We start from the raw sequence: 72,089 nt of genomic DNA on the forward strand, positions 1-72,089 counted from the left end.
GATTTAGTATTTTATAAATATAGAATAATATCTTATATTTTGAATAATTTTGGGAGGTTCTAATACTAAAAATTGTAGCTAACGACAATAACACTAACTGTGAATACATCTCATTATCTCAATTTATCAGACTTAAGCTAATAAAAGTGATATTAGTAGTCTAATATGTAGGTCGCATGTTAAATTTATTAATTCGTTTTGATACACTAAAAGAAAAAAACTACCATAAAAGTGAAGCCATCGGTGTGTAATAATAAATTTTAAAATTATAAACTCTCTTTTTGTTTTTATATAGATATTAAACTCATGATTTATTTTGATATAATTTGTATTTTTCATATGGATGATAGATATACTGTTTATTCATTAAGTTGTGAAACTCATTTTATTATTATTTTTATATATTTTTTGTAGATACAGATATAGATTAAAGTTCTAATCATTTTTTCTCAATAGAGATATATTTTTTAGTGAGCTCTTATCTTTCAAAGGCCATATAATTTATACTGTAACAAATTCCTTAATTAATGTTCCATATATTATAAGCAAGATCTTTCACATGTTTGATAGAATTATAAATTTGTATAAATTCGTATTTGTAATATATAATAAATGCAGCTTTAAATTTTGTGTTTTAAAAACAATTAGCCTTTAAAAATTATTATACGGTAAATAGACTTGTTAAGAAATCTTTCTTTCACGTCGATTACTGTCTAAATCAAACCGTGACAAAAACAATCTTTGATATGTATTAAATTATTTTCAAATTAATCTCTGGAGTGTTCTTCTGTCACTTCTATACTTTTTTGTGATAAATAAATATTTAACTATTAAATCAAATTATTTGGATTTAATTCGCCAATCTACCATTAAACCAGACAGGATGAAATTTTAAAATCGTCTTATTAGATGAGACAGAATAAACAAATCCACCAAAAGACAAATTTTTGATGGAGCGATCCAGAATTTCCGGCTGTCACCCCTATCAACAACAAACACAACTATTGAGCATTTTAATAACCACCGACAATAATAACACAACTAATGGAATTTAATTATTAGTTGTTTTTAATGCAACTACCGAAGCATATATTAAATTCGGCAAAGGAAGGAGAGATATTAGTCATACTCCTCGCTCCTTATATATATAAGGTCCCTTTAGGTTTGAATTGCTAGAATCTCATCTTTATCAAGTAAATAAGCTAACAAAGGAAAGTTTCTATTTCTGGGCTATATTTACTACTCTCATACTTGGGCCAACATCAATTAAAACCTTGCCTTATTTTATTCTATTTTATTTTATTTTTTAGTATTGATTTTGATGAATTACAAGAGTAAAGAGAGAACTTGATTGTAGTGAAGGATGTGGAAGTTGAAGATTGGGGAAGGAGGAAAGGACTTAATTTCAACGAACAACTTTATAGGAAGACAATATTGGGAGTTTGATCCAAATGCAGGAACACCACAAGAACGTGCTCAAGTTGAAAGATTTCGCCAAGAGTTCACAAATAATCGTTTTTCCACCAAACAGAGTTCTGATCTATTAATGAAGATGCAGGTATTTTTTTCTCCCGTGAATAAAAAATGTAAAAAAAATTTTAAGTGTATCAATATATATTAGTATTTTAATAACTTTTAATTGTTCATCTTAATTATAAAAAATATATAATATATATAATTAAAATTAACAATTAAAATTTATTAAAATATTAATATACCAATATACTTAAAAAATTTTTAAAAGTTTAAATAAACTAAACTACGTCCCATAGAAGTTTAATTTGTAGGATATATAAATAAAATTTTTCTATATCATGTATTAATCATCTAGTCATGATTTATTCTTTAAAAATAATATTCGACAAATACAAAAAATAAACTACAAAATTGATTATATATCTCTTGCCACTACAATGTAACTAATATTTAAATTGTCGAAAAAAAAAGAGTTCATGGATATATTTTGTCTCAGAAAAAAGATAACCTTACTAATAAGTAATAACTTGACTCACACACATGCAGCTAAAAAAGGAGAATAAATGTGGAGCAATTCGAGCGGCAGTGAAAGTGGGAGAAGAAGAGAAGATAACAGAAGAAGCATTGATTACAACAATGAGAAGAGCTCTCACTTTCTCTTCCTCCGTTCAATCACATCAGGGTTACTGGCCTAATGAGTTAGCTGGCCCTTTGTTTTTCATTCAACCCTTGGTAAGCCTAATTGTATCCGTATTTATATATATATATGATAAACACTCTTTTTAATCATGCGATAAGAGAGTTATTAGTCACTAGTGTGTTGATTGTGGATAAAAATTAGCTTCGCAAAATTTTTTGATATTCAACTTTATTTTACTTAAGTGTATTATTTATGTAAGTGGTGCAGGTAATGGCACTATATATAACAGAATCCTTGGATGTTGTTTTAGGAGCAGAACATAAGAAGGAAGTGATACGGTATTTGTATAATCATCAGGTATATATATATGTAAAAAAATGCTCAATCAATTTAATTCTTAATTTTTTATTTGGAAAACCAAATATTTGATAGAGATATTAGGTAATTGACTAATATTTTTTTTATATTTATTTTGTATTTGAACTAACACTAGTTTGCTGGTGAATTTTTTCCGCTAAAGTACTGGTGACCAAGCATCCTACATGTTCTAATATCCTTCAAAGTCAATCTATATTTCGAATAAAACTTGCAAAAAAAATAGAGAGAATCTCCTTAACAAAAATATTATTTGTATATCAAAATTAACTATTAAAATCAGTTATTATATATTTGTGTATAAATACATGTGTCATTTAACTTATTTTATATTTTTTATATATATTTTATATTAATGAATAATTTTAGTGACTGATTTTAATATACACATAGTAGAGTTGTATCCTTAAATATGTCGCAGTTATTAGGATGCTTTGAGTAATTATTGCTTGGCGTTTTCTCATGAGACAGAATGAAGATGGCGGGTGGGGAACCCATATTGTGGGTCACAGCACAATGTTTGGATCAGCATTGAGTTATGTTGCATTGAGAATACTTGGAGAAAAACTTGAAGATCATCAAGACATGCCAATGGCCAGAGCCAGAAAATGGATTCTTGACCATGGTGGCTTAGTGGCTATTCCTTCATGGGGAAAGTTCTGGGTTTCGGTATATACATTACTTGATAAATATAGTTTTTAAATATATGAGACTTATATATATTTACTAGACAAATGCCACGTATGAAAACAAACACATATATACATGCATGTTAATATTAATTATTTAATTGATTTGATGAAAGGTGCTTGGAGTTTATGAGTGGTCAGGTTCCAATCCTTTTCCACCTGAAGTATGGCTCGTACCCAAATGTAGCCCTATTCATCCAGGTTCATATAAGTCCATGAGATACATTTTGGGTTTCTATATAATTTCTTTGCACAAACTATCTGCTTGTTTTGCATTTAATTTTTGTCCTAATAATAAGTCTAGTACTTCATTGAATGATAGGTCAAATGCTGTCCTATTCTCGCTTGGTTTACATGCCCATATCATACGTATATGGCAAGAAATTTGTGGCTCCCCTCACTGATTTGATCAGATCTTTAAGAGCAGAAATGTACAACGAACCTTATGATCAAATCAATTGGAATAAAGCTCGAAATAATGTTGCAAAGGTCAATTAATACAAACTTTAATTTAATTTCTTGTTATTTGATTTTTTATTCCTGATGTTAAAACATGGGTTTTATGCTCATATATCTACTATATATCTTATTTACCATCTTATTAAACATTATTTTTAATTTAATTTATTAAATATAAATACTAATATTTTTAGAAGTTTATTTTGAAAAGCTAACTTTGTTAAATTACTTTTCGAAAAATATTATCACCTAATTAAAATAAAATTTTTAACAAACCAATCTTTAGACTTTTTCATAACGTAATTTTTGGGATAAATCACACGAACAAATCAAATGGGATAATTAATATTACACAAATATCCTAAAATAGAATAGTTTACATGTATATTTAAATTTATCTTTATGTAAATTGAATTAACTAAATTTAATTTACACTTTTTAAGTGTAAATCAAATTAATTGGATTCGATTTACTATATATGTTATATCAATAATAAATCTAAGATAGTTGATTCGATCTACTATTTTTGCGGCATATACATATAAATCGAATATAGTTGATTTAATTTAATACTGATATAAATTATTGACATTTCTTACATTTAAATTAATTATATTAATTTTAAAATATAAATGTTAATAAAAAATATTCTCTATTTGAATTCAAATAAAATATAAAAAAAAATCAAAATTAATAAGAATAAAAATTTAACTTTAGTTCAAATTCCAAAAAATCTATATTTTTATAAACTTATGAACGTAAAATAGAACATTAAACAATTTTTAAAATTTTATTAAAAATTATCATTTGACTCGCTCATTGGCATTTAAAATATCATTATCAGAATTTTTTATGTTAAAAAATTAATATAAAATATAATTTTTTAAGATAATATAAGGGTTAAAATTTAAATTTTTTAAAATAAAAAATACATAATTATATAATATATAATGATCAATTATATTTATATAATATATAATTTAAAAAATAATTAAAATATTATATTAATTAAATAATTATTTAATTTATAAAATTAAATATAAAATTTATGTTTTGATGATTTTGTCTCTGAAATTTCAGGAGGACCTCTACTATCCACATCCTCTAATCCAAGATATGCTATGGGGATTTCTTTATCACGTTGGAGAACGTTTTCTAAACACTTGGCCGTTTTCCAAGCTTAGAGAAAAGGCATTAAAAGTCACAATGAATCACATACGATATGAGGATGAGATTAGTAACTACCTTTGCATGGCAGTTGTGGAGAAGGTATATATAACATTTACTACCCATTAAATGAATCTCATCTATTAATATTTTAATTCCGCTAGGAACCCACAAAAATTTAATACAATATAAGTATTTTTGAATTGAATTTTATATTAATTAATTATCATTAATTAATAATTATTTAAATTTTATTTTTTAAAAGATACAAAATTAATTATTATTAATTATTTTTTTATTCTAATTCACATTTTATTATTTATTACACAAATTTTAATTTTTCTTTTTAAAAAAACTTAAAACTAAAAAAAAAACACCAAAACATAAAATAAAGAATAATCTAAATCCTAAGAAAAAAACATACCAAACATAGAAAAAAAGAATCATTCAAAATTAATAAAAAAAAATCATTTAAATTCTAAGAAAAAAATACAAAATATAAAAAAAAATCGTTCAATACTAATAAAAAAAATCATCCGAAATTTAAAAAAAAAACATAAAAAACTAGTTAAAAGAATAATTTAAAACCAAATAGGAGGAGAAGAAGAAGAGCCACATAATGGCCGACGATGACGTCTTAGATGGCGTTGCGTGAACGGTGAGAGCCTCGTGGTGGCGCATAGCAAGGAGGAAGTCACGGAGACCACGTATCACGAGTGGAGAAGTCTCCATGGATCGAAGTAGTTAATTGCGTGTCACGAATGGAGGTCCGGCGACGACTACATCGCGATGGATGGAGAACCGTGGGCTGCGGATTATTTTGCACTACCAACAGATGGAGGCCGCGACGGATGGGACGCTGGTTCTTGTGGCGGACCAACGACGCGACTATGCGGTGCACACACTACCAATCGGCGAGACTTGGGGCACACCAAGGAGGTAACAGCGCTGTTGTTATGGAGGCAATACCTACGGCGCACTGGAGCAGCAACAGTGATCGAAGCTTTTGGGGAGACCAATATCAGCGTAATTACATTAAGAAAGTTGATCACACTGATGAGGGAGTTTACTTGCTCCAAACCCTATATTTTCAAATTATGTTATTAATGCAGCAAATTCTAATTTAATTAAATAAAAAATTAATCATTAAATAGAATTGTTTAAAAAATTAGTCTGTTTATATTGTCTATTTATACTTTTTTTATTTTTTTAATATTTTTATCAACGTTTGATGTATTTTTAAGGTAATATCTTTTTTATTTTTGAAGTTTTTAAAAAATTTTAAAAATATTTATAAATTTTATTTTATTTTAATTTTATTCCTGAAATTTTTTATTTTATCAAATATATTTTGACGACTAAATTTTCAAAAAATTTAAGATTAATCCAGCAATAATATATGACAACTCTACCTAATTTATTTATATTAAAAATAATTTTTATAAAATTATTACTGAATTAATTTTAAATATTTTAAAAAATTAACCGTAAAAAATATATTTAATACAATTTAAAAATTTTTAAGATAAAATTAAAATTTAAAACAAAATAAAATTTATGAATATTTTTAAAATTTCTACTACTACTATTTTTATTTTTAATTACCAAATTAATATATTACGTTATATATTCTTGTAATAAAAGGAGTCACTTCTTGGCTGCATATGTTGAGTTCGTGACCTTATCCGTTGCTACCATATTTACTTAGCGCCACTCTTCTCGGTTGCTATTTCTCTTTTTATTTTTTAGTATAGTGGTTAGAAATATAATTATTTATATATTTTTTATTAATTTAAATTAAATTTTTTTATGATATTATATTAAAATTTTTATAATTAAAAATTTTATAATTTAATTTTTATTATTTTTTAAAAAATAAAAAATTTTAAAAGTTAGCAATTTTTAATAATTTTAACTAATATTTAACACACACAAATACTAGATTATTTTTAACAAATAAATTTATATGTGTAAACTTTAATAAATATAGATATAAATTATATTAATTTATATATTTAAATTTTAATAAATATTGGTATAAATGATATATTTTTATATATAAATTTTTATAAATATGAACAAAAAATTAAGTAATAATATAAAATAATAATATTTATTAGTTATATAACATTATTAAAAAGTAATTAACGTAAGATAAATTAAAAAAAAGGCTAATGCAAAATTTCAAACAAATATGCTTTTCTAAGATGTTGCTCTTATTCTTCTTGCCAAACTCTATTAGTTGTTAAAATATTCGTACGTCTTTATGTTTAAAAAAAATGGTCCTGTTCCTGTACGTATTTTTAGACTATTTAAATGATAAAAAATATTAAAAAATAATTAAAATTTATTATTTTTAATTATTAATTTATTATTAATATTTAAAAATATAAAATAAAATATGTTAATTAGAATAAAGAAATTAAACGAAAAATAATTAAAATTAATAACTATATAATAACTATAAATAATAAATTTTAATGGCGTGATCTCCAACATTTCTCTTAAATAATTGCAAAGTATATATATATATATATATATATATATATATATAACCATTTTTTATGTTTATGGCTACCTATTTTTCTCTTTGTCCATATTTCAAAGAACTCCTTTGTGTTATTTGGATGTTTTTTTTTTTTGTCATGGTTTGTATTATTTGGGTTAGATGACTTAGATCAGTTTACATTTCTACATTTGGCCTATTTGAGTTTTGGATTGTGGTTGTTGAGTGCCATAAAATTAATCATTTTAAAAGTTTAAATGGATAAAAAAATATAATATTAATGATTATATTTTTAATATTTTTTTTTGAAAAATAAATTTTTTTAAGTTTTTTAATTTTTGCATAAACTTTTGTTTTCTTTATTTACCTTATGTTATTTTCTTTTATTTTGGAGTTCATCAAAGATCGCATTATAGATTTTTCGGACATTAGGATGAGTAGTTTCATGATATGGTATTAGAGTTCTGTATTTAAAAAGTCAAGAGTTCGATTCCAGTAAATAAAAAAAAAAACATAAAGCAAATAAAGAAAAAGAAATTAAAGTCTATGTAAAAATCAAACAAATTCAAAAGAGGCTCTTGTTTAAGAGAGTGTTAAAGATATAACTATTAATGTTATCTTCTTCTATCAACTTAAGCTTTTGGAATGAGTGATTTTCTGTGTTCGAAAGATTAAGAATTCAATAAAAATATTAAAGATATAAGTATATAATTATTAATATTACCTTCTTTTATCAGTTTAATAAAAAATATTAAAAATATAATTATTAATATTACTTTTTTTATGAGTTTCAATTTTTAAAATAAATAATTTTATGATATTGAGTATTATCTCGATCACCTTTTTTTTTTTTAAATTAATCCTATGTCCAATGCGAGGTATTTGCAATACTAAAATACTCTGTTAGATCAAAATAATCCGTTACTAAAATAATTAAATATGTTATATACCATACCTAATAATCTAATTATTTTTTTCCGACAGCACAATTATAATATTTTATGGAAACTAAGTACTTATTCCTATTCAATGATTTTTTTATGTGCATATACGTACTATGATTGTTTATAATATAATTTTAATTTAAATAACTGTAAACGTAATTAGTTGTTATTGAATGAAATGAAAGGTTTTGTCTTTAATTGCTCATTGGGTTGAGGAGCCAAATTCAGAGACATTCAAACTTCACTTAGCTCGAATTCCTGATTATTTCTGGGTTGCTGAAGATGGCTTAAAACTTGCGGTTAGCATTATCATTCTCTCAAGTCTCATCAATAACTTTAAATACATTTTGTTTTTAAAAAAGAGAAACAAATAATGAGATGTAAGTGCTTATTTTGAGTGTTATTCAGTTGATAAAAACAAGATTTTTTTACTGAAAAAAGATTTATTTTTATTTTTTAGCCTATTTAATAAATTTTTAATAGTAAAAATAAAAGTACTAAAAAAATAAAAAATATCTTTTTAAAAAGTTAGAATTTATATATTTTTTTAAAAGATATTTTTTTAAAAAAATATTTTTACATCATAAATAAACAAAAAATAATTATTTTTATATTATTATACTCAAACATAATTAATAGATAAAAAATTATTTTTACATAAAATATCTAAATATAAAATTACTTTTATTTTTTTATAAGATTTATTTTAAAAAAATAACTCAAAAAAAAAAACTTTTCTTATAAACCCATTCAAACAAATCCTAAGTCTTATAATTTTTTACTATTGAATAATCTTTGTATAAATTATAAATTTCACCAATTCATCAATGATTGATTATATTATTATATTATATTTTTTAATTATTAAGGTTATAAAATTAAAAAAATCAAATACTAAATAGATATATTTAATAGTTGATACTTTTATATTTTAAGATTATATTGTAGATCAAAATAAAATAAGTGTATACAATGAAATTAAATATCGAATTGTATCCGAATTTTATCAAATCTTATCAAATTGATCAACGTAATAAATTAAAGTGTCTGAAATTATATAACTGGGTTCCTGAAAATTATAATCTATAAGAGGTTAAAGTATATTTTTTGTCTTTTAAAATTTGATAAAAGATTTAAAAATATCTCTAAGTTTTATTTTGTTTTAATTTTGTCCAAAAAATTTTCAATTTGTATCAAATATACTTCTTACAACTAATTTTTTTAAAACTTTAAGACCAATTCAACAATTTCATAAGAATAACCCTCAACACAAGCAAATCAAGCATAATTTTTATGCATTATTATTAGATTAGTCTTAAATTTTTTTAAAAATTTAGTCGTCAAAGATATATTTGATACAAATAAAAAATTTTTAGAACAAAATTAAAACAAAATAAAATTTATAAATATTTTTAAAATTTTGATCAACTTTCAAAGATAAAAAATATATTTTACCTTATCAAATTGACTAATACTAGCTAGGGCACTAAAACAATAAAAACACGTACATTTCGTTTATGATAGATTCATTTAAATTCAATACAGGCTCTGGGAAGTCAATTGTGGGATGCTGCACTTGCGGTACAAGCAATAATTGCTTGTAATATGAACGAAGAGTATGGACATGTACTTAAGAAAGCACATGACTTTATCAAAGCTTCACAGGTAATAACAAATAATCATTTATGACTTGAATAATATAATATATGTGCCATACAGAAGCAATAACATTATTCATCTTAATCAAAGATTCGTGAGAATCCAAAAGGTGACTTCAAGGCAATGCTTAGACATATATCAAAAGGAGGGTGGCCACTCTCAGTTCGTGATCAAGGTATGCCAGTCTCGGATTGCACTGGAGAAGGACTAAAGGTTAGTTCGCTAATACGAAAATATTTAATAACAAAAAAAAAATTAGTCAAAATCAGTTAAAATTTATTTTATTTAATATTTATTAATTACGATAATATTAAAAAGATAAAAGAATAGTTAAAATTTATTTTATTTAATTTTAATTTATTATTGTAGCAATTAATAAAAATTAAATAAAATTAATTTTAATTATTTTTTATTTTTTATTATCAAATATTTTAATTAATTATTACAATAGTTAATAAATACTAAATAAGACAAATTCTAATTATTTTTTTAAATTTCTTTAGCATTTCCGTCACTAATAAATGTGTGGCGACAAAATTTTTTCAGTTTTTTTTTTCACTAAACTTTTGTTTTCTCTCTTCCTCCCTCTCAACCATTATTCTTTCTGTTTCTGATAATGTTTTGATATTTGTACAGAAATTTTGTTTTTATATCCAAAAACTTTTTGTATTCTTTTCAAAGACTTATGTGTTCTTTATTTAAAAAACAATAACTTTCTTTGGAGACTGGCTGTTTAAAACTTGGTTAAAAAAATAATATTACATATTTAAATATTTTTGTTAATCAAGTTAGTCTAATATCAATAAAAATTTAATTATGAGTAGTATTATTTAATTTGGTTATACTTAATTTATAAAAAGACTTAAATGTGTATTATTATTTAGTTAAAAAATATTTGTTTACCTAATATTTTTCGAAAAGATAAATATAAATATTTAAATGTATTATAGCTAAAAATAAATAGTAATCTAGTTATTAGTTTGTTGATCATAATTTTATTTTTTATTAGCTTTTTATCTTAGTAAAAAAATTTACGTGATAATTAAAAAAATGGTTATATCATCTTATCTTATAATATAATATGTTAATAAGTCACAAACTAAATAATATTGTATTATTATCAAAATATAGACTGTAAAATCTTATCTTGTGAAGCGTGCTTGACAGATGGTAGGTATATTATTAATTGCATTCAAAGGATGACATTTGCTACAAATTAAATTTATATGTAGGCTGCACTTCTATTATCAAAATTGCCAACTGAATTAGTTGGAGAAAAAATGGAAGGGCAAAGATATTATGATGCTGTGAATGTGATTCTCTCTCTACAAGTATGTCTTTCTATCATGACGTTTTTCATTATTATTACTTTATTTGAGTATATATATGCATTCTTTTTTATTCGTTTAATTGTAAATTTTTTTAGTTCTGCAATGGTTTATATATTTTAAAATATTATTATTAAATTTTTATAGTCGATCAAAAAATTTAACCAGTTAAAAATACTGATCTTATTGGTTTAATTATTTTATTAATTTCTTTAGTGTCAATTGTTGTTGAGGATTTGATTTAAATTGTTTACTTAGAATAAATTTGGAAAAAAAATAATAATTAGCTACTATAAACTTTAGATGTAAAAATATATATATATATATATATATATATATATATATATATTCAACTTTTAGATGTGCTTAATTTTTATTAGCTCTTTATTGTTTAATTTCCTGAGTAATTTATAAATTGTTAAATCAATTTGTTCACCCATACAATTTGGTGGAAGCAACAAATAGTTTAATGTGATTTTATTGAATTTCAATTGCAGAGTAGTAATGGTGGATATCCCGTCTGGGAGCCTCAGATAGCCTTTCGGTGGTTAGAAGTAAGAAAATTTTAAAAACATTTGGACACAATATTAATTTAAGACTTCGTTTAACTGAAAAGATATGACACATTTTTTTATTTATTTAATGCAGAAATTCAATTCAACTGAATTCTTTGAGTGCGCTACCATTGAGATGGAGTAAGATTTTTAACCTTGAATACATATATATATATATATATATATATATATATATATATATAATATGCGCAATTGTTGAACTATAACATTTCATTATATAGATTAATCTAAAAAAGTTTCATAGCATTGTAGAATTGATTTGATTTTTTTTGTCACTGTCAAAGAAAAAGAAGAAAAAAAATTAAAAAAAAATAAAGCTACTAAGCTAGACCCCAAAAATTTTCTGTTTAATTACATGCTCTAACTCAATCAAAGATTGGATCCACTCCACCGAGTCACAATGATGATAAGCAGCCTTCTTGGCATCAAATACTTTATTTTTACATATATTATAATTTGAAAATATAAGAAAAATATGACTATTATATATATATATATATATATATATATATATATATATATATATATATATATATATATATCCAAATTTTATGAAATTTGATAAACGGGACCATCGTGATATATGATATTATTTGACTATTGAATTGATAAAAAATTATTTAGCAGAATAACACTTGCATCAAGTATAAACGAATCACTCTTTTTTGTGCACGTGTGTGAATATATATAAAGTTCAGAGTCAACAGAATTTATCAATTTTGATTAATAATTTTAATTATTAATTAATTTTTTAATTTAATAATTTAATAATATATTTTTAATTTATATTTTTAAATTTTAATAACTAATTATTGATTAAAAATAATAAATTTTACCAGCTTTATAATATATATTCTTTCATGAGTTTAGGCGCATGTATATATTTAGATTTATAATGAAATAACACATTATAAAGGATATAAAGTGAAAAGGAAATTAGTTAGTGTATTTGAAATTCTTACAGACTAATATAATTTTAAATATACTAACCAACTTTCTTTTTATTAACTATATCAATAATGTGTAGGAAATAATAAAAAATGAATTTAAACAGTTTAAATTTATTTTATTTAATATTTATTAATTATTGTAATGTAATAATTATATAATTACGAAAATTATATGTATAAAATTATGAATATTATATTATATAGATAATTTTAAATATTGTCTTTTTAGCATTATCATTAATTATATTGGTAATATTAGAAAGACAATAAAAAATCAGTCTAAATTTACTTTATTTAACATTCATCAATTAAACTGTTTTTTGTTATATTTTTTTTGTTACTAAACGTTTTGGTGATTATATATACTCTGAATTTCGAGAATTCTAGAACAATTATTTGCCAACATATAATATATACTATACTTTATTGGACTATAATTAATGCAACTAATTTGAGTTCACAGGTACGTAGAGTGCACTTCATCAGCAATGCTGGGCTTGGTTATATTCAGAGAACTTTATCCAAACCACAGAAGGAAGGAAATAGATCAATCAATTTCCAAGTCTATCCATTTCATTGAAACTACACAGAATCCTGATGGCTCTTGGTATTCTTGTTGTTCAATTTTTTCCTTTTTTTTATTTATAAAAAATATAATTATAAGAATTCAAAGTAATTAATGATGATAAGCACAATAATACATATACAGGTATGGTTGTTGGGGAGTTTGTTATACATATGGCACATGGTTTGCTGTAGAGGCACTAAAAGCCGTTGGAAAGAACTACCATAACTGTCCTGCATTGCGCAAAGCATGTCAATTTTTGTTGTCTAAACAACTTCCTAATGGCGGTTGGGGTGAAAGTTACTTGTCATGCCGAAACAAGGTCTCTGTTGCTTTCATTTTGCTTCTGAATGATCTATACTATACAGAGTACATAAACAAACAAAATATTCCTAAAGGTTAAAATTGTGCTCATATATATAACATGTTTAATTTCTTTGTTAAACAGGTGTATACAAATTTAGAAGGTAACCGGGAAAACATAGTTCAAACATCGTGGGCTTTATTATCTCTTATTGGGGCAGGGCAAGTAAGTAAAATTTTAAATTTTAGATCATTTTTTGAACGATTTAATTTTGATACAGTGAAACTAAATGAGTTATAGTTTAAATAACATAATCTTTTTATCTTTATCTAGAAGTATCGGATTTGAATTTCATTTTTAATTTTAGAAAAAAAATTGATATTCTAAAAGTGTAAAGTATTTTATATCAATGTATCAAATTAAACTCTTTTGTTAGATTAATTAGATGAACATATTGAAATAGTTATATTTTAGTTTTTTACCTTATTTTTATGTCTGTTTTTCACTGCAATTATTATATGTGACACATAGTACTATACTCATATATCTAAAGGCTGTTTTTAATTGGTGAATGCTATGGTGCCTATTATATTATATCTAAATTATTAAAAAGAGTAAATAAATAATATTTAATAAATTTTACATGATTTATTTTTATTTTAAACATTTTATTTTTTACTTTAAAAGATAAATTAACTAATTTAGATAACAAAGATATTATAGAACTCACCTTCTTAATATACAGATGTAAAGAATTGAATGGGTATATATTGTGCTTATGATATAAAATTTTATTGTGTGTCAAAAAGGCTGAGATTGATCCAACACCCATACACCGTGGAATGAAGCTACTAATCAATTTACAAATGGAAGATGGAGACTTCCCTCAACCGGTAAAGGATTTTTTTTTTTTTTTTCCCTCAAAGTGTGAGAACGAAGAAGAGAATTATTTTGTTATTTTAACACAGAGAAGAAGTCATGTTTAAAAATTTAACAATTAGTGATGGTATTTTTAATTTAAAAGCAGAATATTCGGTTAACCTAAATATTTTTGTCATAATAGGAATATAATTAAAAAATTGAAAATGATTTAAGAAGTCAATTGAAAAAAAATAAAAAAAATTAATTACAAATTTAATAAAACTATTAGAACTGATTAGGTAATTTAACCTTCATTATTCCTTCCTTACATTGATTTTTGTAGCACTTAACAAAGAAAAATAATATATCTTGTATGATGTTCAATCATCAAGATAATTTTAATAATTTTTAAATACAGGACGTCACAGGAGCATATTTTAGGAACGGTTTATTGACCTATGCTTCGTATCGAATGATATTTCCTACATGGGCTCTGGGAGAATATCGCAACAGAATTTTGCAGACGTGAACCATTATATTTATAATAATTTGATCACAAAAATGATCAAATTCTTGAAATAACTCCTAAATTTTTTCGAAGTTACCTTAGCCTTATGATTATCATGAATTATAATATGTTTGCTTGTCTACTACATGTAAAATATGTTTCGTATTTTGTATGTATTTATTATTGTATTATTTTATTATCTACGTTAGAATATCATGATTCTTGGTCGTGCTTTAATTAGTTATCCTACATTTTTTGGTCAGAATTAGTTTTCTTACTTCAATTCATATAATGTGGCGTAAAAGAAAATTATTGGCAATATGTATGGGTGACAAATGAACTAACAATTACAAATATGAAGCTCAATTCGAGAAAATGATTCAAGTTCTTTTTTTTGGACGTGGAAAATGATGCAAGTTAACAAAATACAACATCCAATAATTTGTGTGGGCTGGGATGAAATAAATCGTTGGGGTTTTAGACAGAGAATCATCATGGGCCTCTCTAGATAAAAAAAACCCAAAATCTTGGCTTTTACACAAGTTAGTGGATACAGGTAAAATTTGTATCAATATAATATCCAAGGTAACCAACTTGGGTTGGTCGAGTGGTCAGCTCACTCGTCCGCTTAAGCAAGTATCGGGAGTTTGAACCCCGCCTTATGCATGTAGCAACTCATTGGCCTGCGGCAAACCCTTAAATGAAGCTCAGATCTGCGACGGATTAGTCCTTAACCTGTCGGGTTGGGGGATACCATTTGGGTAAACCAAAAAAAATATCCAAGATAAATTAAGTTGGATTGGTCTAATCGTAACTCATTAGTTCGCTTAAGTAAATGTCAGAATTTTGGGATCTGAATTTTGTCTTATATATGCAGTAATTTATTAGTTAACAACTGTTCCCGCGCGTGAGGCCTCCGTCTGACTTATATCCGAAGGAAGGAGAAGGGGGTGGTACCTGCAAAGACACTCTGATGCCTAAGTTAGCAAGAGTCTCGACAGGTTTAGAGAGTATGGAAACTTAGAAATACCTGAGGGTCGTCAGTGTACTTATAGTGGTGAACCCATAACCACCGTTGGAATGGTTCCACCTTTTAAGGAGGATAACCGTCCCTTTATCTCAGGGAAGTTAAGATTTGACTCCTGGAAGTGAGTTGAGAGATTCTAGGGGTAGTTACTTATTTGAATAAGTGTTATATGCCAGCTAATCTGACTCCCGACTTCTTTTTAGTGGAGTTTGTGTAGAAACCGACCTCTTCAGTGGAAGTCGGTCGCGGGAGGAGGCCAACCTTTGGATTGGGCCTCTTTATCTCATTTGATCCTGGGCCTTTAGTGTTGGGCCAGGGTATGAACAGTGCCCCTACTCGAGTCCAAACCTTTTCATGAGTTGGGCTCGAGTATACAGCTCGGGGTTGTAGCCGACTTATTGAGGAACCAACGTGATTTTCAGGAGCCGACGTGATTTAAATTTCCTTAACCGTCGCGTCTCTTAGAGGTTTGAGCATTTATGCGCGGGGGTGGTTACATTGGTAACGGTGCAACTCTTAAATTGTTGTGTCGTTTTACCTTTATGCCCCTAACGTGCTTATAAATACTTTTCCTCTTTTTTCCTTGTTTCATTTCTGAAAACTTACTTACGCGCTCTGCACTGAAAGAAAGCTTCTTTTTCTCTTTGATCGACTGCCTCTGATCCTTCGAAAGTAAAGGTCAGTTTTTTCTCTTATCCTTTTTAATAAATGCTTTTATTTTCATGTTTTTTGTTTTTGAGAAGAGTGTTGACCGTAGGCTTAGTGATTTTGTTGAGGATCTAACCCCAGGCCCCTTAGAGATCATGTTTTTGATCCTTTTTTTTCTTTTCCCTTTGTAGGTTTTTTTTTTTAGCAAAAGATGTCTTCTGTAGAATCCCTCGCTCAATGGGTAGATGTTACTGTTCTTGGGGAAGAACCCCTTGTGGATATTGACTATATTACCGATCTTCGTACGCACCATAGGATTTGTGCTTCTGATGAGGATGAGTCGAGATATGAACTGATAGCCCCGAGTCCGGAAGACCGGGTTTGTTTTGGAAGAGCTTTTGAGGAAGACCCTCATTTTATTTTTTTTTGTATGAGAGTTTTTTCACCCGTTTGGGCATTCTTCTTCCTTTTTCTGACTTTGAGATAGCTGTTTTATCTCATTGCCGGATAGCCCCTACCCAGCTTCACCCCAACTCTTGGGGTTTTTTGAAAATTTATCAATTCATCAGCCGTGCACTGGATTTTCTGACTTCTTTGAGGATTTTCTTTTTCCTCTTTCACATGACCAAGCCCTTTAGTGGGCAAAATAACAAACAACAATGGGTGTCTTTCCGAGCTATACAAGGCCGGAGAGTTTTCACCCTCTTTGATGAATCTTTTCATGATTTCAAAAATTTCTTTTTTAAAGTGCAATCTGTTGAGGGTCACCACCCTTTTTTCTGGACCAAAATTCTTCTCCCCGCTTTCTCTTGTACTGGCTGGAGGCCTTTCCTTGTGAAAAATATAACTTGGACGATTTGGACGAGGTGGAGGTGGCCATTGTGGGGTTCCTCCGAGAAGTATGGGGGAAGGCCCCTTATCTGGATACGAAAAAGTTCCTCCAGAGGTCTCCGACCTTTGTCCAGGCCCAATTAGGTAGCGTCCTATTTGTTTGTTTATAATTTTTTGTTGGGTGATCGTCCGAGTTGTTTATCTCTGACTTGTTTACTGACTTTATCTAATGGTTCTTGCAGAGATGGCGAAGAGGAATTCCAGAGAATCTTACTAGAGAGTCCAGGAGGCCAAGACGAGGTCCCGCACCAGGGTTGGCAGTGCCAGGGCTGCTGGCCCTCCTCCTCCTCCTCACAACCTGGGGACCCCCTCCCGACCTATTGTCATATCCTCTTCTGCCTCTTCTCTTCCTTCCCCTCCTCCTCGATCTTTCCCTGAGCCAGAGTTGAAGAAGCGCAATACTTCAGGGTCTAGCTCTTCTTTTAAAGGTGAGGCTAAGTTTGATGTGCCTCAGTTTGTTCGAAATTACATCCATCCTCATATTCGTATAAGTATTGATGATGCTTCCGTTCGAAACCACCTTAATCTTCTGGTTTAGGGGAGTGTCAGGGCGGCGGCGGTGTGCACTAAACTTCTGGATATCTTTGAGAAGACTCCCGTCAGCTCTTTGGGTTCATCCCTGAGGGTTGAGGAGCTAGAGGAGGGGATTATTTTATATCAAGAAGCTGAGAAGAGGTTGAAGGAGGAGGTCACCGAGTTGAAAGAGGAGATGGATAGTCTTCGGGAGGAGGAGAAGAAATTGATGGGCCGGTGTTCCATGGCAGAGAGTCTGAGGGAGAAGGCAGAGCAGAGCTATTCGAGCTTGTTCCAGGACCTTGTAGAGGTGAAAAAGAATTTGGTGAGAGCTCGGGATGCCTATGTGGAGCTAGAGGACTCTATCGCTGAAGGAGCCGAGGAGGCGTGGAGGATCTTTAAGGAACAGGTCGGGGTCATTGCTCTCGACCTGGATCTTTCTCCTTTGGATCCTGATAAGGTTGTTGTTGATGGAGCTATTGTTTCTCCTCCCCGACCTGTGTCCGAGTCCGATCTGAAGACTCGGGGTCAGAGGATTATAGAATCCCCTCCCCGACCAGGAGATGTCCCGAGTTCCTCGAAGGCTTCCGAGAAGGGTTCCGATCTTCCTGCCCCGTCCTCCGCTGGTGCTGTTCTGATGGCGCCCCGATTACTCCTCCTGGCTCTGGCGATGATCTTCCTCTTGATGGTGGTGACCTTCCTTCTTCCAATTAATTTATGATGGCTATATGGGGCCCGGCCTGTGGGTCCCCCATTTTTTTAAACAATTTTTATGTTTATTGTGTTGGTTATTTTCTAACACTTCTTGACCCTTTATGGCCGTAAACAAAATAAAAAATACCCTTTTTTGGATAAGGGTTCTAGGTTATATTTATGTTGACCTGCATGCTTTCTCTTTAGGTTTTGAAAGAACCTTGTTTCGATCTTTTTCTTTTCATTGAAAAAAAAAACCCTTCGTTTTTTGGAAAAACTTTTACCTTGGCCGGCTGTCCTTCGTCTAAGTTATCCTGAACTTTTCTTAAGACTTGGGGACAGTTTTTGCCTTTGGTTTTTCGATGGATTTTCTTATCTCTTTTTGATATTCCTCGTACTCAATTTTTTATTGAGTTTTTCGTAACTTAGGTTATTTTTGCGACGCATTTTATTTCTTCTCGGGTTCTCCAACTCATAAGTCAGCTGGCCTCCGAGTTATTACATGATCTGCTTTTATAACCTCTTTACACCAACTTGTACCTCATCGTTTTATCCTGACGACCATCTAGGTCGGTTCATGGGATTTTCACGTTTTGTCGAGCTTAAGTCGGCGCGTTTCGTGGAGAGAGTGAGAATATTAAAAGGAATTTGCAAAGAGATATGGAAAAAGATCTTTATTTATTTGTGAAGGTACTTTTTTTGCTACTAAGGGTTTTGACAATTTTGTTGTCCCTTAGTCCCCACTTTGATGCCTTGTTAAAAACCCCCCTTCAGGAAAACCCTTTCTTTGGGAAAAAACCATGAAGTTGGGAAAAGAGTATATCAGGGAGTGGAGCTCGTTTTTAACTATAGTACCTTCTCATGTTACAAGCATGCCACGACCTAGGTAGCTCGGTGCCGTTTAAGTCGGTCACTTTATAGTAGCCTTTTCCTGAGACCTCTTTAATTTTGTATGGTCCTTTCCAATTGGCGGCAAGCTTTCCTTCCCCAGGCTTGTTGACTCCTATGTTGTTTCTGATCAAAACCAAATCGTCTGGGGCGAAGCTTCTTCGAATGACCTTTTTGTTATATCTGTTTGTCATCCTTTGTTTCAATGCTGCTTCTCTAATTTGGGCTTGTTCTCGGACTTCGGGGAGTAGCTCAAGTTTTTCTTTGTGCCCCTGTATATTTTCAACCTCGTCGTAGAAGCTCACCCTTGGACTTTGCTCGTTGATTTTGACTGGTATCATGGCTTCTATGCCATAAGCAAGTCGGAAGGGTGTTTTCCCTGTGGCAGACTGAGGTGTGGTCCGATAGGCCCAAAGTACTAGTGGAAGCTCCTCGGCCCAGGCTCCCTTTGTGTCCTGCAACCTTTTCTTCAACCCTGCCAGTATGACCTTGTTTGCTGTCTCGGCTTGTCCATTTGCTTGTGGATGTTCCACCGATGTAAACTGATATTTGATCTTCATGCTGGATACCAGGTTTTTGAAGGTTGAGTCGGTGAACTGAGTGCCATTATCGGTAGTGATGGAGTGAGGTACTCCATATCTGGTGATAATATTTTTGTAGAGGAACTTTCGACTTCTCTGAGCGGTGATGGTGGCCAATGGTTCTGCTTCTATCCACTTTGTGAAATAATCCACTCCCACTATTAGGTATTTTACTTGCCCCGGGGCTTGGGGGAATGGTCCTAGCAAGTCCAACCCCCATTTTGCGAAAGGCCATGGGGAAGTTATACTAATGAGCTCCTCAGGGGGAGCTACATGGAAGTTTGCATGCATTTGGCACGGTTGACACTTCTTCACAAATTCTGTGGAATCTTTTTGTAAGGTCGGCTAGTAGAACCCAGCTCGGATTACTTTTCTGGCTAACGACCTAGCCCTAAGATGGTTCCCACAGATTCCATTGTGAACCTCTTCTAATACCTCGGTTGTCCTTGAGGTCAGGACGCACTTTAGTAGTGGTGTTGATATTCCCCTTTTATAGAGGATATTTTTCACCAGGGTGTAGTTTTGTGCTTCCCTCCGGATCCTTTTGGCCTCTTTTTCCTCTTTGGGGAGGATGTCAAATTTAAGGTATTCGACTAAGGGCTTCATCCACCCGAGGTCTAACCCGGTGATTTCAAGGATATCTTGAACGGCCGCTGTTTTGACCACCGAGGGTTCTGGGAGAGTTTCTTGGATTAGGCTTCTGTTGTTCCCTCTTGGTTTGGTGCTTGCAAGCTTGGAGAGGGTGTCTACCCTGCTATTGAGGTCCCGAGTTATATGCTTGACCTCGGTCTCTTCAAAGCGCCTAAGATGCTCCAAGGTTTTGTCTAAGTACCTTTTCATATTGGGATCTTTGGCCTGATACTCTCCGTTTATTTGGGAAGTCACCACCTGAGAGTCGCTAAATATTATTACTTTGGTTGCACACACTTCTTCTGCTAGTTTTAACCCTGCAATCAAGACTTCATATTCTGCCTGATTGTTGGAAGCTAAGAACTCGAATTTGAGGGAAACTTCTATTTGCGTTCCCCCGTCGCTGACCAGTATTATGCCTGCACCGCTTCCAACTTTGTTGTAAGATCCATCTACATATAACTCCCACGTAGTGGATTTTTCCTCTTGATTTCCTGCGTATTCTGCTATGAAGTCGGTGAGACATTGGGCTTTTATTACTGTTCATATCCTGGGTCAAGCTGTCCGACCCGGGATATTTAGTGACAAGCCGACCGACCTCTTCATGTCAGACTATCCGACCTCTTCTCAAAGAGCTCGGCCAACTCGTCAAAGGAGCCCAAACCAGGCCCAAAACGAAGGAACACAGCCCAATCTAAAGGCAGCCAAAGCCCAGAAAGATAAAGGCGGTTCCCCTAAAGATAAGATTACCTCACTCAAAGATAAAGATAAGATAAGATAACTAACTTATCTTATCCACAGAAGGTCACTCCTCACCATTATAAATACACTGGAGCACCCAGGTATAACTCATACTCTGATTCTACTCAATACCTGCTTAATACCCTTGCTAACTTAAGCATCGGAGTCCCTTGCAGGTACCCCCCACCCTCCGGGGACAAAGGATCAGCACCATCACCAAGTCCAACAAGTCGGACACGGCGGCTCCAGCCACCATCATCGAGTCGGACACAACAGCTCCAACCAGCACAGAAGATCTCATCCGAGATCGATCTACAGTTTCAGGTAACCCCCGGAACATTAGCGCCGTTGCCAGGGAATTTGGAAGTTATCCCACCACCATGGCGGACAACCATGACAACGACCACGATTCAGATCTAGAGGATAGAACGCCGCACAAAAACGCGGACACTACACCAAAGGATACTCCTCAACTTAACAACGAAAAGGATTCTCCAAATGCGGGAGCCATGGAGGCGCTTCAAGACCGTTTAAAACAACTGGAAGAAGAAGCCCTACATCAACGAGAGGCTGAGAAAGACCTACAAAAGAAGATAAAGCGACGCCGGGAATTGGAGGACAAACTCCTAAAACTCGAAGCCGATCTCAAGGCCAAAGCTAATCGATCCTCTCATGAGGATAGCTCCTGCAAGGACCAAGATCCATTCACCAAAGAGATCATAAAAGCTAAAGGTCCCAAAGGACTTCAAAGCTCTAGATATCACCCCGTACGACAGCACATCAGATCCAAGCCATCATCTTAGCAATTTCAGAAGCAGGATATATTTCACGGAGGCCTCAGATGCAATCCGTTATTCTCCATCCAGAAGGACAAAGCCAAACACGCACCGAGCCTATTAGGGATCAAGCAAGGAGATCGAGAGAGCCTTTACAACAACATGGAAAGATTCAACAAAATATGTATGGGCATACAAAGTCTGCCAACAGAAGCAGCTATCAGAGGCCTCATCAATGGTCTACGAGAAGGACCTTTTAGCCACTCAATATCCAGGAAGCACCCAAACATCTCTAAACAAGGTACAAGAACGAGCAGAGAAGTACAACGACATGGAGGAAAACTCTCGACTAGGAGAGATCTCAAAAACTGAACATTCCTACTCCTCTCGGGATAAGGATAAAGAGTCCAAGAAAAAAGAAGATCAACATGGAGAGAAGCCTAGAAAATACCACAATTACACCCCCCTTCGGGTGTCTGTTGTGGATGTCTACCGAGAAATATGCAACACTGAGAAGATCCCATCAACTCGCCCAATCAAAAACAAAAGAGGTCGGACGCGTTGAAGGTCCACCTCACACCAAAGAGGTCGGACGAGTTGAGGGTCCACCTCACACCAAAGAATTCGGACGCGTTGAAGGTCCACCTCACACCAAAGAGGTCGGACAGAGATGAAGGTCCACCTCACATCAAAGAGGTCAGACAAAGTTGAAGGTCCACCTCACACCAAAGAGGTCAGACAAAGTTGAAGGTCCACCTCACACCAAAGAGGTCGGACAAGTTGAAGGTCCACCTCACACCAAAGGACTTGGACGAGTTGAAGGTCCACCTCACACCAAAGAGGTCGGACAAAGTTGAAGGTCCATCTCACACCAAAGTGGTCGGACAAGTTGAAGGTCAACCTCACACCAAAGAGGTCGGACAAGTCGAACGTCTCACACCAAAGAGGTCGAACGAGTTGAACGTCCACCTCACACCCCTGAGAGACATGTTCATGGAGGATTCGCAGGAGGAAGGATCTCTAAATCATCTCGCAAAGGACACCTCAAAGAGGTATATTAAGGAAGGGAGAGAGGTTTGAATAGGACTACGGAGTGCAAACAAGCCTTCCGAGAATTTGAAAATTCTTGGGGCAACCACCCATTCTTACCCAACCAAGGGAAAGTGAAAACCTCATAGTGGGAAGTTTGGCAATAGCCTCATCACTAGTTAAAGAAGACAAAAGTGGGCAACAACCCGTCTACTTCATCATCAAGGCTCTACAAGGGGCCGAACTAAACTATCAAGAGATAGAGCAGTTCGCCTACGCCCTCATACTCACCTCTCGATGACTCCACCCATACTTTCAAGCTCACACTATCAGAGTTCGGACTAACCAGCCCATAGAAGGCATCCTACAGAAAACAGACTTAGCAGGAAGAATTCTACAGTGGGCAGTCAAGTTATCCGAAATCGATCTTCGACATAAAGCTCAGACAGCCATCAAATCACAGTATCTGGCCGACTTTATTACAGAGTACACTAACACCCCAGAAAATCCTACAAAATGAAAACTCTACATGGACGACTCTTCAAACAAAATCGGGAGTGGTGCAGGCGTAATTATAGAAAGCAATCAGGGAAGCCAAATCAAGCTAAATAACCAAGCTGAATGTGAGGCACTACTGGCTGGGTTAAGGCTAGCTAAGAAGGTAAGAGCTTACCGTGTCCAGTTATTCACAAGTAGTCACCTCACAAATAGAAGGGAGCAACCAAGCTGAGGATCCCACCATGAAAAAATAGCTCGGACAATTCGGGGGACCCTGGACAAAACCAGAGAACAGCTCGGACAATTCGGGGGACCCTGGACAAAAACAAAAAACAGCTCGGACATTTTGGGGAATATGAAGTCCGACACGTACCTCGGGAGCAGAATGCCCAAGCAGATGCATTTTCAAAACTAGCCAACACCAAACCAGGGGGCAATAACAGAAGCCTCATCAGGCCACATTACAAGACCACTACAAGGAAGGAAAATAAACCCTCTCCTCGGGGTCCGGCGACACCAACTCATTCTACGGAACCTCCTAAGTCGCACACAGTACTCAGGGTCAGCCACAGTAACACGCATTAAAACTATGGAATCCAGTCAATCAGACATGCCGTCCGGGATCTTAGTAGACATCTCAGCAATATTTTTTCAAGAAGACATAGGTCAACCATGGGGTTATTACCAAATAACTCGGACAAATAAGGAAACAACTCGGACAATAACAGCAAAACATCAAGTGTCAGATACAACAGTAAAAGGGAAACTCCAGGACTCACACGAATGTCCAGGGGCACCCTTTGGAGGCAACAAGAGAGCAAAAACCCAAATACAAAGTCAAAGCTTTACATCAAAAGCATGTTAGCTTCTACATTGCCCCACCAGAGGAACTCATCAATGTAACATCACCTTGGCCATTCGCAGAATGGGGACTCGACCTCCTCGGACCCCTTCCCCAAGGATCGGGACAAGTCATGTTCCTCATTGTAGGGGTGGATTACTTCACAAAATGGATTGAGGCAGAGCCCCTAGCTAATGCCACTGCTCAAAGAAGTCGGAAATTCTTGTACAGAAACAATATTACAAGGTGTGGGGTTCCTTACTCCATCACCACAGACAATGACACTCAATTCACAGATGCAGGCTTTAGAAAGTTGGTAGCCGACTTGAAAATAAAGCACCAATTCACATCCGTAGAACACCTACAAGCTAATGGACAAGCAGAAGCTGCCAATAAGGTCATACTAGCCGGGTTAAAATGGAGGCTACAAGACGCAAAGGGAGCTTGGGCTAAAGAGCTCCCATAAGTCCTATGGGTATATCGGACAACTCCACACTTCACCACGGGGGAATCACCCTTCCGATTGACTCGCGAAGTGGAGGCAATGATCCTAGTAGAGATCGAAGAAGGATCTCCCAAAACGATCCTCTACAACAAAAAAGCCAAACTCCCAACTTCAAAGGGAAGAGCTCGACCTACTCCCAGAAGTCCGAAAAAGAGCTCGGATCAGGAAAGAAGCGTTAAAACGTCGCATGGCCTTAAGGTACAATCGAAAGGTAGTACAGAGAAGGTTCGCCAACAATGACCTCATCTTAATCCAAAATGAGGGCAGAACAAGTCGACCGGGAGAGGGAAAGCTAGTAGCTAATTGGAAAGGACCCTGCCAAGTCACGGAAGTACTGGGGAAAAGTCACCACAAAGTGTCCGACCTCGAGGGGCGAGAGCTACCAAGGTCATGTTATGCCTGCAAAAGGTACCAGACCGAGATCTAAAAGATTGCCCGACCTAGAAGGGTAAGCACTAACATGTACACACTCTTATTCATATCTTCATTTTATTGTTTAAAAGTTTGCAGATTCCCTAAAAAGTTTCCTACCAAAGACGTCCGATTACGACAGGTCGACAAGGTGAAAACCAAATTCACCGCCCGATCACGACAAAGGTCGGCAAGGTGAAATCCAAACTCACCGCCCGATCACGACAAAGTCGGCAAAATGAAAACCAAATTCATCGTCCGATTTCAAAGCGACAGGTCGGCAAGGTGAAAACCAACTTCACCGCCCGAGCATGATGAAAACCGAATTCATCGTTTGATTTCGACAAAGGTCGGCAAGGTGAAAACCAAATTCACCGCCCGATCACGACAAAGTCGGTAAGATGAAAGCCAAATTCATCGTCCGATTACAAAGCGACAGGTCGGCAAGGTGAAAACCAACTTCACCGCCCGACTACGATGAAAACCGAATTCATCGTTTGATTTCGACAAAGGTCGACAAAGTGAAAACCAAATTCACTGCTCAATCAAGACGCATTAATCTGAAGTATTCATCGTCCGATTATAAAGCAACAAATCGGCAGAAAGTGAAAAACAATTTCACTGCACGATCACGATAAAGATAACCGTCCGATAAAGGTGAAAACGCGATTCACCCAAAAGACGATCTAAAGATGCCAACCACTTTCTACAAATCGGCAATGATGAACACAGAATAATGTAAGAAGTTATCGAAAGCAATCCAAAAAAGAACCCGACGAGGTCTTACGGATAGCTAAAATAATAACTTAAAGACTGGCCGACGTTCAGAAGTCGGACCAAGTCAACCCAAGTTATAAGTAGACCCTTGAAAGAGGTCTGGCCAACCCTATTAAAGTGGATTACTTTAACTTAGAAAGAGATCGACCTAACGAAGTCGGTTTCCTACAAAACAAAGTTATAAAAGTAATCCCTGAAAGAGACCTGACAAAGGTCCAAGAAAGAGGATTACAAAAATAACTTAGAAAGAGATCGACCTAACGAAGTCGATTTCCTACAAAACAAAGTTATAAAAGTAATCCCTGGAAGAGATCTGACAAAGGTCCAAGAAAGAGGATTACAAAAATAACTTAGAAAGAGGACGACGTAAAGAAGTCGACCTCCTACAAAAAAGTTATAAAAGTAATCCCTGAAAGAGACCTGACAAAGGTCCAAGAAAGAGGATTACAAAAATAACTTAGAAAGAAGACGACGACCTCCTACAAACAAGTTATAAAAGTAATCCCTGAAAGAGATCTGACAAGGTCCAAGAAAGAGGATTACAAAAGTAACTTAGAAGAGGCCGACAAGAAAAAGTCGGACCAAACGAAAGCTACAGCTAGACCGACAATAAGAAGTCGGACCAATGAAAGCAACAGCTTGGACCGACAAGGAGAAGTCAGACCAACGAAAGCTACAGCTTGGACCGACAAGAAGAAGTCGGGCCAACGAAAGCTACAGCTTGGACCGACAAGAAGAAGTCGGACCAACGAAAAACGTGCGCTAAAACGGACATAGCTCCGCCCAAAATGCCACGACTCCACGACAAGGCTATCAAAATTATTCAGAATGACTAAAAAGTGTTCTACGAAAACACTAAAAGGTCGTCGGACAAATTAGCCCCAAGGACCACCTCGACCAAGCAAAAAGTGGACAAAATCAGAAGTGATCAAAAGAGGTCGGACAACAAAGTACCGACACTCTACAAAGACCCACAAAAACGGACAAAGACATCTCGCAAACGGCCAGAGGAAGGCTAGGAATGTTTTGCTAAAAGGTACGAAGTCTTGAAAAAAAACACTACTTAAAAAGCGAAAAGCACAGCCACAAAGACAGAGCTAAAAAGTCATCCAAACAAACTATAAAAAGGTTCCCCATCGGAACACTACCTAAAAAGTTGTTGGATTATGACTAAAAAGCTCGAACAGCGAAGACAAACAAGTCGGAAGAAAGCTGAAAAGTCCCCTCAACAAAGTAAAAGGGGCAATACCAGACCCGCACAAGGAGAAACTACTCAAAGATCGACCAAAGTCAGGATGCTTGAGCACGACTTCCCCGAAGAGATCGAAACTCTGAAAGCACGGTCTCACGGAAAAGTCCGAACTCAAGCAGGGGCAAAGTCATACAGGTCGACGTCAGCTAAAGAAGAGGCGCAAGTACGACTTCAAAAAAGAACAAGCCAAAAGGTTGGGAAACAACTTAAGGCTCAAATGCGCTTAGCCAAAAAGGATACAACTCCACTCAAAGAAGGCACAATCTCAAACAGGGCTATGAACATCATCCAAGACTAAAAAAAGGTTCTATATAAAGAACACTAAAAAGTCATTGGACAAATCACTAAAAGCCCAGATATCAAGCCGCAAGGATAGCTTCGCCAAAGCAGAGGGTTGTCAACACAAACTTAAAAGCAAGGCGTGATCCAGAAGGCAACGGTAGAAAACCCACACTACCATTCAAAAGAGGTTGGACTATGAAGTACCAAACCTCTAGAAAATCTACAAAGATTGCAAAGCAATGAAGTAAACAAGCCAGACAGATGCTTGAGCACGACTTCTAAAAAGATCGAAGCTCTGAAAAGCACGATCTCACGGAAAGATCGAACTCAAGCAGGGGCACTGTTCATATCCTGGGTCAAGCTGTCCGACCCGGGATGTTTAGCGACAAGCCGACCGACCTCTTCAGGTCAGACTATCCGACCTCTTCTCAAAGAGCTCGGCCAACTCGCCAAAGGAGCCCAAACCAGGCCCAAAACGAAGGAACATAGCCCAATCTAAAGGCATCCAAAGCCCAGAAAGATAAAGGCGGTTCCCCTAAAGATAAGATGACCTCACTCAAAGATAAAGATAAGATAAGATAAGATAAGATAACTAACTTATCTTATCCACATAAGGTCACTCCTCACCATTATAAATATACTGGAGCACCAGGTATAACTCATACTCTGATTCTACTCAATACCTACTTAATACCCTTGCTAACTTAAGCATCGGAGTCCCTTGCAGGTACCCCCACCCTCCGGGGATGAAGGATCAGCACCATCACCAAGTCCAACAAGTCGGACACGGCGGCTTTAGCCACCATCAACAAGTCGGACACAACAGCTCCGACCAGCACAGAAGATCTCGTCCGAGATCGACCTACAGTTTCAGGTAACCCCCGGAACAATTACCGTCCGAGTTTTGTATTTCAGGTCGAACTCGGAGAGCTCTATTGCCTATTGAACCATTCTGCCCGCAATGTTCGTTTTCTGAAGGATCTGCTTCATGGGCTGGTTCGTTCGTACCTTTATTGTGTGTGCTTGGAAATAAGGCCGTAGCCGGCGTGAGGCTACTACTAAGGAGTATGCAAACTTTTCAAGTTTTTGATACTTTAGCTCAGGGCCTTGTAAAACTTTACTAGTGAAGTACACAGGATGCTGCCCGACCTCATCTTCTCATATTAGAGCTGATGCCACAGCTTTGTCTGCTACTGATAGATACAGGACGAGTTCTTTCCCGACTCTGGGTCGGGTCAGAATTGGAGGTTGACTCAAAAACCTTTTGAACTCCTGGAATGCTTCTTCGTATTCTGGAGTCTATTCGAACTGGCATCCTTTTCTTAGTAGAGAGAATAGTGGAAGGGATCTTAGTGCTGATCCCGCTAGGAACCTGGAAAGGGCAGCAAGTCGGCCGTTCAATTGTTGAACCTCTCTTAGGCAAGTCGGGCTTTTCATTTCTAGAATAGCTTTGCACTTGTCGGGATTTGCTTCGATCCCCCTTTGTGTTAGCATGAACCCTAGAAATTTTCCTGCCTCCACCGCAAAGGTACATTTTGCAGGATTTAGTCTCATCCCATGTAACCTTATGGTGTTAAAAACTTGCGAGAGATCTGTCAAGAAATCGATTTCCTCCTTGGTTTTTACTAGCATGTCATCCACGTAGACCTCCATTAAATTCCCGAGGTGGGGAGCGAACACCTTATTCATCAACCTTTGGTATATGGCCCCAGCATTTTTCAATCCAAAAGGCATGACCACATAGCAGTAGTTCGCTCGGGGTGTGATGAATGAGGTTTTTTCTTCATCCGGCTTATACATCAGGATTTGATTGTATCCTGAGTAGGCGTCCATAAATGACAAGTATTGATACCCTGAGCTCGTGTCTACTAGAGTATCAATACTAAGAAGTGGATATGGGTCTTTGGGGCATGCCTTGTTCAGGTTAGTGTAATCGACGCACATCCTCCACTTGCTGTTTTGCTTTTTGTCCAGCACTACATTTGCTAGCCATGCCGGATACTTAACTTCTCTGATGAAGTCGGCCTCCAAGAGGGCTTGTACTTGCTCCTCCACCACTTGAGCACGTTCTGGTCCGAGCTTACGCCTGCGCTGCTGTACTGGTCGTGATCCGGGGTGTACTGAACGCTTGTGGGACATGAGTTGATGGCCTATCCCTGGCATGTCAGAAGCTTTCCAGGCGAAGAGGTCGGAATTATCTCACAGGAGCTTTATCAGCCTCTGTCTTAAATCTCCATCTAGACTGGCTCCTATGTTGGTATTTTTCCCTTCCTCTTTTCTGATTTGAACCTCTTCAGTTTTTCCCCCGATTGCGGTCGCAGCTCTTTTTTAGCTTTTACCTCCGAGCTCTATGGTGTGAACTTCCTTGCCCTTTCCTCAGAGGTTCAAGCTTTCATTGTAGCATTTTCTTGCTAATTTCTGGTCTCCCCGTACCGTCGCAATTCTCTTAGGCGTTGGGAATTTCATGCAAAGGTGAGGGGTTGACACCACTGCTCCGAGCCGATTTAGGGTAGTCCTGCCGATCAAGGCATTATATGCCGACCCGACATTGACAACTATAAAGTCGACGCTAAGAGTTTTGGAATTTTCTCCCTTTCCAAAGGTCGTGTGGAGGGGGATGTATCCTAGTGGCTTTATTGGCATGTCTCCTAGTCCATACAGGGTGTTCGGGTAAGCTTTCAACTCCCTTTCATCCAACCCTAGTTTGTTGAATGCAGGCTTGAAGAGGATGTCAGCCGAGCTCCCTTGGTCCACCAAGGTTCTGTGGAGATTGGCATTTACCAGGATCATGGTTATCACCACCGGGTCGTCATGCCCGGGAATGATCCCTTGCCCATCCTCCTTGGTGAATGAGATGGTTGGGAGATCGGGAGTCTCGTTCCTGACTTGGTAGACCCGCTTTAGATGTCTTTTGCGAGATGACTTGGTAAGCCCTCCTCCTCCAAATCCTCCTGCGATCATGTGTACATGTCTTTCTGGGGTCTGTGGTGGTGGGTCTCTTCGATCACTGTCATCTCGCTTTCTCTTTCCATGACTATCCGACCTTTTTGCGAGATATCTATCAAGCCGACCTTCTCTGAACAGCTTTTCTATTACGTTTTTGAGGTCGTAACAGTCATTTGTAGGATGGCCATACATCTTGTGGTATTCGCAGTAGTCGCTACCACTCCCCCTCCCTTTTTGTTCTTGATGGGCCTAGGGGGTGGAAGCCTTTCAGTGTGGCAAATTTCCCTATACACATCGATTAGGAAAACTTTTAGAGGAGTATAAGAGTGATAACTCATCGGCTTTTCTACGCCGATCTCCTCTTTTTTCTTGGATTCTCTCTCCTTTTCTTTCGATAGGTGAGAGGTCCCGGGCCGCCAATTCGGCTCTCGTAGTCTAGCATTTTCCTCCATGTTGATTGACGTCGGGATTTTTGCCAGTAAAGAATTATTAAAAATATTCGTGTTGTAGATATAGTCTCTAAACCGACAGAAATCCTTTCGTACAAACGTTTTGGTTGTCACAAGTAACAAACCCCTAAATAAATTGATAACCGAAGTATTTAAACCTCGGGTCGTCTTCTCAAGGAATTGCAGGGAAGTATGTTCTTATAATTGGTTATGAAAAAGGTAAAATTGGGGTTATGGAAGTAAGGTGGGAATATATTATATGACAAGTAAAATAAAATAATAATAACTGTAAAATAAACCTTTGGCAAGGTACAAGAACTGGATGTCCTATCCTGGTTATCCTTATCAATTATGAAGAGAATTGGGTTCTTCTCCCACTTTGTTAACCTCTAACTATGAAGGTAAGTTAAGTGGATGAATTAATTCGAATCCTCAAATCCTAGTCTTTCCTTAGGAAAGACTAGAGTTATTGGAATATGAATTAATGAAATGAAGAAATCCAATTTTCAATCAATACTGAGTTTGATAACTCTAGAGTCACCAATTATTTAACCAAAGCCAAAAGGAAAGAAAATTGAAACTACTGGAATAAAAATGCCTTCAGATGGGAAGCAATAATCATGTAAATAAAAGAAAGCAATAATAACTGAAATACCTCAAATAATATTAATTCAAAAGAGTAATCTGTAACATGGAAGAGTTCATAAATTAAATTGGGATAAATAAAAATAAAGAACCTGGGATTGAGAGTCACTCCTAAAACTAAGAGAAATCCTAAATCATAATCCTAAGAGAGAGAGAGGAGATAACCTCTCTCTCTAAAACTATATCTAAAACATGAAAAGTGAATTATGAGAGCCTCCTTATGGATGAATGGATTCTCCCACTTTATAGCCTCTAATCTGTGTTTTCTGGGCCGCAAACTGGGTTAAAAATAGCTCAGAAATTGCCCCCAGTGTATTCTGGTACGTACAGGTCGCGGAAAAGTGACACGGCCGCATGGCTCACGCGGCCGCGAGGGTTGTGTTCCTGCCAGGTCACGCGTCCGCGTGACCCACGCGTTCGCGTCGCCTGGCGTCGAAGCAGCTATGGCAAATTATATATCAAATCGAATCCCCGGACGTTAGCTTTCCAACGCAACTGGAACTGCATCGTTTGGACCTCTGTAGCTAAAGTTATAGCCGTTTGAGTGCAAAGAGGTCAGGCTGGACAGCTTAGCAATTTCTCCAACTTCTTGTATTCCTTCCACTTTTGCATACTTCCTTTCCATCCTCTGAGCCATTCCTGCCCTGTAATCTTTGAGATCACTTAACACACATATCAAGTCATCTAATGGTAATAAGATAGGATTAATAATAAGCAAATATAAGATCAAAGAAGCACGTTTTCAATCATAGTACAAAATTAGGAAGGAAATATAAAACTATGCAAATATTATGAATAAGTGGGTAAAGAGTTGATAAAATCCACTCAATTGAGCACAAGATAAACCATAAAATAGTGGTTTATCAACCTCCCCACACTTAAACACTAGCATGTCCTCATGCTAAGCTCAAGAGAAACTATAAAGATGAAGAGGAAAGGTAGATTAATATGAAATGCAATCCTATCTATATGAATGCAACTACATGCAGAATGTTTCTACCTACTTGGTTAAAAATAAATAAATCTTTCAAGAACATATATGAACTGGATTTCACTGATTCAAATCATAAAAATGAAGTAAAAGTAAACTTGCAGAAGAAAATAGCTCATGAAAGCCGGGAACAAAGAATCGAGCATCGAACCCTCATTGGAAGTGTATACACTCTAATCATTCAAGTGTTTAAGGTTCGACTCTCTCAATTCTCTACTAACCTTGCTTTCTAAGGCTTGCTCTTCATCTAACAATCAACAAAAAATTAATGCATAAATACACATATCAAGAGGTCTTTTAAGGGTTGTAATGGGGTTAGGGTCAAGGTAGGATTGTATTTGGCCAAGTGGACTAAAAATCTTAATCCTTAATTAGCTTAAACTTTTCCACCTAACTTAGACAATCCATGTAATCATAATACAACATCTAACCATCCATTAACTATGTTTTCCACATATTCATACATTCTAATTTCAAGTACAACTCATATGCATTGCTTTCACCACTCACTTTGGGGCATTTTGTCCCCTTTTATTTGCTCTTTTTCTTTTCTTTTTCTTTTATTTTTCTCTCTTTTTTTTATATTATTTTTCTTTTGTTTTTCTCAATGCATATGATTAAATTATTGAATGCATAAACATGTCCTAAACATTTCTTTCACATTTTCAGAAATTTCTAACATACTCAATTCTCAAACCAAATGTTTCCAAACACAATTTTCTCACATTTAAATCATAAGCACTTTCACTAGTCTAAGCTAACCAAGGATTCAAATTAAGGACATTATTGTTTTTCGCTTAGAGTTGATGATGTGCTAAAATAAAGAACAAATGGGTATAATAGGCTCAAAATTGGTTTGCAAGGGATAATGAAAGGTAAGGCCATATGGGTATGTGAGCTCAGTGAAACAAAGGCCTCAATCATGTAAGTGCATGTATACATCAAATAATGGAAATATAGAATTAAGCAAGACAAAGATCACAATTTTAGAGAGAAAAACACACATCAAAAATAAATTATTGGTTGATAAAATGCAACCAATCAATTAGGCTCAAAAATCTTACAGGTTTTGTGTGTTCGAGCTCTAAACCATGTTCCAATATAATATTTCTTCAAACAAGTGTGACAAAAAATTTTATTCAAATTAGTGAAATACTTTAAAAGGTTTCTTGGAAAAGAAAATATTACTTCAACCAAGTGGTAAAATATGCAAAAAATCAAACAAATATGCAATCAATTATGCAAATGCAACAATGAACAAACAAATAAAATAAAAAAATTTTGGTGTTGAGTCAAGAAATAACTAACCCATGGAGATCGGTATCGACCTCCCCACACTTAAAGATTGCACCGTCCTCGGTGCATGCTGAGATGTGCAAGTGGATGGGGGTTGTGGTTTCTCAGCTGAGCTCTTTTTGTTCCTTTCCTTGCTGGCGGTTTGGGAGTAGCTTTCTCCTTTCCTTCCTTGGTGGCCATCCTGAAGAAGGAAAGAGAAAGTAAATTAAATTCAAATAGATATATAGCAAGGAAGAGAACGGAAGAGTGGTGATGGATGCATATTAGGATGTAATTGACATTAACACATGCTCGCGAGTACATGTGAAAAGCCATCAATTGAAAATAGCTAGTGCATATAAGGACAAGTGAATGCAAGGTGTTTATTGGCATGCCGGCAAAGGGCATGAGTAGCATAGACCAAGCATCACTTGTAATAAATCACCATGTTTGTATTGATAATTATATTCAATTAATAAAATAGTAAAGGGAGTTTATGAAAAGCAAGCATTGAATAGTATAAAGTATAATAGAGAAGTGCATAATGCCATATGGGCTTTTTCACAAACACATAGCATGTATGGTAAATAAGTTATTGAAAGCATTAAATTGAACATGCAAGCAACCCTTCAAAAAGTAATATATAATTATCAAACAATTTCATAATAATTTACAAGAAAATAATTTCCGAATTAAATTTTTAACACCAAAATAACAAATTTAGAAAAGAAAATAAAAATATGCACAAAATAAAAAAAATGCAATGAATGAAAGTATGCAAATAAATTAAATAAAATAGAATGGAAGTGAGAGAAAATAAGAAAGGAAGAAGAAAGAAATAAGAAAAGATAAGAAGAATAAGGATTCGGAGAAGAAAAGATAAGAAAATTGGCACTAATCTGGAGAGGTTGTGCGACGCTGGCGACGCGGTCGCGTGGGTGACGCGGTTGCGTGGTGCGCAATAAGGTTAGGCGACGCGGACGCGTGGGGCACGCGATCGCGTGACTTGATTTGTGCTAGTGGCGCGAGTGTAGCCTCGCGGTCGCACAACTCTCTGTTCAAAACTTAGTATTGCCAAAATCCAGGGTGACGCGGTCGCGTGGTCGACGCGATCGCGCGGGTGGCATTTTTCTTAAAATGACGCGGCCGCGTGGGGCACGCGGTCGCGTGGTAGGGCTTGGGCTTCCAGCACGAGTCCAGCCCAATTCCAGCTCAACTTTCGGCCATACACCTTGTTACGTCGAAATCCAGGGCCACGCGGTCGCGTGGGTGACGCGGACGCGTGGGGAAGCCATTTTGCAAATGACGCGGCCGCATCAGCGATGTGGTCGCGTGGGACGATTTGTGCCCTTGGCACGCCTCCAGCCCTGCTCCTACGTAACTCTCTGTTCAATTTCTTTTCCTTCTAACGCACATACGACGCGGACGCGTCAGCGACGCTGCCGCGTCGCGTGCGTAAATCCCTTTTTTTTTGAAAAATGAAGAATGCAGTGTTAATATGAATGTGACGCAAAACTCCAGGTTCAATATAATAAAATAAAATAAAACTAGAAAACAAATAAAACTAAATAAAAATGAAAAATGAACGATCGTACCATGGTGGGTTGTCTCCCACCTAGCACTTTTAGTTAAAGTCCTTAAGTTGGACATTTGGTGAGCTTCCTGTTATGGTGGCTTGTGCTTGAACTCATCCAGGAATCTCCACCAATGTTTGTGATTCCAGTGTCCTCCGGGATCCCAAACTAAGCATGTAAAGCCCTTAAGAAGCTTCAAACAGATTCTTAGGCTCCCGGGGTGACAAATGTCAGAACAGATTCCAGGATCCCAAACTTTACTTTTACACCCGTTTTTGTCTCGATCTGTATTTTTCCAGCCGGGTGAAAGGTGATCTGAATTCTCACTGCAGCGACCAAACAGCTTCCTAGACCCATTCCGTTGAGCTTTATACCAACCTTTGCGTTTAAACTTAAAGCTTCCAACCATGATGAACCTTGCAGGAAAATTCTTACCACTGACCATCTTCCTCTTACTCTTGATGCCACAAAGAGCTCTAAGTTGATCATCCGTCTCCAGTAGCCCATATTCAAGTGGGATTAGAAAGCTATGGGATATGAATTTTACCCACTTGAATGTTGTGAAGGATGATGGCAACTTAGTGGGAGGTATTTTTAATGAAATTGCAAGCTCCACTCCCTTGTGCTCTTCTCTGATAATTACCACCTCCTTGCAAGCTTCTTCAATTTCAACCTCTTCTTCTTGGTAGCTTTCTTCCAATTCAATCTTCTCTTCATTGCTTTCCAAGGTCATGGGAGGTCGTGCTTCTTCTTCTTGAATCTCCATCTCTTGATCAACCTCTTCCAAGTCTTCAACTGTGATATGCCTTGGAGGTTGTACACCCTCCTTAGCATCAATTTCAAACGTCATGGAAGGGGTTCTATGACTGGACTTTCCCATGGAGGTTCTGCATCTCCTAAGTCTTCAACCAACTCTTCTTCTTGAACAATGACAGCTTCTTCTACTTGTTCTAGTACGAATTCATTCTCTGTCTTGTCCACTGGGGTTTCTGGTATCTCCTTCATGCTACGCTCTTCACTAAACTGTCCACATGGAGCTGTGGCTGAGCTTTGTATATTTGAGCGCCTAGAAGCCCATTGAATTAATGCTTGCTCCTCTACTTGTCGAATGGTTGCCTGAAATCGATCCACTGTTTCCTTGAAACGATCCTTTGTCTCTTGATGCACTCGGCTTTCATAAATAGGATCATAGTGCTCTTGGATTGATGGATATGGAGATGATGAATATTGAAGTGGTGGTTCTTGGGAGTAATTGGGTTGGAATTGGGGTGGTTCTATATATGGTTCATATGGCTCATAAGGTGGTTGGTATGGTGGTTGGGGGTTAGGGTCATATGGAGGTGAATGGCGGAAAGGGGCTTGTGAGTTTGGTGGTCCAAAGTTATGTTGAGAAAAGGGTTCATAGGCATATGGTGGTGGTTGTTGATAGTCCATTGGAGGTGGTTGTTGCCATGAGGATTGATCAAGTCCTTGTGGCTCCTCCCATCTTTGATTGTTCCAATCTTGATGCCTGTTCTCATTGTAATTTCTTCTTCCTGCAACATTATTGTAACCAGACTCATAGCCAAAGGGGTGAGAGTTCATAGTAGCAAATAAAAAAATTGAAAACAAAAATAAATTTAAATTTGAATTAAAAGGTTATTTAAATTTTGAAATTTGAATTTTTGAAAATTGATTTTTTGAAATAAGATAAGATAAGATAAAAATTTTAAAAATAAAAATCTGAATTTTTTTCTTCAAAAAAAAAATAATTAAAAATATTTTTGAATTTAATGAGGAAAGAGAAAAACAATAAAATGACACCAAATTTCAAATTTTTAGATCAAAACAAAGAAAACAACTAAGAACAGCTTGAAGGTCAAGATGAACGCGAAGAACAACTTGAAGATCAAGATGAACACTAAGAAAAAAAATTTTTTTTGAAAAATTTTGTAATAACTAAATAAAAACCAATAACCTCTTAATTTATGAAAAAGTAAAAATAAAAACAAAAATAAAAACAAATAAACAAGCAAAAATAAAATATTTACAATAACCAATAATAAGGCACACGTTTGCAATTCCCCGGAAACGGCGCCATTTTGACGTCGGAATTTTTGCCAGTAAAGAATTATTAAAAATATTCGCGTTGTAGATATAGTCTCTAAACCGACAGAAATCCCTTCGTACAAACGTTTTGGTTGTCACAAGTAACAAACCCCTAAATAAATTGATAACCGAAGTATTTAAACCTCGGGTCGTCTTCTCAAGGAATTACAGGGAAGTATGTTCTTATAATTGGTTATGAAAAAGGTAAAATTGGGGTTATGGAAGTAAGGTGGGAATATATTATATGACAAGTAAAATAAAATAATAATAACTGTAAAATAAACCTTTGGCAAGGTACAAGAACTGGATGTCCTATCCTGGTTATCCTTATCAATTATGAAGAGAATTAGGTTCTTCTCCCACTTTGTTAACCTCTAACTATGAAGGTAAGTTAAGTGGATGAATTAATTCGAATCCTCAAATCCTAGTCTTTCCTTAGGAAAGACTAGAGTTATTGGAATATGAATTAATGAAATGAAGAAATTCAATTTTCAATCAATACTGAGTTTGATAACTCTAGAGTCACCAATTATTTAACCAAAGCCAAAAGAAAAGAAAATTGAAACTACTGGAATAAAAATGCCTTCAGATGGGAAGCAATAATCATGTAAATAAAAGAAAGCAATAATAACTGAAATACCTCAAATAAAGAACCTAAGATTGAGAGTCACTCCTAAATCCTAATCCTAAGAGAGAGAGAGGAGAGAACCTCTCTCTCTAAAACTACATCTAAAACATGAAAAGTGAATTATGAGAGCCTCCTCATGGATGAATGGATTCCCCCACTTTATAGCCTCTAATCTATGTTTTCTGGGCCGCAAACTGGGTTACAAACAGCCCAGAAATCGCCCCCAGTGTATTCTGGTACGTACAGGTCGCGGAAAAGTGACGCGGCCGCATGGCTCACGCGGCCGCGCGAGTTGTGTTCCTGCCAGGTCACGCGTCCGCGTGACCCACGCATTCGCGTCGCATGGCGTCGGGGCAGTTATGGCAAATTATATATCAAATCGAAGCCCCGGACGTTAGCTTTCCAACGCAACTGGAACCGAGTCGTTTGGACCTCTGTAGCTAAAGTTATAGCCGTTTGAGTGCAAAGAGGTCAGGCTGGATAGCTTAGTAATTTCTCCAACTTCTTGTATTCCTTCCACTTTTGCATGCTTCCTTTCCATCCTCTGAGCCATTCCTACCCTGTAATCTCTGAGATCACTTAACACACATATCAAGGCATCTAATGGTAATAAGAGAGGATTAATAATAAACAAATATAAGATCAAAGAAGCACGTTTTCAATCATAGTACAAAATCAGGAAGGAAATATAAAACTATGCAAATATTATGAATAAGTGGGTAAAGAGTTGATAAAATCCACTCAATTGAGGACAAGATAAACCATAAAATAGTGGTTTATCATTGATGTACTTTTCAACTCTTTCTTGTACATCATTCAAGGAGGTAGGGTGCCTTTTTGATATGGACTGGGAGAAGGAGCCTTCCCTGAGTCCATTTACTAAGCCCATGATTACTGCCTCCGTGGGCAGGTCTTGAATTTCTAAGCACGCTTTGTTGAACCTTTTCATGTAGTTTCTCAAAGGTTCTCCGACCTCCTGTTTCACACCCAGGAGGCTCGGTGCGTGTTTTACCTTGTCTTTTTGGATGGAAAACCGCATCAGAAATTTTCGCGAGAGGTCGTCGAAGCTCGTGACCAACCTTGGAGGGAGGCTGTCGAACTACTTCATCGCTGCTTTCGTCAAGGTGGTTAGAAAAGCTTTGCAGCGAGTGGCATCAGAAGCGTCGGCCAGGTACATCCGACTCTTGAAGTTGCTCATATGATGTTTTGGATTCGTGGTCCCGTCATAGAGGTCCATATCAAGGCTCTTGAAGTTCCTGGGAACTTTTGCCCTTATTATATCCTCACTAAACGGATCGTCTTCCCCCAAGGGTGAATCTTCTCGGTTACTGCGAGAGTTCCGGTTTTTAAGGGAAGATTCTAGTTTCAAGAGTTTTTCTTCTAACTCTTTTTTTCGCTCTATCTCTTCCCTTAGGTTCCTCTCCGCCTCTCGTTGTCGTTCTAATTCCTGTTCTAGCTGCTCCAAACGTCCTTGGTGGCCATGGACCAATCCCATTAGTTCAGCTGCATGGGGTGGTCCTTTCCTTCCTGATTCACGCCCTTCAGAGGAATTTACCTTTGGGTTTTTTACCCCAGAGGTACCCTCTTTGTGTTGGTCATTCACTTCCTGGTGGAAAGTCATGTCCGCCTCATTGTTTCCTGTGTTCAGATTTTCTTGTTTCGAATCGGTCGTGGCGTGGCCATCTTCGGGTGAGTCGTCCGCCATCGACTGATGATCTCTCGGGTCCCGGGCAACGGCGCCAATGTTACGTTGGGTAACCGGAGGTTGATGGACTGGACTCGCACAGTTGGCCCAATTGTCTTGGAAAGAAGGCCTTCAAGCTTGATCCCGCGCATGAAGCCTCCGTCCGACTTGTGTCCGATGGAAGGAGAAAGGGGTGGTACCTGCAAAGACACTCCGATGCCTAAGTTAGCAAGGGTCTCAGCAGGTTTAGAGAGTATGGGAACTTAAAAATACCTGAGGGTCGTCAGTGTACTTATAGTGGTGAACCCATAACCACCGTTGGAATGGTTCCACCTTTTAAGGAGGATAACCGTCCCTTTATCTCAGGGAAGTTAAGATTTGACTCCTAGAAGTGTGTTGAGAGATTTTAGGGGTAGTTACTTATTTGAATAAGTGTTATATGCCAGCTAATCTGACTCCCGACTTCTTTTTAGTGGAGTTTGTGTAGAAACCGACCTCTTCGGTGGAAGTCGGTCGCGGGAGGAGGCCAACCTTTGGATTGGGCCTCTTTGTCTCATTTGATCCTGGGCCTTTAGTGTTGGGCCAGGGTGTGAACAACAACAAACTCGTAAATAGAGCTTCAATCCACAATAAATTAATTTTTAACCGATTGAATTAGAAATATCTTAAAAAATATCTGAGGTGTTAGAATATAATTACGATCAATTAGGATCAATTAGTATTATTTATTATATTTGAATATTTATTATAGGAGTTTACGTCTTTATTATTACGATTCTCTTAGTACCTATAAATATCCTTTTATATTGTATCATTGCAAACAACTTGAATATATGACTTGAATACATTCAATAATATACCATCCTTTTTTTTAGTTTAGTTTCTAACATGGTATCAAAGCCATAGTATCCTCCTTGAAGAGAATAGGTTGTTTTTCTTGCGGTGAAATCATCGTAATTTTTGTATTTTTTTTCTATGCCATTTTTTTTTGCCTTTTGTCACTCCTTTGATGCTTTTTTACCTCACCGACTAGCCTATTTTGAGTTGAATGATCAAACAGCGTTGTCATCCGCTGCTTACCTATTCTCATAAAGAAATCATATAGCTTTCGTTCTCTTTCAGCAGTTCCGTCTGCGTTCTCTCGTGGCAGTTCCATCTGTGTTCTCTCGTGGCAGTTCCATCTACGTTCTCTCGTGACAGTTCCGTTTGTGTTTTCTCGTGACAGTTTCGTCTACGTTTTCTCGTAACAGTTTTGTCTGCGTTTCGTTGTGACAATTCCGTTTGTGTTTCCTTGTGGCAGTTCCGTCTGCGTTTCTTTCCGACAGTTCTGTCTGCACTTCCTTCAGATAGCGTTTGTTTCGTCCGTACTTCCTTCAGACTAGCGGCAGTTCCATCTGCGCTTCCTTCAGACTAGCGGCAGTTGCGGCAGTTTCATCTGCGCTTCCTTCAGTCAAGCGGCAGTTCCATCTGCGCTTCCTTTTGGCAGTTTCGTCTGCACCCGTTTTATCCGTTTATGCAGTTTTTTTCTCTTTATTTCGATGTTTTAAATAAGTTTTAAACTTAAGTTGTCACTTGAGTTTGAGGGGGGATGTTAGAATATAGTTAGGATAAATTAGGATCAATTAGTATTATTTAGTATATTTGAATATTTATTATAGAAGATTACGTCTTTATTATTACGATTCTCTTAGTACCTATAAATATTCTTTTATATTGTATCATTGCAGACAACTTGAATAAACAATTTGAATATACGACTTAAATACACTCAATAATATACCATTTTTTTTAGTTTAGTTTCTAACATGAGGTAATCACCAATTATGTATATGTTGGTGGACCTAATATTAAATTGTTAATAGGTCATTTAGATAATTGACACATATCTAATATTAGAAATAATTATAAAGAATATGATGCTGTAGTTATATATTAAAATCAATTATAAAATTATATATATCATAGCCCATGCTTTTACAATACATTACGATATGTGAGATAACTAATTTATGTGTCCTTTTTAGTGTCTTAACAGTCAAACAGACTAATGACCATAATAGCGCAGGAACGTGGTAGATTTTGTATATGGAATAGTGGGAATCTGTTGGGGATAATCGGAATTAGGTAATTTTTAACGTATTAAATTTTATAAATGTGAGCAAAAGCACATTAAAATTGATGTAGAGAATCGCCGGTAAATACAGCAAGTAAAATGGTAGGTATATAAAGAACAGTAAAATATGTATTTTGTCAACAATAAAATAGGATTTTTTATTTATATAAATTAAATAATTATATTAATTACTGATTTATATAATTTTTAGTGTTTTTACTAAAATGAATTGTATTTCATATTTCGTTTATAGTCTAAAGGAAATAATTTTAAATGTATTTCGTTTACCGTGTAAACGAAATATGGAAAATTTTTAAACACGTATTACGAGTGCACACGTAATACGTGAAAATTAATGTATTTTTGTATTACGTTTACAGTGTAAAGAATAGCTGTAATTATAAAAAATTTAATTTTTATAGGTATAAAAATATCATTTTTAAAATAATAAAATAGTATTAAAAATATAATTTTGACCGATTTAAAAAATAAAATTCGATATATGTTTGTTACTGTTTAGATTTATCTTAATTAATTTATATCCCATCTATATTTTAAAATTTAAACTAATAACTTCCTCACGTTATTACCTACAAATAGGAACGTTTCAATTAACAAATAGTTTTAACTCAAGTCACGTAATTTTAAAATTGTCAATTTAATATAACAAATTTTATATGATTTTTCATGTACTCTATTATTTAAATTGTTTAAATTATATCGTTCAAATTATATTAAAATTTTTAAATTTAAATTATATATCGTTTAAATTTTGTTTATCAAAATATTTACATTTTTTATGTTTTTATTTTTTTACTAATTTAAATGAGATGGTTTTTAAAAAATAATGTGATGAAAATTTTAAATTACGTAATTTGACTGCTACAGTTTAAATGGACAGTTTTAAATTACGTATTTAAATGGACAGTTTTATATTACATGACTTGAGTTAAAGCCACTCACTAAAACCGTCTATCTCCCATATTGCACGTGAAACGTTTCCATTTGTAAAGTAACAAGACAAAGGATTAGATGGTCCTAAAATGTTTGAATTATTAAATGGTCCCATAACAAAACATATTTTTAAAGTTTTTTAATAATTGCTAAATAGTCTTTTTCTAATTTTAATTATAAATTAATTTCATATATTTTATTTAATTATAAAAATTATTTTTTATTTTATAAATTATTATGTTATCATTCATCTATTATGTTTATTAACAATCAAAAACAAAAAAATATTCTTCCATTGATCATAATAACTTTTTGGCAATCCCAAAGTTTATCTTGGATCCGTTACATCCGCCGAGGGTTGTGAAATCATGTTTCTTAGAAAATGAATCGATTGGATTAACAAAACAATCGATTGTATTTCAGGTTTCCCAAAACTCAATCGATTGGACTTCAGGTTATCACAAAATAATCGATTGAAAGTTGTAAGACAGTATAGTTTGCCCAAAAATCAATCGATTGGTCTTATTACCCAATCGATTGAACTCATCAAAGCAATCTGGATTTAATTAATTCAATCGATTGGTTATGTTGTAAAGTTTGTACGTGACTAATGGCATATTCCAATTCAATCGATTGGTATGAGAATTCAATCGATTGAAATGTGCATCCAATCGATTGGTATGATAATTCAATCGATTGAAATTTGAATTCAGTGGGTTTTGTAGGGATTTGGATGAGAATTAATAATATGTATGTAGTTTGAAGGGGATGTTGGTGAAATTGGAGAAGAAGAAGAGAGAAGTTTTTTAGATTTAGAGAGAGAAGAAAGGTTAGCAGAAATGGTGTTGTTATGTTTAAAAAATGGAGGAAGGCTGAATACGCATGGTTACCAGGATTAATATATAGTGCATTTCAAATTTTAATCGATTGGATTATCATACCAATCGTTTGTATGCAGATAAAAACTTATTTATGTAACATTTCAATCGATTGAATTCTCATACCAATCGATTGAATTGGAATATGCCATTAGTCACTTACAAACTTCAAAACATGACCAATCGATTGAATTCTCATAACCAATCGATTGAATTAATTAAATTCAGATTGCTTTGATAAGTTCAATCGATTGGTAATATGACCAATCGATTGATTTTTGGACAAACCATACTGCCTTGCAACTTTCAATTAATTGTTTTGTGATAACCTGAAGTCCAATCGATTGAGTTATGGAAAACTTGAAATTCAATCGATTGTTTTATTAATCCAATCGATTAATTTTCTAAAACACGATTTTACAACCCTCGACGGATGTAACGGATCAAAGATAAACTTTTAATCGATTGGGATTGCCAAAAAGTTTTTACGATCAATGGAAGATCTAATTCGTTATTGTTTTTGTTTTTTATTGTTAATAAACATAATAGATGAATGATAAAATAATAATTTATAAAATAAAAGATCGTTTTTATAATTAAATAAATTATATGGAGTTAATTTATAATTAAAATTAGAAAATGACTATTTAGCAGTTATTAAAAAATTTAAAAAACATGTTTTGTTATGAACCATTTAATGGTCCAAACGTTCTGAACCATCGAATCCAGTGCCGAGTAACAATGTGAGAAAGTTATTAGTTTAAATTTTAAAATATAGATGAGATATAAATTAATTAAGTTAAATATAAACAGTAACAAATATATATCAAAATTTTTTTAAATCGGTTAAAATTATATTTTGGGTAAAGTACTAAATTGGTCCCCTAGGTTTGGGCGTAATTCTGTTTTGGTCCTTAAGGTTTAAAGTGTTCTATTTGAATCCAAAAAAGTTTCATTTAGCATCAATTTAGTCCTACAGTGAGGTCAAAATTAAATAATTAACAAAATATCCTACATAACAACAGTACAAGAACAAAATCGATAATCTGGAGAATAAGTACAAGCTCCAGAGGCATAAAATCAACCATTGATGCATCAATACATTTATTTATTATTTTTTTATAATATAAATAAAATATTTTCTATAAAACTAAAGAAAATGATAAATAAATATATTGATGCATCAATGGTTGATTTTGTACCTCTGAAGCTTGTACTTGTTCTCTAGATTATCGATTTTGTTCTTAAACTGTTGTTATGTAGAACATTTTGTTAATTATTTAATTTTGACCTCACTGTGGGACTAAATTGATGCTAAATGAAACTTTTTTGGATTCAAATAGAATACTTTAAACCTTAAGGACCAAAACAGAATTACGCCCAAACCTAGGGGATCAATTTAGTACTTTACCCTTATATTTTTAATACTATTTTATTATTTTAAAAATGATATTTTTATACCTATAAAAATTAAATTTTTTATAATTACAGGTACTCGTATTTCGTTTACACGATAAACAAAATATGTGTAGTACATCAATTTCCACGTATTACGTGTGTATGCGTAATACGATATTTAAAATTTTTTCCATATTTCATTTACGGTGTAAATAAAATACGTTTAAAATTATTTTGTTTACACTGTAAACAAAATATGAGATACAATGCATTTTGGTAAAAATGCTAGAAATTATGTAAATCGAAAATTAATAGAATTATTTAATTTATATAAATAAAAAATACATCTTTAATTTAACATAAAAAATTTTAAAATTATTGAAAAAAAATTACCGGTCGAATTCTAAAAAATATCTACTATATTCAATCGTACTTATAATATAGTGTAATCACAGTAAGACATTATTTTATTAGAATTTATAATAACTAATAAATATTAAAAATTATCTAAAATCAAGTGTTTATTCCTCACAACACTCTAGTTTTATATCATATGTTATCTATAGTATTACATTCACTATAAGATGAATTATTTTACAGAAACTATGAATTGCTTCTGTTTTGGACGAGTAACAATGTTGTAAGTAGGGTTCTACTTGTAGAAAAAAAAATTGAGCATGTGCTACAATACAACTGTAGTGCCAGTTTTTTCTTCTCCGATTCGGTGGTTATTTTGCACCGTTTCTTTCTTTTATTTTCTTAGCCAACAATGTTGACTTTTCTTAAAAAAAACAAGCCACATTCACACGGTTTTAACAGAATTTGAAGAAATAAGTAGAGAAAGAGAAAAAAAAGGAAAGATTCGAAGTAGCAGCAGTGATTGTGTATAACGAACTCCTAGGTGGATGGAAAATGATATGGGATGAAGTGTGGGGACGGATTTGAATGAAATGCTATCAATAGAGAACATAGTAGTCGCAGAGGTAGGAGAGACTTTAATAAAAGGTTGCAAAATATGAATGTTGTAGAAAGTAGATATCTACGGTTGCTATCGATTGATTGCACTTGGATTTGGAACAAATCTATAATCGATTGACGCAGGTTTAATTTGATTACCAATCTGGCAAACACCGTCCCTATTTAACTTAACTCTAGCAAATCAAAATCATCAAACACTCTCCCAAAATCTATATCATTTCTCATTCTCCTAGTTGGGAGGAAAAAAATAACTCGAAGATCTCATGAAGTGTATATCCTCATCCTGAAATGAAGAGGATTACCATTCATGTTCTTCTTTGATGGAAAACTAATACTGCTACTATTTGGTCTTTCCTGAGTTTAAGAGTCTTTTGTGAGATTTAAATGAAAAAATAATCTCGATAGGAAGCTAATAGAGTATTTGTATAATGTGTACAATGAACTATTTATTTGACTCAATATGAGTTAAAAAATGAACATACAAAGTAAAATACTATTCATTTCTTAAATACAATATACCCATATTATCTAAAATAACCATTCAAGTACCAACAATAATAAATATATAATATTCTACTGAATCGAACATTCCTATACCTCCATTGTATACATTGTACAAATATTTCATTGTCTCCCTATACTTCTTTATGAAAAAAATAAGAATAAGACTTGTATGCAAATATAAATTTTAAATGCCAGTTCTTATAAATGATAAATAGATTTTTAATTTTTTTAAAAATAAATAAATTTATTACTAAATTTAATTATAAACAGATCCTTGATATTTATAAATAGGTTGAGAGATACATAAGTCCTTCCATACGAGATTTATATTTATATCATCCCTAGAAGAATCGAGGTGTCTTTTATTTACATATTTTATTTTAGTGAAAATTTTATGTCTTTGCAATAAAAATTCGAAGACATTTTTTTTGTCTTTCTCATTTAAAATACGTTCAATCAAGACCATCAAATCCTTTGTCATAATACTTGCATACACAATACGCCATAAGTATAATTAGAATGAAGTTATGCATAATCATGTGAAGTATACACTAAAATTAATCTACTAATATAAAATATATATTAAAATATAAAAATATATTAAAAATATAAAAATATTAGATTATTAATTTAATTTTTTAATTTAATTTCTTTTAATTTAATAATTTAACAATATATTTTATCTCATATTTTTAAATTGGTAATTTTTTAATATTTTTTTTAAAATAAATTAAACAACATATATTTATATATTTTAATGTAATAGCATTTATAACTAACAAATAAAGAGATAACCCAACGTTTCAATCACATCAGAGTAGTTGTAGGCAAATCCCATCAACCGACACACTCCGCAGTCGCCACAGCCCACAGGTAACACTCAACGCTGTTCATTAAAGCACCCATAATGAGTCACTAAAGATTGCGACACAAGAAAAAAAATTCACCATAAAAACCCAAGATTTTCATGTGTTTTTCGATCACCATATTATTAAAGCTAAAGATCAACATTTTTTTGGGAGCTCAATTCACATTATTATTAATGAAAAACCTTTTGAAAGGGAAATAGAATTAAAGAACCACCCACCACATGTTAAAGATATATGAATTTGAAATGGTTAATACTCAAATTCGTCTTGATCACGTAATTTTCATTTTCGTTTTCAAATAATTTTTTTTAATCAGATTAGTCTCTGAAAGAATTATTTTAAATCATGTTCGTCCTTCCGTTAACCAAGTGATTCGAGTGGGTTTCGTAGAAAATAGATTAAGTGAAAAATAATAGTTAAGGTGATAGATTAGAGGTAAGTAAACTTGTGAGGAAGACACTTCTGTTAATGGCAAATAAACAATACAAGAACTAATAGTGAGGAAAAGAGGTGGAGAACAAGTGTTGAGACCTCCACTAATGTCACAAGAGGATGAATGAGTTTTGTTTAAAGTGGACAGGAATGGTTTACAGAGAAGAAGAGAAGCTCTCAGAAGAGGATGAAGTTTGAAGGTGAAAGTAAAGGATGAAAAGGGTTTCAAGGTCTGTGAAGAAGAAGATGATCAAGGTGAAAGTGAAAAGTGAGAGTGAAGGATGAAGGATGAAGGATGCTTTATAGAGGTGGCTTGAGGTCCTTTTTATAGTGTAAAACCATGATGAAGAGGGCACCCCTTGGCCAATGGTTTTAGTCTGACATTTGGTTTACTGTTCTTTCCAAAATATCTTTAGGTATTTGGGATCACCTCAAGTATTGTCAACGGAAAAGGGTAGGAAGTTGATTCCCACACGTTAAACTAAAGCTCCTGACATGTGACATTAGTGAAGGGACATCTAGTTTGGTTTTCTTTCAACTAGATGACACATTTACACTCCAAATCCAACCAATCCACTTCCACCAATATAGTTCCCACTGAAGAGAAATTCAACTCCTCAAGGTGTTATTTTGGGTTCCATCCTTTTAGCCCAATACCTTTAGGAGGAACTTGACTCTTTTTTGACCATGTTTGTAGGTCATTATAAAAATAATTATGTACAAAAAATGTTTATATTTTTAGTACACAATCATAAGCCCCCATGCAGTCTTTGAGGGTACAAAGTATTCCCTCAAGCTACATTAAACTTTTTTGTACTCAACAGAATAAGAATAATAATTAATTTTAATTTTTTTTAAGAAGTTAACATATCATAACTCTAAAGAATCAAATCTCTCCTCTTTTATTTATTTATTTTTTTTGTCATAATGAGATATGTATTTGTAAATATTCAGATATAAATATTTTTGTATAATATGAATATAATTATGTACTCATAAAAAAATGAATAAAAGAATGTTATTGTGCAAATATTTTAAATATTAATAAAATAAATAAATAAATAAATAAGATTAGTAAATGAATATATTCATAATTTATTTGTATGTATGTATTTATTTTTAAAAGTAGTGTATGTATATATACATAATATTATTATTAAAACATTATATATATATATATAATATATATATATATATATATATATATATATATATCTATTGAAAAAAGAGGGATGGTTTGATTTAATATAATAATTTAATATATAAAGAAATAAGAAGGGGAAAAACTCTTAACCTTTTAATTGGACGCGTTTTAAATTTAAATACCTGGATTTGGAGAGACACATAAGAAGGGGAGAACACATGGGAGGATAGGGGAGAGCGTGTTTCTCATCATCTTTGTTAGGGTATTTTTTTTACACAGCAGCACCACCACCTAAATCCTCTGTCTTCTTCAACAATTGGGAGTTTTTCTTAGGACAAAGGACACTCCTATATTCAACATTGCTCTGTCTTTTCATTCTGTCTTCTTATTTGGTAAGACTCTTTTTCTTCTTTTTCTTGCTTTTGTTTTTGGTCTTGCTCCCTTTTTTGTTATATAATGCGTACTCTTATTTTCTTAGATGAGATTCTGACACTTGAATATCTACTATTGTATATTTGACATTTTTTTTGTATTATTCTGAACTTTTGTTACTCTGAACTCGTGTTTGAACTCTGATGATCATTCTGTACTCTTTGTTACTCTAAACCCTTATTATTATGTTCTCTGCCTTTGTTCTCATGTAACCCCTCTCAGTCCCCATGTATATTGAGTTGCTAATTTTGGGATAGGAATTTTTTGATAAAGATCTTTCACCTTACAACTTGGATGTTATATCTTTATTTGTACATGTTCTCATTTGTATATGTTTCCAATGGCATCACAAAATAAAAGAAATTGAGTTAAACATCATGAGCAATGTTCATCTGCAACTATAAAATAAATATTTAAGAATAAAAAGTAATTTAATTAAAATTTTTTTTTGTATAGTATAGTCATAAGTAATTTGTTTATAAACTTTTTCAATTAAAATAAATTTTTAGTGCTCCATATTTATATTCTTTCAAAACTATAAACGTATAATGTTTTGCAATATTTTCATATATGTCACCAAATGAAATATGATGTTGTGAGGATATGAGGAGTTAGTGGCCTTATCGAGTAAAGAATATGATGAATGATTTTCATACCTTTGCTTTTTTGTTTCATTTGAGAACTCCTTGGTTGTTTTCTTGACATGCGATGTTCTTTGGCTTTTTTAGAATTTTTTGAGTGTTTTGCAATATTCTCCTTTATATTTTGAACATTTTTGTTGTTAGTATTTGCGTGATATTGATGTTTACTCTATTTTGTTGTTGCTGTTCTCCTTCTTCCCCCCTTTTTTAGGAATTGCTTCTTTTTTGTTGTCATGCCTTGTGTGAAACTTGCTGAGATAATGGATAGTGACCCAGAGGACTCTAGTAATAGTTTAGGTACTGACTCTTCTGTGAATGATATGGACGATGTTCTTGAAGAATATGCAATGGGATTTTCTGAATCTATCCCACAACCTTGGGTTAAACCATCAAATAAGAGGGCTACTTTTGTGGATCCTCCTCTGATGAAGAAACCTTTTTTGGACCCTCCTTCTTCTGGTTTGTTATTAGGTATGGATAAAACTATGAAACCTGCCTTTGATTTTTCAGATTGTAGAGTTTTGGGTGAATTTGTTGAGAAGCCTTCATATCAAGTGGGTCCTACTCTACTTTGTTCTCGGTTGAAACGCTAAGAATTTCCATGGACGTCTTTTAAATCTGAGGCAGCTACTCACATAAATAAGGTTTAGCAAAAGTGGGTGTTCACAGTATTGTTTGAGGAGGGTCGTAGTTTTTTGAGGATATTAGAATCAGCTGGTGTTGCCGAGGCTATTCGCACATCTGCAGGTTAGTTGTTCTCTGCCATCTATCCTCATAATTGATTCTTATAATTTCTTTACCTTGTTGCTATATGTTGAAGAAGCACTAATTGATTTCCTCTTGGCAGGCTTGGGTGTTCAGCAAAATGGATCTGATATGAGTTTACTTTGGCAGAGGTGGTGTTCTCAGACTCATACTTTTCTGACTTTTGGGGTGAGTTTTCACCCACTTTGGAAGATGTTGTGGTTCTTCTTCAACTGCCGGTGTTTGGTAGTGTGGATCTCACTCTTCTTCGCCCAGATTCTAATCTGCTTAACCTTGCACGACATCTTCAAATGAGTTTAAGTGATGCTGGTCGATATGCAAAAGAGTTGTCCAAGAGTAGGCAGGCTAAGAAATCTTCCTCCAAGGATGAGCATCCGAAGACTCGTCGGTCCTCGAGAGGAAAAGAGGTGGTTGGCGACAAGCAAGATTCCAAGAAGAAGAAGATTACTGTTAAGTATTCTTACTCTAATTGGTCTCGTTATTTCTTTGGTGATTTTTTCAATGGTGAGTTTGTCCCTGCTCCTGCTGTTTCTTCAGATCTTAGGGGAGCTGCTTTTGTTGTTTATTGGTTAGTAAATATGTATTTTTGGGACCGGCGGATGAGTGTATGAGCCATGGGGTGTTTCTTTTAGCCTGCTTGATTGCTAGAGGAGAACGTTTACCATTGGCTCATATGTATCTCGGCAGCTTATATACGCAGCTTGATCAATTTTCCCAGCAACTCAAGATTGCTCATGGTCGCTTTCCAGTTTTGTCTTTCATTGACGAAATATTTCTTCAACTCTTTCTTTTTGAGCGGTTCTCTCTGTTTGCTCCCACCCATAAGCCCCCTACAATTCTTCCAGATAAGAAGGCAAGTCCTCGTGCTTGGATTTGGGGTTCAGCTCATCCTTCAAAATCTTTGGAGGATGTTATTGACTTGGAGGAAAATTTTTGTTTTCGCCCGTACGTAACCTCTTACCAGCCCGATACATCGGCTATTCATCGTATATATTCTGCTTGTCTTGAACATGACCGCAATAACATTTCCACCGGCCAGGATGGGGTTTATGACTTTTGGCTTTTGTGTACTTCTCCTACCCCTCTTCCTAGTTTGATTGTTATGGATAGGGATTTTCATTGTGGAGCTTTGATCTGTCCAGTGATCTACCGTCCTGATAGGGTAAGTCGCCAACTAGGGTGGGACCAGGATCCAAAAAATGTGGAGCATATTTTTTTCCATCGGAAAATTTAATAAAAAAGGTTCTGTTTCAAGAAGAACTTCCGAAGTACAATCCTTTCTTGGTTGTTCCTCTCGACAGGGATGGGGGAGTTACAATGGAGTATGTGGATTACCTTATGCATATGAAGGAGCATATCAGGCAATATGAGGGTACCTCCGTCCCTGATGTCAGATCATTTGTCCCAGTTTTGATCAAGGATCTATATTTCATGACTGGCAACCTTTCTCCTTCGACCATTACAAGTAATATTTGCTCTTTGCTGATTCTTGTTTTTTGTTTCTTCATTTCTTTTTCGTCTCTCTCTCCTCTTTGTGTATTTGACTGCTGTATCTTTTGTGCTGGTGTTTTGTAGACTTGAACGCCAGGTGTTATAGACATCCACCTTCTTCAAAAAGAAAACCTGATGATTCAGTTGTTACTGCTGAAGTGGTCAAGCGCAGTAAAGTGGAGAGTTCAAATGTTGAGGTTGCAAAGAGGTCTCTTGAAAGGCCACCTGGGCCTTCTGTTGATGCTACGCCTTCACCAATTTCCACTGGCTCAGGGATTTCTCCTTCTTCGACGGCAAAAGCTAAAGGTTCTTCTGCCGCTGCTTGCTTTGTTGAGTCATCACAGTCTCCTGGTAAAGCTGTGGTTAGCTTATCTAGCAGTGTTGTGAAGCGTAGGTCTCATCGTCTTTTGGGTAAACTGAAAACAATTCCAAATGCACCTTCTGATCTGGTAAATGTAGGTGATGAGAGCTCTCTAGAAAGGGTCAGTGGAGACTCTCCTAATTCATTTATTGTTGGAGACGTCCCTGACGAGGGTACTACCCAAGAAGTTGTGCGAGATGGCCTACGAGCAAAAGCAAGTTCTAAGAGAAATGTTGACATTGAGCCAGGCGTTACCTGCCAAGGGGATCCTACTAGACGTGTTGTTACTCCCACCCGAACAGTTTTTTCTGGTGCAGGTACAACTGTTTTACTCCACCTCTTCTTTTTTTTTTCTTTTTTGAGACTTGCCTACGTAATTTTGTTCATGCTGTTTGTATGTATATTTGTATCTTCAGCTTCTCATACCGCTTTTGAGTCCACCTTTCAAGCTTCAAGCACTTCTAAAATTACAAAGGAACCTTTAGCTAGTGCTTCTTCTGGTGTGTTCCATTGTATTTCTTTTCATTTGTCAGGCATGCCAACATTTTATAAGTTTCTGATGAAAAAAGGTTGTTTTGCTTTTCAGTTTCTGTCCACGATGAGTTTGAGCATTTCAATGGCGATGCGAAGAACTTGTTATCGGAGATTGCATCCCGGGCTCCTTCCTTCTTGCTTCCAAATGACCTAAACTGCCTTTTCAAGAAGCTTGGGTACCAAGCTTTTCTTGACGCATGGGATTTCTTCACTTCACACTCCCTTGCAGACTTGTGGGGTGCTCATCGGGATATGGTAGAAAATCATCTAAATAACCTTAAGTTATTTAAATTTAGTGGTCGTTGGTTTGAAAATCTTTCTGCAAAATTGGAGCCTCCACCTGGGATCTCTGATCTTGCTAGAGAAGAATTGTTGTCTAAAGAGCATCACATTCTCTCTTCTGATGTTTCTGCTCTTCAAGAAAAGGTTAACAAGCTTACTGACGATTGGATTTTTGACGGTTTAGAATTTTCCAAATGAAATCTCGTTGTAAAGTATAGTTTCTAAACCAAACAATAATCCTTTCATACAAAAGATTGTTTGTCACAAGTAACAAACCCCTAAATTTATAAACCGAAGTATTGGACCTCGGGTCGTTCTCCCTAGGATTTACAACAAAGTGTCTTGTTATTGGTTGTGAGTTATTTTGGGGTTTTGGATAAGAGGCATGAAAAGTAAATGGTAATGAAAATAAACTAACAACTAACAAAGCTCTTGGCAAGATGTGAGAACTAGAAGTCCTATCCTAGTTATCCTTCTCAATTGTGATGAGAATTGTGTATTGCTCCCACTTAGTCAACCTCTAACCATGGAGGAAAGTCAAGTGGATGAATCAATTTGATTCCTCAAGTCCTAATCAACTCCTAAAGGAAAGACTAGTTTTAGAGGCATTCAAATCAATTAGCAACTTCTAATTATCAACCAACGAAAGAATTAGATAACTCAAGAGTCACTAATTACTCTACCAAAGCCAAGAGGAACAAAACCTACACTAAAATCCAACCAAGCATTTCATCAAACACTTGGAAGGCACAAAAGAAAAGCAAAGCAAATTGACAACAAGAATAGAATCTAACAACAGTTATTGAAAGGAATTAACAACAACAATCAAAAGAAACACATTTATTATGAATTACCTTTATTGAATTGATAGAGAGTAAAAGGAACAATATTAGATCTATAACAAAATACAAGAACAACATAAAGGAAATTGCAATAAAAGAATGGAAGAAGAATGAATGTAACTACAAGAGATTGAGATGTAGAAGTAGGAGAACATGAATCTACATCTAGATCTAAGAACTAAACCTAAGCCTAATTCTAGAGAGAAGGGAGAGCTTCTCTCTCTAAAACTCTAAAACTAATCCTCTAACTAAAACTAATGACTAAAAAGTGATCATTGGTCCTAAGTGATGCCTTCCCCTTAATCCTTCATTCTTTTATTCCTTTCCCTTAGCAATTTGGCGCCAAAAATGGGTTCAGAAACCCTCTAAAATCGCCAGGCACGTGTTGCATTAGTGAGGTCATGTGCCATCATCGGCGCATGCGCGCACGGTACGCGTGCGCGTCCTTGGCCTGTTTCGCAATGTGCACGTGAGCACCTTGTGCGCGTGCGCGTGCATGGCTGATTTTGCTTCTTTGACTTTTAATGCTTCTCTCCACTTGTATGCTTCCTTCCTTGCTTCCTTTGATCCATGCCTAGCCTATTTCATCCTGAGATTACTAACAAACACATCAATGCATCTTATGGAATCAAAGAGGAAATAGAATTCATCAAAATAAGGCTTAAAAAGCATGTTTTTACACTTAAGCACAAATACGGGAGAGATAACAAAACCATGCTAATTCCTAGGCTAAATGTGACAAAAGGTTATCAGAATGCTCTAAATTCAATACAAAACAAACCGTCAAATTGGGGTTTGTCACTTACATCTGAATTGAACACCCTGAGGGCTAGGTTAGCCAGCGTCAGCATAGAGCGAGAGCAATTGGCCAAGCATAAGGAGGCTGCTTCTTCTGTGATTTCTTACAGTGATATTTTGTGGCTGTGATAGTTTCCAACACTTTATTTTGTAAAATATGTAATACTTTGACAAAGTATATTTTTGTCCTACTGCTTCTGTGACTTTCATTGTACACCTCTTTTTGGGTGTTATGTTTCCCCTCTTTTTTTTAAATATAATATGCATACTTCTCCAGGGGTTTTACCTGCTTTTGTGATCATTTTATTTTGGATATACATATTCTTTTTTTTTTTACAGGGGGAGGGTATGATTCTAAGAAGAGCAGGATTATCTACTGCTATTTTTTTCTGCCTCTTTTTTTTAGGCAAAGAAAAGGAAGGTACCCATAACTTTCTTACCCTATTTATGCTCGACTCTTTTTAGGAGCTTGAAGGGTGGGACACTTCACTTTTTTGGAACTATTTTGTACTACAAAATTTTTTAAGATGCATCACTCACATTTTTTGAGTGTATGATTGCTAAAGTAGTTTTCTCATGTATTGTAGGATGCTTGCAGAATAATATAACATAAACATTGGCTTTTGATAAAGAAGCCTTTTGGAATTGAAATTTGAACTACTAAAGCTGAAATTAGGCATAGTATTTCTTGACATACTTGAAATTGATGGGGCCAGTGGTTGTTCCATGATCTGGGTCCAGCAGGATACAGTGTCCGTTGGGGTGTACTTCAGAAACAATGTAAGGACCCTCCCATTTGGGAGCCCATTTTGGCAAAGACATCTTCCTCATTACTGCGTCTACTGATTTTAGCACCAGATCACCCTCTAGGAACACCCTTGGCTGAACATGCTTGTCGTAAGCTAACGCTAGTCTCCGGTGGTATTCTTTCATCTTGCTTCCCACAACTTCTCTTTTTTCTTCTAATGCTTGCAACTCAGCTTCACGATCCCTTGCCTCGTCTAACAACATCCTGGCGGAGGGTACTTCAATCTCTGTTGGCAGTACAGCTTCAACCCCATAAACCAACGAGAAGGGTGTTACTCCGGTTGTTCCATGTCTGGTTGTTCTGTAAGCCCAAAGAGCAAGTGGTAGGTATTCACTCCAATCTTTATGAGCATCAGTCACCATCTTTGTGAGTATTTTCAAAAGGCTCTTGTTAGTAGCCTCTGCCTGGCCATTGCCTTGCGGGTAGTAGGGGAAAGACTTGTGATGTTTGATTTGGTATTGTTCAAGAACATCCCACACTCTTTGGTTAACAAAGTGGGTTCCATTATCGGACACTAGAATACTTGGCAGCCCGAACCTGCATATTATATTTTCTTTGATAAATCTCACTACTGCTTCAGCATTTGCTTCCCTGACAGCGACAGCCTCCACCCCACTTGGTGAAGCTTTCTGTTGCAACTAGAATCCACTTCTTCCCCATTGATGGGGGGTTGATTGGTCCCACAAAATCTACCGCCCATGTATGGAATGGGTATGGTGTTTTGAGGCTGTTCTTCTGCACGCTTGGCGCATGTATCAAGTTTGCATGCTTTTGGCATTGTAGACACCTTTTGGCCCAGTTGATTGCATCTTCCTTCATTTTTGGCCAGTAATAGCCAATCCTGATTAGTTCATACCATAAGGCCCTTCCTCCTAGGTGTCTCCCACATACTCCTTGATGGACTTCTTCCAAGACTTTATCTTTTTCTTCATCTCGAACGCATTTTAGCATCTCTCCGGTAAAACTCTTTTTGAACAACTCACCTTTTCGCAAGAAGTAGCGTTCTGATCTCTTCTTCAATCTCTCAGCTTCTATTTTCTCTGAAGGTAAAACTCCAGCATCGAGGTACTCTACGATGGGTTGTTGCCAATTGTGAACATTACATATCTGCATGCTTTCTTTTGTTTCTTGACAAGCCTTGCAGGAAGCCTGTAATTCATCACAATGAAACTTCATTTTCGGCCAATAAACACCCCACCTCTGGAGCCTTCGGTACAAACCGGAGCCTTCTTCTCCGCAAGTGGCTCCATGCAGTTGTTCTGCTTTTTCTTTCCCTTCTTCTTCTTCTACACATTTCATGAGGAGTCCATCATTGCTTTTTCTGAACATTTGCCCATTGAGGAGGCAAAATCCTCTTGTTTCTTTGGTGATGTTGAGCGTTCTGAGCTGTTCATGTATAGGCGTTCGCCAATCATTGGTTTTTCCTTCTACAGACATCCCTTTTTCTCTGGCAGGACTTTCAGCTACCCGGTGTTCCAAAGCATGTTGTCCATTTTGAATAGTAACTCTACTCCCCAATGTTGCTAAAGCATCCGCATGCTTGTTTTCTGTTCGGGGTACATGCTCAAATGAGATCTTATCAAATACCTTCATCATGCGCCACACTTGCTCTCTGCATAAGGCCAGACTTCTTTCCTTCGTGCCATACCCTCCTAGGATTTGTTGTATTATTAGGTTGGAGTCTCCTTTGACATGGAGTTTCTTGATACCAACTTCTTGAGCCATCTTTAGACCGAGCATTAGCGCTTCATACTCTGCCTCATTGTTGGTGCAAGAGAAATCCAATCGAAACATGAAGGACATGTTTCTTCCATGGGAGTCTGTAAGGACGACTCCTGCCCCTCCTTAAGGATTCGAGGGTGTTCCATCAAACATGAGGGTCCATGTTTCCTCTTCATTGTAAGCATAAACAGTCTCTATTGTTCCTGAAATCTGATCTGGCAACTCTTCAATCGTTGCTTTTTTAGGACACATCGACAAGAGGTCAGCCAAAGCTTGGCTCTTAATGGTGGTAGGTATCACCAATTTCACATCATATTCGCTTATTAGGAGTGCCCAATGACTCATTCTTCCAGTCAATATTGGCTTTTCAATTAAAAATTTGAGACCTTCATTTTTCGATACGACTTCTACTTGGTGTGCTTGAAAGTAGTGTCGGTATCTTTGTGAGATGTACACCAGAGCGAGACAATGTTTCTCTGGTGAAGAGTATCTTTGTTCCGGCCCTTTCATGGCTCTCCTAACATAAGCAATGGGTTTCTCTTTGTCTTCACCTTCTTGTGCAATTAACCAACTAACTGCTTCTTCTCCTACCGCTAAGTATACCTTCAATGGTGCACCAGGTTGAAGGGAAGTCATGGTGTGAGTGGATGTGAGAACGTTCTTGATCTTGTCCATCACAGCTTGGTGGTGTTGTCCCCACATAAAGGTGTTCTTCTCTTTCAACAAAGGTCTTAGGGGTCCTAAGAGCTCCCCTAATGCTGGTATGAACCTTCGAATGTACCCCAGCTTGCCTATGAACTTCTGAAGTCCCTTGATGTCTTTCGGAGGTTCCATGTCTTGGACAGCTTTAATCTTATCCTCGTCAGCTGAAATGCCTTCTTTGTGGACTCTAAATCCCAAGAACTTTCCAGATGACACCCCGAAGGCACATTTCATGGGGTTCATCTTGAGTCTAAACTTTCTGCATCTAGTGAACACAGCTCTGAGGTGTTCTGTGTGTTGCTTCCCGGATGTTGACTTGACAACCAAATCGTCTACATAGTCTACGGGTGTTCGAAATGCTGTCTTTTCTTCATCTCCCGGAGCCATTCTAATTTGGTTGTACCCGTTAAATCCATCCATGAAGGAGAACCTCTCAAATCCAGCTGTAGCATCTACCATTCTATTGACATCTGGCAGAGAAAAATCATCCTTAGGGCAAGCTTTGTTTAGATCTCTAAAATCCACGCAACACCGGATCTGCCCATTCTTCTTTTTCACTGGCACTATGTTGGCTAACCAAGAGGGGTGTTGTATCGGTTTAACAAACTTGGCTGCGAGTAACTTTTCGATTTCTTTCTTTACTTGAGCTTCTATTTCATTGGAGAATTTTCTATGAGCTTGCTTGACAGGAGTTGCTCCTTTCCTCACGGCTAAATTTTGGGTCACCAGGTTTGGATCTAACCCTGGCATTTCATCATAGTTCCAAGCGAACACATCTCTGAACTCTGTTAATAATGCTATCAAATCCCTTTTCTCCTTCTCCCCTAGAGTTTTGCACACGAACAAAGGCCTCGGGTGTTCTTCAGTCCCTAAATTAATCTCTTCCAACTCTTCCTCCTTCTGCTTTGCTTCATCTTGGAGTTGGAAAGGGGCATTTTCTATGCTGCTTTGCAGATGTTCTTTTTCTTGTATACTTAGGATGTCGGGGCCAGGGGAGTTCTGGTAATTTTCCTCCGCTGGACCCCCAACTTCCTATAGGATACACCACCGATATCCTCCACCTGGGAGAATTTCCTTACGAAGCCCTAGGTCTTCGATTGCTGTTGCTCATTTTTTGGTGTTTTCTTTTGGTGCTTCCTCCATCAGGGTGTTCTTCCGTACTGCTTTTTGTCTGGGTGTTCCGATGGTGCATTCCTGCACAGGCCTTATTTTGTTGACCCCTGGTAACGCAAGCTGTTCATAGAAACTCGCATCCACTAAATGTGCTTCTCCCGCATCAAAGGGTATTACAGTGGCTGAGATGCTAATATCCTTCCCTCTCCAGCTAGACTTTATGCATTGATGCCAACTTGAAGGAACGCACCGATGTAAATGAATCCATGGACGTCCCAGTAGGATGTGGTAGCTAGAGCTTCCATCCACCACATGAAACTTATTATTGGTCTTTATGGGGCCAACCTCCAAGACAGCATTAACAAACCCTCTAGATTTCACACCCACTCCATTAAAAGCATTGAACCCGACTTGAGTAGGCCTTATCTGATCAGCAGAACCTCCCATTTTTAGAAATATATGAGTGGGTATGATGTTTACCCCTGATCCAGCATCCACCAAGGCCCTTCTGGCCTTCATGCCTTCTACCACTGCTTCCACGTGCAATGGTTTATTATGGTAGAACTCCCCATTAAATGAGTCAGGGTCCCGAAATACCAGGGCGTTTGTATGGGCCTTTGCTAATCTTGTGAGCTGAGCATTGATGCCCCCAAAACCTTTTTCATGCTTCTGAATGACTCCTATTAGAGCTCTGGCCACCTCTTTCTGAATGTGGGGTTCCAAGCCAAGTTGATTGAACATGATTCTACAACCTCGAAACTTCAAAAGACCTCTTGTCAAGGTGTCTTCATCCAAGGACTCCTCCATGGTAACCATCTCTTCTGCTTCATCTACGATCTCTGTCAGCATTACCTCTCCTTCAATGCCTATCATTCCAACATCATGTTGAGGAAAAGGAGTGCTTTTTACACCTTCTTGGTTTTGTTCCCCATTTAGGAGTATCTTTCCTTCCTTCACTTGCCTATGAAACATCGTCCTTACCACGTAACAATCGGTTAACCCATGGCCCTTATTGCGGTGCACCATGCAATATCTTGGATCTCTCAAGTCTTCAGATGTTGGTGGCTCTCTATCTGTTCCGGGGTTTAATGTTCCATCCTCAAACCATCCATTTACGACAACCATGGCCTGAGCTCTGGAGAGAGGTAGTGGGGGTGGAGGACTGTTTTTCTTAACACCCTTAGAATAGGAACTCCTTCTGCCCCTGCCATCAGCGGCACACACTTCCAGAGGAGAAACTTCTTTATATCTCCTTCCATTGCGCTTCAATGCCTCTGTTATGTCAGATGCTCTCTTTAAGAGCTCAGAGAAAGTGTTTATGTTGCTCATAGAAAGATAAATTTGGGATCCATCTTCCACATTTCTAATACACCCGTACACCAATTGTGGCTCTGGGAGAGTGTCTATACAAAGTAAAGCTTGATCTATGTACCTCTTGACGAACGCTACCAATCCTTCTCCTTGTCTCTGTTTCACTCTCCCCAGGTCCATGATGTGCATGGAGGGTTCCTCTTCCAGGAACTTGTTGCAGAACTCCGTTACTAATTGCTCCCAGGTGTTGATGCTACTGTCTTTCAACTTGCAATACCACGTGAATGCCCTTCCTATCAGTGATTTTGAGAACTCCTTGATCTTGAGCTCCTGGTGGTTCCTGAACACCCCGAGATCGTCCAAGAATGACAGGATGTGTTCTTTGGCACTTTCAGTACCATCAAATTTACGAAAGGTAGGTGGTTGGTACCCCTTAGGGTATGGTTTCGCCAAGATATGATGTCCGAATGGTGGACTTATCTCCCAAGTGGGCTCACTTGCTTCTCCTTTGCCCTTTAGAATATGTGCTAACTCCCTACGAGTGACTGGGGTGTTCTCGTCTTCCTCCATATTCTCCTGGTTCACGAATGGAGGCAGTGAGAGGGTTCTATACCTTGTTTGATCTTTAGCCATCATTTCTGTGATCAAAGCTTACATCTTTGTTTGGTTGTCTATCATATAGTTGTACACATGAGCAGGAATGGTTACATGAATGTGCATGCCAGTAGTACCTCCAGCATAGGGTGTGAAGAAATTTGCATGGGCATGAGCTCCTTCTCCTCCTGCACCCAGATTCTGCTGCTCCATGTGTTCCTCTTCTTGGTTGTGCCCATCATCGTCTTGAGGTGATCCCAAGCTGAGGTTGAGATCCCGAGGAGTTATTGAGCGTCGCTTAGGTGGTCGATTTTGCCCAGGATGAGTATTGCTAGATTCAGCCATCACGTCAAAGTGTTCCTCCCCAGTGGAGTCGCCAGATGATTCGGGTGGGTTTCGTGAAAAATAGATTAAGTGAAAAATAATAGTTAAGGTGAGAGATTAGGGGTAAGTAAACTTGTGAGGAAGACACTTCTGTTAATGGCAAATAAACAATACAAGAACTAATAGTGAGGAAGAGAGGTGGAAAACAAGTGTTGAGACCTCCACTAATGTCACAAGAGGATGAATGAGCTTTGTTTAAAGTGGACAGGAATGGTTTACAGAGAAGAGAAGCTCTCAGAAGAGGATGAATATGAAGGTGAAAGTAAAGGATGAAAAGGGTTTCAAGGTCTGTGAAGAAGAAGATGATCAAGGTGAAAGTGAAAAGTGAGAGTGAAGGATGAAGGATGAAGGATGAAGGATGAAGGATGAAGGATGCTTTACAGAGGTGGCTTGAGGTCCTTTTTATAGTGTAAAACCATGATGAAGAGGGCACCCCTTGGCCAATGGTTTTAGTCTGACATTTGGTTTACTGCTCTTTCCAAAATATCTTTAGGTATTTGGGATTACCTCAAGTCTTGTCAACTAAAAAGGGTAGGAAGTTGATTCCCACACGTTAAACTAAAGCTCCTGACATGTGACATTAGTGAAGGGACATCTAGTTTGATTTTCTTTCAACTAGATGACACCTTTACACTCCAAATCCAACCAATCTACTTCCACCAATATAGTTCCCACTGAAGAGAAATTCAACTCCTCAAGGTGTTATTTTGGGTTCCATCCTTTTAGCCCAATACCTTTAGGAGGAACTTGACTCTTTTTTTACCATGTTTGTAGGTCATTATAAAAATAATTATGTACAAAAAAGGTTTATATTTTTAGTACACAATCACCAAGTGACGTTGCTGTTAGAAATCTGCTGACGTGGAATGTGAGTTGGCAGCCGTACTAGGTGTGTGTATTGCTGACGAGATATGTTTAGGGTGTTGCATCAATTTGGTCCCTAAGTGTCAAATAAATTAAACCTAATTCCCAACCTTCGAAGAATACGATTGCCTTGCTTGAGCGTTGTCGTAGACCCAACTGCTGTTCTTGGAGGAGGAAGTTGATCTCGGCGCCATGATGGGAAGCGAAAGTAGAGGGTCCGGTGGTGGGTTTCCATCGCACTCACAAGGTAGTTATACATCGAGCTCATCCATGCGAAGAAGAAGACAAAACCATGAGGAAACCTGTTTCTGCGGTTTAAAAACTTTGATTAAGAAATCTAGGACATCAAAGAATCCAGATCGGTTGTTTCATACTTGTGCAAGATATTGGGTGAGTTTAATTTTGTATGAATGATACCATCATGTTGGCTTTCACTCTTGTTATGGGGTTAACAGTGTTGTTCAATATTTTCAGAAAGGGAACCATTGCAATTTTTTTAAATAGGTGGAAGAAAATGAAAATGTAGCTGTTGCTGAAGGTTCTAGGGGTATCCCAGAAATCGAAGGAGAACTAGACATTGATTATGAAGATTGGAAGGTTAAATTAGCATAAAGAATAGGTAGTTTAGAAGCAGAAGTCAGAGTACATAGAATGTTAATATGCTTCATGTTCACTAGTGTGATGCTAGTCATCTTAGTAGGAGTTTTACTTTGCATGTCATATATGTACAAGTAGGACTGAGTGAATGTGATATGGTGGTATGATTTAAGGAGCTGGTTTCTTTATTTCCAGTACCATGGCTAAAGTATTGTAATATGAAACTAGAGGTTATAAATGGCAACTTGGATTTTGAATACATGTGTGATGAAAAGATAATATGTAAAGAAGCAAATGGCAAACCAGAGACATAACAAGATAATAAAGTTCCTTAAATTTCTTAATATAAAGTGTTAATATGAAGTTTTCAATATTGCGTTTGTCAACACAAAAGGTAGTAGAGTTCCTAAAAGTGATTCATCAGAAACACTTCATACCAAGGCAAAACATGTACCCAAAATAAAGGCCTTACAAAACAGTGAGACTAGATAGTGTTTAACACAAGCATATTTTTCCTAATCTATAGCCTGAAACCAAAAAAAAAAAAATTGCATATGTTCCGATGAAGGTCTTCAGAAGGCGTCGTCTTTCTTCCTTGGCCGTTTGAACCCTGGAGTCGGCACAAAGGTCATGAGACTTGCAAGCTTCTTGGTTGTCGCAGCACTAGATCCTTTGATTATTCCAGCAGAAATTGGAGTTGTTGCAGGTGTAGGAGCAGGTTGGGAAGAGACAGCTCTTTTTCATTTTTCCTTAGAAACTTGAAGCTTTGGTAGTCTTCCCCTCACCTTAGCCTGCATGACATGTAAAGTAAACACATGAATAGAGAAACACAGATGGAGTAACATGAAATTGAAATTATAGTAGTTAATCAAACTGCTGTTGATTCAGTGGGTGGTGATGGTTGGGTCAGGACTATATGTCTGGCTGCATTCGATCGCTGTGGTGGTGGGGAAACAGACAATGGGACAGGACTATCTGGAGTGGCATGAGTAGCATCAGTTGGGAGCTTATTTTGTGTATCTGTGTTAGGTTCCGTTAATGCCAGTTGCAGTTGTATTAAACGTGCTTCTTCTTCAGCATCAGCTTGTTTCTTCAGTTTGCATGTTCTCTTGTTGTGTCCAACCTCACCACAGAACATGCATCAGATGGGGTTATATTTTCTCTTCATTCTTGTCTTGGAACCAGATCCTTCTTCATCTTTGTCTTTTCTTCTGTTCTTTGTGGGTCTACCTGGTTTGGGCTTAATTGGAGGGGAAACTAGTGTAGGACGACCTGTTTTTTCCCATAAGTCTTGGCCCTTGACTGGGTTAACATGGAAAGCATACGTTTTTCGGTATGCTTCCATGGTTAACCACTCATGGCAGTATTCTTCAGCTCTCTTATCATTCTTATCTTGCATACATGATATGGCATGCATACAAGGCATACCTGTGCATGCAGTTAATATTTCAGAGCAAGTTTTCATTGTTCATAAAGTACATTTTCCAGAATCTGCATAAAGATTGAGATAATATACCTGTCAATTGCCAAAATCTGCATGTGCAAGTTCGCTTTCTTAAGTCAACAACCATTGTGGTTGGCCAGCCGTGAACCTCATATAACTCCTCATTCTGATCACCACTCTATTGTGAGGACCAATGCTGGGAAAGCTTGGTCATTGCCTCAAGACTGCTCTGTTGCACTGGAGGCAGAATACCCTGGTAGTTTGCCAGTTTCTGCCTATTGTCGATCATGGTCTTCATTATGATCCTCCTAACTTCCTCTGTCAATGTAAGGATAGGCTTAGCCCTATCATGCTTGGTCCTTGCATTAAATGACTCACAAGCATTGTTACAGATAGTGTCCATTTTTGGCCCTTCACGAAAATGAGATTTAGTCCATGATTCCTTCGGCCACTTATCCAGATAAGCCCATGCTCGTTCATTTATCACCTTGACCCTCTTCATGTTTCTTTCAAAGTCACTAATAGTCCTTGATCTAGCATATTCCCACACTAGCTCCTTCAGTTGTATACTCCCCCACTGTTTCGAAAAATTCCTCCAGAGATGCCAGATGCAAAACCGATGGTGAACTCTTGGCATCACTTCCTGCATGGATGGGATTAATCCTTACAAAAATATTTTACATCGACAAGATTTCGCATTGAATCAGTCCTCAAATGATATTTCATTAAATCAAATAAGTCCGAATAGATATTTCATTAAATCAATTTGGTCCTTAAAATTCTTTTTGAGAAGCAAAAACATCCTTACCTTCTGCATATCCGAAATGAAGGCCCATCCATTTTCCCTGCAGTCACCAAGGTCACTGTGCAGCATCTCAAGAAACCATTGCCAGTAATCTCTGTTCTCCACATCCACAAATGCATAAGTAATCACGAACATGTGATTGTTGGCATCCTAGCCACAAGCAGTCGGCAGCTGCCCTCCATGCAAGCTCTTCAGAAAGGCTCCGTTCAGGCCAATCAACGGTCTACACCCGGCCTTGAATCCTTTCTTACACGCATCCAGACATACATAAAACCTTTGAAATTGTGGAGGGCTCTCAGGCATGAGAATGACACCAACTTGGACTGTTGAACCTGGGTTGGTGGTCCACAGTTGGTTAGCATAATCCCAGATGAGTGCATACTGTTCAACTTCATCTCCTTCCACTACTTTTTGTGCTGCCTTTAAGGCCCTAGTAATGTAGGTCCTATTAAGCTTAATGTTGCACTTCCTCACAAACCAGTCATATACCTCTCTATGCTTCATAGTTAGGTGTAACACCCTACCATACAGAGTCTTATGCTTAAGTCATAATTCAGAGATGGCAAGGTATTACGACCTCTAAAATAAAAATTTAGTACGTATAGTAGTATGAATGATTGATTATAACTAGGAGCCTTTATAGAAAAAGTGGTAAACAAAAATCGTAACTCAAAAGCGCAACACTCCGATCGATAACATAACGAACAAGAATAAACCAGCACGAGATTATATATATACAAAGGAGTGTCAAAAACAGGAATATCAAGACTCAAAATCCGGCTGCGAAGATAACCGGTCCGAGCATAGCAATATATACATATGATAAAATAAGGAAAACCCCAAAGGAAACCCAAAGGGACACAAATACATAAAACCTATTCTCCAAAATCTCCCATAAGAGGAGTCATCACAGTTTGTATTATTTAATGGAGATAAAAGTATCTAAGCAAAACATATAAACTAAAACAGAGTCCCCAAGAACAAGGAATCTTCGCAAATCTAGAAGTCTCCAGCATGCCTCAGCGGGAAACCACACGTCCTGCATCTGAAAACCACAAAATCCGCATGGGTGAGAACCAGAGGTCCCCAGCATGGTAACAGCTTCCACATATATAATACATAATAATAGAGGAAAGTCGAAGGCAATCCTAGTACTTCCTCCAGATAATTTAAAAGCTTATAAACAAGCTAAACCATATAAGGGTATCTGACTAAAGATTCTTCAGTCTAACTAATACTTCCCTTTCTGATTCCTTCAAACCTCCCAACCACCAGCAGGAGTATAATATAGCAAACACAGTTATATCAAACAAGAAATATACAAATAGGAACAATTAAGGCATTTAGACAATTAGCAAATAATATACAGTCAAGTAGGCAATCTCAAACAATTCACATAGTATGCATATGATGAATGCCTGTCCCTAGTGGCTGATGATATCATCTTGTCGGTTATAGAGCCAACCCGACAAGTCCTGGTCGCTAACCATTGGACTGTCCCTCTGTCACGCATCCCCAACTCAAGTTATACTCGTTATAAACTTGATCATAATCATGATCTATATCCATCACCCTCACTGGTGAATATTTATGGGGGCGAGCTCATCCGGGTCTTTCACAGTGCCCGGCCACACTTACGACATAGGGTCAACAGAGTATCAAGTCTTAACCTGGAGCACGTGGTGGCTAGCCACTGCTACTACCCAGGGAAACTCGTATCTCAGATAGTGGAAATGCAAATCTCAATTATCAATAATTCAGCATATACATGCATGAATTCTCATCCATGGATCAACATCCATATCAGCCATCCGGCTCACGGTTCAGTCTAGAACCAGCCAATATTCATATCATACACAGCCATTCCGGCTCACGGTTAAATCCATAACCAGCCACCCGGCTCACGGTTAAATCCATAACCAGCCGTTTCATTAATAATTACAGCCTTTCGGCCCATGGCATAACAAGCACTTCCACCACCATCCTCCGCATCTCACATAATCATCTTTGATCCTCATTGACCATTCATATTTCCCTTGCTTCACCCGCAAGTTACCTCATCCACTAGCCCTTTTTCAATAGCTAGGCATATCATAATGATTTAAGACATAAATGGTGAGATCGGAGGCTTAGAAGTATGAGATTTGCCTTTTAAAACTCAAAAATCAACTTTGGGATGAAAACAGAGCCACGCGTACGCGCACTCCACGCGCACGCGTGGATGGCCTCAAAAACTCATCAATGCGCAAGCGCCATGCACGTTAACGCGTGGATTAAAAATTTGCTAATCGACGCGCACGCGTCAACCACGCGTACGCGTGGGTGTTCTCGTGCCCCAGGCACAACACCGGCACAGTTCTGGCATAACTCTCTGGAAAATGGCTGGGCATTGGGTGCAGCACAATCGGCGCGCCCGCGCACATCACGCGCACGCGTGGATGGCACTTTCTGGAAGATCGGCGCGTACGCGCCAGGTGCGCCCACGCGCAAGGGGTCATTCTGCTAAAAATTTTCTAAGTTAAAAGCTGCAGAATTCACAAACTCAACCCCCAATCTTCCGACGGACCTAACTTCCTCATTTTAAATCTTTTTCACCCGTTCTTCGAACGGCATGGACATCCCGGATCCAATTTCATTTCTAAATAGATTTGGCACAAAACAGAGATCCGTAGTCCAAGTTATGTCCCGTCAAAGTATGCCCAAAAATCATATTTTTCATACAAAACCACAAAGTGCCATTTTCAAAACAAGCCATTTCTAACTCATTTCAAAATCAATCAAAACATGCCAATTTCATCCCTTTTCTTTGAAATCAATCAAAATATATCAAATTCAACATCAAGCCTCCTCAACTCACACATTGACACTTTACCACAAATTACCAAAATCACTATCTCATCATTTTACCCCACTTCACCCAAGTGGCTCAAACTCAAACACATTGACATATCATATACTCTTCCTCATGCCAATTTTCCACAACACCAATCCCAATAAATTATCATTGTACACAAACAAAATCATACTTGCCATCAACATGGTTCAACCCACAATTCAACCATAACCAATCATCAAGCATATATCACAACATGCATATTTCTCATACATCATACCACCAAGGCATCAATAATCATCATCACATATATGACCACATCATATATCTCAATCATTTAACAACATCAACCATTCAATGGCTATCTTAGGGCCTCTAGCCTAAGTATTTCCTACCACATTACATATTAGATACGGGAAACCAAAACCATACCTTAGCCGATTTTCCAAGCTCAACCGGAGCACTTCCAAACCACTTATCCACAAGCTCTCAAGGCCTCAAAACCTCCAAGAATAGATTTTTCACCACCAAACCCTTTTTAAGCTTTCCAAAATCACTAATCAAGGTCCAATATTCACACATACACAACCTAAGCCACAATCATCATACCCATACACAACATCTCATGACCCAAACATCATAGAACAACAAAATTATACTAGGGTTGAGAATCTTACCACACCCAAGGTCCAAGGAGACAAGATTAACCTTCTCCTTCAAGAGAGTTGGGTCCTATAACATCAAAGAGCCCAAAATCTCAACATTTTTGCTCATAAAAGTCGAAAACAAGGCTGGAATTTCGAAGAGCAAAACGTGGCTTAACTCAAGATTAATTGTATGGGTTTTGTAGAGCTCTCTGCGGTGAACGCGTGGCCGCAAACGGAGCGGCAATCGGAGCTCTAGATCAAAAGTTATGGTGGTTTGAAGATCAAGTGAGAGAAAGAACTTGAGAGAGTGTTCTTCCTCCCCTCTCTTCAATTTTCAGCGTGTGTGTGTGTTGTGTGAGGAGAGAGAGTGCTGAAAACTAGGGTTTTGGTTTAGTTATGTTGGGCCAAGGGCCCACTTTGGGTCCAGTTGGCCCGGTTTGGCCCGTTCGGTCCAATCTTGGTCCGAATTCTATAAAATTGGTACCAAAATTCTCGTCTCAATCTCCTCTATCACATTTAGCCATAAAAATCACATTTTAGGCCTTCTAGAATAAATTCTCATTTATGGGTTAATTTGCCGTTAATTAACCGGGTTTTACATTAGGTGCTTTCTAAACTTAGGAACCAGCTTACCCAAGGTCCACTCTTGTGTTGCAGCCCTGTTCTTTCTCTTTCTAGCACATGTGTGTTCATCAACTAGTGTCTTAATCTGACATACCCCATTCTGCTTATTACATGCACAATAAACAACCTAGGGACATCTCTCTGTTTTGCATACAGCCCGTACTCTCACGTTATCATTTTTAGTAAAAATGATATTTCTACCCCATTGTATGGTGTAATCCCTAGTTACATTCATAAAGTGATGCTTGGACTTAAAGATCATGCTAACCTCAAGTTTCAGATTTCTAACTTTTGCTTTTTCATTGTATGGTGGATATATAGTAGCCTCCTCTTCATCAGAGTCCAAGACCTTATCCATATCTTCCGAGTGCCAGGAGTCATAGTCAGATTCACCCTCAATTTCAGTTTCCTCTCCCGAGTCTGTTAATCCAATCACAACAAATTTCAGTTATCAAATCAACATGTGTGATAAAAAATAACATCAGTCACATTGGTGGAAATACCAACCATGACTTACCAGAATCAGATGGCTCGTCCTCTTCAATATCTTCGTAACTAGAGTCATCGGTGTCAATAACCTTCTCATCCCTTCTAGATGAAGTTGGTCTGTGCTTCTCTCTAAAATCAGTCTTTCTTGTCCCTCTACTTTCAAATTCATCACTCCCACTATCAGTGTCACTGAGATCTCCCAAGCCTTTAGGTAGCATTTGGTAGAGAGATAGAGACTGAAAGACAGAGACTGAGAGACAGAGACTAAGAGACAGCGATCAAAATAAATTTCAGTATTCTATTTGGTGCAAAGTGAGAGACAGAAATTGAAACAAGAATAAAACTCTAATTTAATTTGCAAAAAGGATAAAATTGGAATTAATTAATTGAAATGAGGGTATTTTAGGTATAAAATGTTATTAAAATTTCAGTCTCCGTCTCTAAAAATTTCAGTCCCTTGTGTCCCTACTTTTTGGAGGTACTAAAATACTTAAATTTTAGGGACAGAGACAGAAATTTTAGTACCAGTCTCTGAGCCAACAAACATGATACTGTGTCTCAGTCTCCAATACCTCAAAACAAACGCTACGTGGATTTATAGAGACTGTCCTCAGCACTCTTATATGAGTCATGAGAGTCATTATCATCCTGAATTGGGGGTGGCTTAACAGTTCGACCAGATCATGTGCAATGCTGAGGTTCTTTGTTCTTATTTTGAGCGTGTGACTTTTTTGGAGGTTGGTGGCTACTTCTTGGTTTAAAAGCAGTGCTGGGATTTGCAGGTTGGGAGAAACTTTTTGGTTGGAACTTGGCATGGGGTTTGGGCTTTTGAGTGGGCTGAGAACTACACTTTCCGGTGGGCTAAGAATTGGGCTTTTTAGTGGGCTTTTCTGTGGGTTGAGAGGACCTTGTTTTGGGCTTAACATAGTCCATTTTCTTGGGGTGAGAATTGGGTCCAGCAGAGTTGGGAGTGTCTTTGGCTTTATTTTTGGAAGTGGGATATAAAAGGTTAGTTGTCAATGGCTGTGAGTGGCTCTTTATGGACTGGGATGCAATTTTCGTTGCTTGTATTGCAAGCTGTGTGCTGGGCAGCTTCAACAAAGATGCATTGGTTGGCAGAATTACATCATCTTCCTCACTCATGCATTCCACCACGTGTGGCTCTAAAACTCCATGTTCAAAAAATATGTTCATGACATTGTGATTCCTTCTACAAGCCTTACACATTTTGAGCAGATCTTTATCAGCCTCCAACTTCCTCAGCTCACTCTCAAGCGACAGCCAAGGAACCTTCCACCAACATATGTCCCCCCAGCATATCCCAATTCCTTATTCCTTTAACAAAAAACACATCAAGCGTATCCCCATCAATCCCCATCAATACTTCTGTATTATCTGGTTCGTAGATTCTACTTCCTTTTTCATCATTTTTAAAATTTCCACCATGATGACATATGAATGTCATCG

At 36.2% G+C, this 72,089-nt stretch overlaps 3 protein-coding genes across 3 annotated transcripts; 1 reads left to right on the plus strand and 2 right to left on the minus strand.

Annotated features, from left to right (window-relative positions):
• Positions 1-1,361: 1,361 nt before the first annotated feature.
• LOC130981966 (lupeol synthase-like) lies at positions 1,362-15,197 on the plus strand. Its single transcript, XM_057905747.1, has 18 exons — positions 1,362-1,558; positions 2,023-2,208; positions 2,384-2,473; positions 2,963-3,160; positions 3,297-3,381; positions 3,503-3,669; positions 4,720-4,908; positions 8,442-8,555; positions 9,802-9,921; positions 10,006-10,128; positions 11,148-11,246; positions 11,741-11,797; positions 11,892-11,938; positions 13,232-13,375; positions 13,478-13,655; positions 13,782-13,862; positions 14,447-14,530; positions 14,917-15,197. Exons 1-18 carry the CDS (start codon positions 1,364-1,366, stop codon positions 15,025-15,027), a joined length of 2,268 nt encoding a protein of 755 aa, XP_057761730.1. The 5' UTR covers positions 1,362-1,363; the 3' UTR covers positions 15,028-15,197.
• A 15,168-nt stretch (positions 15,198-30,365) lies between these two features.
• On the minus strand, positions 30,366-31,127 carry LOC130981234 (uncharacterized). Its single transcript, XM_057904840.1, has one exon. The coding sequence runs from the start codon at positions 31,125-31,127 to the stop codon at positions 30,366-30,368; it is 762 nt and encodes a 253-aa protein (XP_057760823.1).
• A 33,794-nt stretch (positions 31,128-64,921) lies between these two features.
• LOC130981235 (uncharacterized) lies at positions 64,922-65,351 on the minus strand. Its single transcript, XM_057904841.1, has 2 exons — positions 65,297-65,351; positions 64,922-65,208 (listed from the first exon to the last, which is right to left on the minus strand). Exons 1-2 carry the CDS (start codon positions 65,349-65,351, stop codon positions 64,922-64,924), a joined length of 342 nt encoding a protein of 113 aa, XP_057760824.1.
• Positions 65,352-72,089: the final 6,738 nt, after the last annotated feature.

The sequence above is a fragment of the Arachis stenosperma genome, chromosome 5 (genome assembly GCF_014773155.1).
Source record: "Arachis stenosperma cultivar V10309 chromosome 5, arast.V10309.gnm1.PFL2, whole genome shotgun sequence".
Taxonomy (NCBI): Eukaryota; Viridiplantae; Streptophyta; class Magnoliopsida; order Fabales; family Fabaceae; genus Arachis; species Arachis stenosperma.

Coding starts and splice junctions, on each gene's coding strand:
- LOC130981235 (XM_057904841.1), bottom strand. CDS start 65,351: ATGGTTGTTGACTTAAGAAAGCGAACTTGCACATGCAGATTTTGGCAA. Junction 65,209..65,296: donor CAGATTTTGGCAATTGACAG/GTATATTATCTC, acceptor CTGCATGCACAG/GTATGCCTTGTATGCATGCC.
- LOC130981234 (XM_057904840.1), bottom strand. CDS start 31,127: ATGTATGGCCATCCTACAAATGACTGTTACGACCTCAAAAACGTAATA.
- LOC130981966 (XM_057905747.1), top strand. CDS start 1,364: ATGTGGAAGTTGAAGATTGGGGAAGGAGGAAAGGACTTAATTTCAACG. Junction 2,474..2,962: donor GGTATTTGTATAATCATCAG/GTATATATATAT, acceptor CTCATGAGACAG/AATGAAGATGGCGGGTGGGG. Junction 11,798..11,891: donor TAGCCTTTCGGTGGTTAGAA/GTAAGAAAATTT, acceptor TATTTAATGCAG/AAATTCAATTCAACTGAATT.